Source organism: Ranitomeya variabilis, chromosome 2 (genome assembly GCF_051348905.1).
Source record: "Ranitomeya variabilis isolate aRanVar5 chromosome 2, aRanVar5.hap1, whole genome shotgun sequence".
NCBI lineage: Eukaryota > Metazoa > Chordata > Amphibia > Anura > Dendrobatidae > Ranitomeya > Ranitomeya variabilis.
Window position 1 is genome coordinate 458,340,606 of NC_135233.1, and position 71,965 is coordinate 458,412,570.

At 43.0% G+C, this 71,965-nt stretch overlaps 1 protein-coding gene across 1 annotated transcript; it reads left to right on the top strand.

Annotated features, from left to right (window-relative positions):
• The first annotated feature begins 18,778 nt into the window (after positions 1-18,778).
• Positions 18,779-53,390, top strand: LOC143809588 (cathepsin W-like). The gene is made up of 11 exons (XM_077292632.1): positions 18,779-18,842; positions 18,986-19,040; positions 24,965-25,078; positions 29,233-29,366; positions 31,749-31,842; positions 32,473-32,553; positions 33,425-33,541; positions 35,063-35,127; positions 36,186-36,276; positions 51,117-51,175; positions 52,764-53,390. Exons 1-11 carry the CDS (start codon positions 18,840-18,842, stop codon positions 52,881-52,883), a joined length of 933 nt encoding a protein of 310 aa, XP_077148747.1. The 5' UTR covers positions 18,779-18,839; the 3' UTR covers positions 52,884-53,390.
• The last annotated feature ends 18,575 nt before the right edge of the window (positions 53,391-71,965 follow it).

The window sequence follows — 71,965 nt, forward strand, 5'->3', positions numbered from 1 at the left end:
ATATGAGTCGCCCGCCAGGGCCGGGGGTACCCGGTACCGGGTCCAGTATCCACAGGGGGATGTCACAGTGGCGGCGACCGGGTCCGTAGCCCTGGGCGCCCATGTAAAAAGGGTATTGATTACAGTTTATGTTCGTGACGCCACCTGTGGTATTCGGTCAGTGGGGACCGACGCTGCTTTAAGGGGTCCTCTGGGGTGATGTTATGGCAGCTAGATGGTATAACTTCCCACAGGTGAAGTATATCCCCAGGGCTCCCGGTGTGTAGATGGAAGATAGTGAATAGTGCAGTAAAGAACGAGGACACATGTTTGCAGTCTCTTTACCTGATTTACTGAAGACTTCAGGCGGCCACAGTCCAGGGCACCAGATCACAGGTACAGGCAGGGTCCGGCTGGCTTGGAAGCGAATTCAGAGTCCCCTTTACCAGGTGGAGTTAAATGCCTTCCTCATAGCGCGGTGATATTGTAGTCCCTTACTGCCTATGGCTTCTGATAAGGTCCTCACAGTTCTCTCTGTCCTCCATAAAGGTGGGACAGAAACCCGCATGGCAGGTGACTCAAGCCTTTTTACAGGGTCTCTATCACGACCCGGGCTCTATGTGTCACTGTGCCTCCTGGGTATTAGGGCGGACAGGTGATGTGTAATCCAGCTGTCCTGCCAGTTTCTGCTGTCAGTCTTAGGGTCCCTCACAACCTCGGTGTTCTGGCTACCGGTAATCTGCGCCAGCCAGGGAGGTAGCTAATTCACTGCTCTGCTCCACTGGTATCACTCTCCTGTGCTTCGCTCTCCTGCACGCTTTCCACAAGCTGTCCTTTCCTTCTTAATTCTCTTTCTTTAGGAGCTGTAGCAACTCTGGCTACACAGCTCTTTCAGTCCTTCCGACACTCAATGTCTGACTGCTCTCTTCTCTGTCCTCTGACAGACTCCTAATGTCCCTTTCCATCTGGACCAGAATGTATTTATAGAGGAGTTCACCCTAAACTAGGTTTAGAGATCCCCCTTCTGGCCTTGAGTGTGAACATGTTGTGTGTAATGTGGTTACCTGATAAAAGAGATCCTTCATCGCTTCCAAGCGTGACATCACTCTCCCCGTGAGGAAAGCAATGCCACTGTGACGACCAGGACCCTGGGGCATCACATATACATCACTTGGAAGACTCTGTAGCTCTTTTCATTAGTATGATCGGAGCGCAGAGCAGGCTGTAATCTTTCATTGCATGTGCAGCAGTGTTCTGTAGTGAAGGGCCGGCAAAACGAGACCACTAGCCCAAAAACTGCAGTCTTCCGGAATCTGACTGGGCCGGAGAAAAGGAAATTGAGGGCCTTGAACAAGCCCGCAGGCCATAGGTTCCCCACCCATCTCCTAGGCCATAACTGCTGCTGCTTTCCCTGCCTGATCTTTTACAGTGGCTGTGCTAGACCATGTGATGGAATCGTTGCAAGGCGGATAACATGTGAATCCACTTTTTAGTTTATGTAATTTTCACCAATTTATGAAATGGTGCATGGCAGTTTTTGGGTAATTCACAGAAATTAAATCGCAAACTATTGAAATTAACCGGATCTTTGAATTTCACGACCGACCCTGCTCAATCATCTCTAGTGGATGCACATAGCTGAAATTACATGTTAAAATCCCTAAATATATATATTTTTTAAATCCACACAGGGTCTGTATGATAACGATACATCTGCAAGAAATTACAATTAGATATATTCTGACATTTGCTTGTAAATCCAGCATAGTGTGAGCCATTCATGTAGGATATGTTGACGACATATTTCCTGGGGTCAATGCTTAGCTGGGGAAGAGCTGGCTACAGGCATACGTGCTGATTTTCTCATCTTCCTGTATGGAAGTTACGGAAATAGCTGAGGAAGCGAACTATTATCTAACTTTTTAATATTGACATAAGCTTCTTGATTTAGATGTGACAGTGAGGGGCAGTGAGCCACAGTACATTGTTTAATGCATATTATTTAGAGTGAATATAGAAATATGAAAAATCTAACCCTCTACCTCTGTTGAAAATTTCCAACAAGCAAAACCCTGCATGTGTTGAGGCTGTCAAACAGCCGCGGGGACTCGAACATATTTTTCGAGCATGCCAAAGTCGCTCGGTTAGCACACGTGCATGCTCGCTCATCACTATTTAGAACTCTATCTGCCTTCCTGATTTCTGTATACAGTCCAGGAGGTGATAATGGTGCCTCCACCTCCTGTCTCAGCAATCATGTGATAATTGGGTGCCAGGAAAATGCTGGAGTTTTTCTCAGACCCAGATGAGCCACTAAAGAGGCTGAGATTACCCTGTAACTTGGGCTAAAATGCCAGCCCCAGTTAAAGGAAAAAGCAGCAGTAAAAAAATATTGTAATGTTGAAAAGCTCACCCAAAAGGTCTTTTATGATCTTATGAGGGACACAATAAAGACAAAGCAAGAAAAAATGAGTTACAACAAAAAAGTTCACTACTAGTCCAAGTATATTTTATAGCCCCGCCCAGAAAAATAAAAATACATCATTCTAATATATGGGATATATCGGAAAGGTGAACACGTTTTAAATGTATTTTAGTGCCATTTATGCTATAAAAAGAAAGAAATTGAAAAATTAGATGAATGGATAAATTTGATGCAAAGTGAATTTTCATCAAATATTTGCGAATTTGCACAGCTTGTGATTTGCTTCAGACTAATCAACTAAAATGGCGGTCACCATTTTATACATTGTAGAAGGTTGCATCAGCCAGAAACCACATAACCTTGGGTGGGCTTACCTATAATGCCTTGCAGCTATCATATATTATGCTATAGCCAAGTCAATCAGGAAAGTCTATCAAAGTCTGTATAAAAGCCTAATCAGGGAATGCAGGAGCCATTTTGTGACGAATCTGGATAGTGAATGGATGTCATAGCTCAGCCATAGAGAGAGAAAGCCATAAAACAATGAAGAAGTTGTTTGAATAGAGTGTGATAGTAAAGCAGTGATGAAAAGAGAATGTGATAATGTTTTTAACGGTAATTGGAGGCTTTGGACTACTTTTGATTTGCGGCCCAATCTATTGAGTTGAAACTATTGAGTAGATTCAAATCAATCATGCTCGAAAAAATTCACTCAATTTGACAATTGCCGACCAATGACATTCCTGCAGGACATGGTAGCACCTTTAGTCCAGGCAGGCTGCTCTGCATGACCAATGTGCAGCCTGGGACACTTTGGAGAAATGGCCGTACCACTGATTCCTTTGATCCATTCTGTACTGCCAGTGAAATTCAACATCACATATGGAGCCTAAGGCATCAAAACGGGTCTATACAAACCATCAGAAGTCGTTTCTACAACATGTGGGCCCAACTAGTGGACACACAGCTATATATATATATATATATATATATATATATATATATATATATATATATATATATGTGTGTGTGTTGACACTTTTGAATTGTCTTCCTAAAAACTGATAAATAAAATAATTAGGAAGTGACAATTTTATTTATTTTTTTAATATCAATTATGGCTACTTTAGCTGACAGCGTCTTTTCTTTTAATAAGTACAAAATTGGCAAAGTTACATCAGTTGTTTAAGGTGAGATTTTCTTGAGTGTGTTCTGTTCTTTTGTCCTTGCACCCTGTGGCTTGACATAATTGAATGTTTTTGTCTCTTGGTTTTTTAATAGATCTGTGTCTTTCAAACTATTAAAAAAATAAATAACATTGGGTTATTGCGGAAATCCAAGCTGCCCTATGAGAGGCATTGCATTCATGCTGTCCAATGCTGCGTAGAATTTCAAGAATGCAACAACACACCGGCCTGGAATCTAATCCTAGAGAGGACAGATTGTTCTTACCAGACATAAACGTATTAAGGGATTTATATAGAATTCCAGTTTGATGGATATTATAGTCTCAAAGTTGGTTTTGAGGCTAGATATATGTTCGGTGGTATAACGGGTCTGTACAATATAGTGACAGCAAGTTATTGCCAGTAAAAACTTCCCCCAAAACTTTTGAAGGTCCAGTGAAAACTTTCACCCAAAACTTTTGAAGGTCCATTGGCACACTATAGGCGTTTAACAGAAGAACCAAAACTTCGTTAAAAACAGTGCTCTGGAGGAATTAGGCTTTATGGTAGTGTCTGCAAATCATGCTAAAATTGAGGGACAAAAGTTCAATGTTGATCTATGACAATGGTTTCCAACCTGGAGCTTTCCAACTATTGCGAAACCTCGATCATTGATCATCTGAGCATGGTTGGAGTTATCATTTGGCCACAGGTCGGAGACCACTGATCTATTGGCCGGAATGTTTCAAGGGAATGTCTGTCCATAACAAAAAATTCGACTGTGTTGGACATCACTTTTTTTCTCTTAGGCTTCGATAGGAAAAAACAGTTATCTACAGTTTTAATATACAGGTACTGCAATAAGGATTTTCATAGAATTAGAATCAATCTGTCTATCTCTAATATTAGGCAAGTAGGATTAGATAGCAGACAAACAGGAGAATCAAACCAGGGTCAGTATACTGACTGCTTGGTGTTTAAATAAAGCATGGTTGGAGTTTAAAGAAGGCGTGGTTCTGTCTCATAGGTTACAGCAGAGATCTACTTACACCTGGTGAGACTATTTGTTCTGCAAAAACACATACACTCCCTGGCTGGCCAGCAGCACAAGTCCCAACTACCCCAATACACTTGGCCGGTCCATGCCTACATTACCTAGTGATGCTAGCAACATCACCACCACTCTGGCGACAGAGATAGATGTCGTTAAAGCACACGACTAGTTCACCCTTCTCTGTGCTAAAACATGTTTAGCAGTGGTCGTATGATTTTTGAGAAATTAGATTTTTGATGCTGCACTTTCTTTTAACTTTGAACTACAGTAACCTGTGAGTAAAGTAACATTGATATTCTATATGTTCCATCTATAAATCACATATGTAACCGCAAGGATATTTTTCTTAGGGCAAGATGCTATTTTTAATTAATTCTATTACATAAGAATTTGAATGATTTAAGAGTTAATAAAAATGTAGGGATGTTTGGATACTAACGTAAGCGAGTAACTGAGAATCAGACCCTTGGAAGGGTGGTATCCAAGTCCGAGATGCAATTTTTTCCCCCGGCTCAGTTATATCCGTTACTAACTTTTATTTGTAAGAATCAAATCGATATAAACCAGAGACATAGAGTTCAAAGTGGGATACAGTCCTAGATGAAGGTGTATAAAGCATCCTGGCTTAGACTAGCCGACAGGAGAACAGGAGAATCCTCCGGTGGGCCACCACCCTCTAATATGAGCAGTACCTAGCACAATATACTTGAATCACTACCTACTTCTAATTTGGGGTGGGAGAGTAGATACTGTCACTATAAAAAGTCCAGAATTATCACCAGCCCACAAAGCAAAAATAAACCTATATGAACCGATGCAGAAAGTTTGTTGAAAAAAAATAGATACAACTTTTACTAAACCACTAATAAGCTTCACTTTCACAAACCATTAGGGCTGCATTTCTGCTGCGTATTTTTTTTTCTGCATGTTTTTACCATAGAAAAAACACATTATTTTACAGTGCCAGTAAAGGTAAAATATTTCTGAAATTTCATGCACACGCTGCTTATGCTTTCGCAGATTTGAACCATCAAGGCGATTTTTTTTTTTCAAACAATTTTTTTCAGCATTTTTGCAGCATTTTTTTTTACCCATTCAAATGAATGAATAAAAGTAAAAAAGGCATAAAAAAACGCACATTTTTTTGATTCACTGTTTTTCCTGCGAAAAAAAAAAACAACTGCAAATACTAAAGGTGTGCACATAGCCTTATCCTCCTTTAATGATATACCCTTGGATGAATGTCCTTATTTTTGTTACCAGTAATAAATACCACAACCTGAAAAAGAAAAAAAGAACTCTAATGTAAAAGTGCAAAGGTGAGATGTTCTTACAGAATAAGCCTTGAACTTTAAAAGGATACGGAGAATCTAGCCTCTGAGTTCCAGTACTTTTCCAAGCCTGAGAAGAAATGGCACTGTTACTGGTCTGTTATCAGAAAAGATAAAGCATTGTTGTAATGGAATGTCTGCAAACATTGTGGCACTATTTCACAGCCCAAGGTCTGTAATATTTTCACAGCAGGAGAAATGCAGAAAGGAAACATGATTGTGTCAAGAGGAAGAGTGTAGCTAAAACAACGCTTGGACCGAAAGACTAGCAAAAGTTTGTGTGGTCACTGGAGGTATCTCACCTAGTCTGCGTATGTGACCAGTCCTATTGGAAAACTAGTCAGCCAGAACTAACAGTCTACACAATCCTTCATGGATATATTTTTCTTTTGTATTTGCTATATTTAGGTGTTTATACTTTAGAAGTGCGTAAAATATGGTTATAATAATAGAAGTTGAGGGAGACATAATAGGTAGAAAGTTCTTGTCCTGTATTGTCCATTGACCTTTTTTTTTCTAATTAGGTGTTATGATATAAAGCTGCATGATCTGATCTCCAGACAGTATCTTAAGTGCAGTTACCAAGTGCTATTGAGTGCATGGGGGATGTGGAGACAGATAAATAAGAGGGACCAGATTCAGAGGAGGAGATTCAGAGGAGAAATTGGAAGGGGGAGTAGGGGAGAGTTAACTTAGTGAATTGATAGGCCTGTCTAAAGACATGTGTTCTTTAAAACATGCTTAAAAATGTGGTGGTAAGGTATTAGATTGTCTGGGATAGTGCATTCCAGAATACTGGTGCAGCACGAGAGAAGCCTTAGGGTACCGTTACACTAAAAGACTTACCAACGATCACGACCAGCGATACGACCTGGCCGTGATCGTTGGTAAGTCGTTGTGTGGTCGCTGGGGAGCTGTCACACAGACAGCTCTCTCCAGCGACCAACGATCAGGGGAACGACTTTGGCATCGTTGAAACTGTCTTCAACGATGCCGAAGTCCCCCTGCAGCACCCGGGTAACCAGGGTAAACATCGGGTTACTAAGTGCAGGGCCGCTCTTAGTAACCCGATATTTACCCTGGTTACCATTGTAAAAGTTAAAAAAAAAACCCACTACATACTCACCTTCTGATGTCTGTCACGTCCCCCGGCGTCCACAGGGTTACGCGCTGCTGCTCAGAGCTTCCTGCACTCACTGAATGTGTCAGCGCGGCCGGAAAGCAGAGCACAGCGGTGACGTCACCGCTGTGCTCTGCTTTATCGCCGGCGCTGACACAGCCAGTGCAGGAAGTTCTCGGCAGCAGCGCGTAACCCTGTGGACTCCGGGGGACGTGACATACATCAGAAGGTGAGTATGTAGTGTTTTTTTTTTTACTTTTACAATGCTAACCAGGGTAAATATCGGGTTACTAAGGGCGGCCCTGCGCTTAGTAACCCGATATTTACCCTGGTTACAAGTGAACACATCGCTGGATCGGCGTCACACACGACGATCCAGCGATGACAGCGGGTGATCTGACAACGAAAGAAAGTTTCAAACGATCTGCTACGATGTACGATTCTCAGCGGGGTCCCTGATTGCAGTAGCGTGTCAGACAGGATCGTGCCGTCGTAGCGACCAAAGTGCCACTGTGAGACGGTACCCTTAGAAACAGAACTGGGAGGTACAGATTATAGAGGATGTTAGTCTTAGATTGGTGATAGACAGAGATGAGACAGGAGATGTAGGATGGGGTAGAACTGTGGAGAGATTTTGTGGGTGAGAGAGATAAGTTTGTATTGTATTCTGTAGCAGATGGGCAACCAGTGTAATGGCTGGCACAGGGTGGAAGCATCGGTGAAGCAGCTGGACAGAAATACAATCCTGGCTGCCACATTTAGGACAGATTGGAGAGAATAAAGTGTGGTATGAGGGAGACAGATAGTAAAGAGCTGCAGTAGTCCAGATGGGAATGAATAAGAGCAACAGTTTTTGCAGTTTCTAGATACAGGTAATATGAGGGAGCAAGTGATTGAATATAGGGAATAAAGAACAGTTATGTGTCAAATAAGACCCCAGAACAGCGAGCATGATGCTTGGAAGTTATGGTTGAACCACCTAAGGAAATTGCAATATCGGGAGTAGGTAGTTTAATAGAGGGGAGAAACATGAGAATTTCAGTTTTGGAGAGATTCATTTTCAGATAGAGGGAGGACATAATGGTATTTTGTATTAAGGGGAGGTGATGTCACACCTTACAATCACATAGTGTTATCACTGGCCTACATATGCAAATTGTCTCTTCAGAGAAAATTCTATGAAGAGACAATTTGTATATTTAACTTCCCAGAGGAGCGTGCAAGGCATTTAAGTCTCCTCATACTGGCATGCCAGACCTGGCATGTCACTCTTCATAAGGAGAAAACTTACCATGAAGATCACTGGCCTAGAGTCATATATAATTCTAAGATAAAAATCCTGAATAGAATTTTGTATATTCAATTTTATATTACATTCATCCTTCCTAGTTATAGATTATTCAGTCTTTAATTTTTATGCCTAAAATAGACTTTGCTCTGTAATTAAATTAAATATTTTTATAATATTTTAGGAGCAGTGTTTGGCGAGCAGTAGGTAGGATTGTATTGGCCGTGAGTGGGTAGACATAGTATTTGGCAGGGAGTAGATAACTTCAGTTATGCTAAAAATGAGTCTAGTCATCTGTCTGCTGTATTCTCCTTTAATCCTATCTAGAACAGTTTGTTAATATATGTAAATTAAAAACCGAGAAAAATGAGCCAAAGTGTAATGGTCAATGTTGCATGTTTACCATCTTATACTTCTTCTAATTTTTCTCGTTTTTCCTTTAGGTTCTTGTACTCCAGTCAAACAATGGCGAGTGGTCTCCCTTTCTTTTAGCTGTGCATTGCACTTATATAGCTTCCCATGGCCGGGTGTCGACAATCTGGCAACTCTCCTGCTCTTCCCTTATTCACACTGAGGTCATTTTTGACACATGCTAGGGTTTTATATAAGAAACAGTATAGGACCTTCCCGATTTGGGTACACCTTGTTATGGTGGGATGGCTTTTATGTTTTTTTTAGTACTCTCTGTTATTTATATGTACTATTACGTTTTACATACAGCAGAGTATATGTTTATTTTGTTTCTATTATAGCTTTTTTTGATATATGTAAATTGTTCTATGCATAAATTACATTTAGAATTGAATGTTTCTTTAAGGAATAAACAGTTTATCACAATTCATAGGCTGCAAACCTCAAAATTTGGACATGGGTAATCCTGTCCACTTTTAAGAGCTGTGAGTCTAAAGACCGCCATACACATCAGATGGCCGTTGGTCAAACAATGATTTGGGCAATCGTTCGGCTGAGAGCCATCACAGCCGGCTATCTTATACAGAGGAGCGCTTGTTCTTGCTGGTGCTCCTGTCTTCTCTAAAAGAGAGACACAACCAGACATGTCTGGTGGCGGCTTATCTTCGAGAAGCAATGCAAACATCAGTCCAAAATCGAACATACCGGATTGATATTTCTCCCCAACAATCAATTGTTCAAGGCCTTCTACACACATTAGAATGTCGCCTGAACCCGTTGATATCAAGGGGATCGGCCAACATTAGTCTAATGTGTATGAGGGGCTTAAGTCTCTACTTGGACGAAATGTGTCGTGGTATGAGCCAGTATTCCTCAACTCCAGTCCTCAATGTTCATCAACAGATCATGTTTTCAGACTTTTTTTCTGTATTGCACAGGTGATGGAATTATTACTAAGGAATAGTGATGAGCGAGCATACTCGTTGCTCGGGTTTTCCTGAGCATGCTCGGGTGGTCTCCTAGTATTTGTGAGTACTTGGAGATTTAGCTTTCGTTGATGCAGCTGCATGATTTACAGCTGCTAGCCAGCCTGAGTACATGTGGGGGTTGCCTGGTTGCTAGGGAATCAAGCATGTAATTAAGCTGTCTAGTAGCCACAAATCATGCAGCTGTGGCACGGAAAACTAAATCTCCGAGCAGTCACAAATACTCGGAGACCACCTGAGCGTGCTCAGGAAAACCCGAGCAACGAGTATACTTGCTCAACACTACTAAGGAACTCCTGAAAATTTGATACTTCTGGTAAAACTATAAAATGGAGAATATAGAATATCATTTTCAACCGCTTTTTTTTTTTTACTTCAAAAAGTTGCTAAAGTTCTCGATTGCTACCATTCTTCAAAAACAATGTCCAACTTTTTGCCATTTATTCTGCCCTTGCCACTTTTTAAAAATGGGTAGAAAGCTGCATAATTAATTCGATATATAAATTGTGACTTTTTTTTTTTAAATAATTGCTCTAAAGTTGCAATTCTCATTGTAACGGAGCCGTTATACTCGGACGAAGATTGCATTGCAATCCTCGGACTAGCTGTCGGCTCTCCTGACCTGAGCGTGGACGTATGTAATTCTACGCAGCCTTCAAGCCTTCACGTTCAGGTCAGAATAGCCGATGGCCAGTCCGAGGATTGCGATGCAAGTAATACGGTCATCTGACTGTTCCTTTAGCAGGGGGGAGGGGAAAAAGTAGAAAAATAGGTCTAGATAGAGGTGTTCTATTTACAGGTGCTCTAAATTTCTAACATCGTGCAACACTTTGGCATAAGCAAAGCTGACTTTAAAAATTCAGTTTTTGATAATGTTCCCTGCAATCTTTGCGATAACGTAAAAAAAAAAGATAAAATAAGGTAGAAAACACAAAACACCAAATAAATCTTTTTTTAAAATACACAGATACACAAGGTGTGCTATAAAGGTATAGAATCATTTTAGGTCAACAGTAAATCAAATTAAAAAAAAATGAAGATGAGTTTTTCTTTTTTGTTTTTGCTTGCCTCCCCATAAATATGAATGAATGAACATTAAACTTGTATTCTTTACATAAACCAAAACGGTTTGTGTAGAAATGATCTCATCTTACTACGTAGATGCAAAAATAAAAGAAGGGTGTTTATTCTGCAATCAAGGATCAAAAATAAAATAAATCTGTTAATAATTTCTAGACGGCGAGAACAACGTGGCCATCTGTAACTTTGGCCTCAATGCTTAAAGATAGAGCGTCTTTTGCACTCCGAATGTCTTTGTACTCTGAGCTTCATCTGACAACTAGACATTTTCTAGATGCTTAATCACAAAAACTGACAAAAACATGAGATATTGTTGATATCTGCTCGTCTACAATTACAATGTGTTATCTATTTTTCTACTTTTAGAAAAATGTTGCCTGATACAAGAATCATAAAATGGAACCTGAAGGTCACACAAATCTGTTAAATACTTTGTAATATTGCAAATGTTTTACTCAACGATATTTTCTTTGAAATATTTTTTATTGATTTTTCCAACACAAGATTACAAGGACAGCTTGAACTTTAAAGCATATTATAAAAAGGTGACTAACGGCGATAGTAGCAAAAATATCATGCAAGTCAAAAGACAGTGAAATCGTCAAAAGATTCCGATTTGGATTTACATCGGGGCCACGTTGGGTTGCATCCACAGATTAGCTGCTGGCCGGAGGAGCTGGGTTGCATCCACATATCAGCTGCTGGCCAGAGGAGCGAGCTTGAGGCAAGAGTAGTCAAACGAACCGCGGCAGAAACTGGAGGGATAGAATCAGGAGGCAAAAAAGACGGTTCATAGACAGACTGGCGGCGGGTCTCCCGACCTGAATGCAACAGTCTGATATACGCCTATGAGGCTGTCAAGTTTGAGTCACGAGATACCTGGCCAGGCTGTACATCATGGTCCCGACTGTGTTTCTTGGATGTCTGAATCCACTTTTAAATGCAGCCCCCCAGACCAGACTATGTAAAATAACACTGATACTTTAACAAACTCCCTAAATACAGACCCCGCAAAAAAACATACAGACTTCCCAGGCCAGGTACCCAAAACTAATATAGACTCCAGACCTCCCTTACTTTCTGTATTTTCCAGAATGCAAATTTCTGTAAAATTCAGGTAGAATTCAATTTCCCTTGAATAAATTTGCCCATCTCTACTAATTTGCTCTTTATTAGCAGCTTTAGTGTGTTGGTGCCTTATTTTCTTTACATTACATTTTGTGCCTCTTTTTAAATTGTTTTTCTTTTCTAAATATTTTTATTTTTATTTTTCCTCAACAGCTTATCATAATGTTATATATTCATGAAATGCACCTTTTTTTTTTTCTTGCGGCTTAATTTTCAGTTTGGTGATTTATTAGACAAACGTGAGTTTTTAACGGATTTGGGACTTTTGTTGCTGAAATGTCACAAAAACCTGTCCATGACAAAAAAGACAATTTTACATTTTTCACCGAATTCATGAACCGCGTGCACCATTTTGTGAATTTTTTTTTTGCAAAAATAATCAGTGAATGCAACAGGACATGAAATAGAAGAAAAAGTTAGTTCAAGAAATTGCAAATAATGAATCTGGTCCATGGTGTTCACTGTGCAGAAGCCATAGGGCATAAAATAAGTGCTGTGAATGCAAATAACAAATGGACATGTGATTTTTTTTCTTTTTTTTTCGAGCAAGTGTCTGTGCAATGTAAATATAAGCTGTGAAATTGGTTGGAACATATTTTCAACGGTTTGGTTTTCTCAGGGAGCAGAACAGCTGAAGGAATGTGAAGTAAACAGACCACGGCGTGGTGGGAATGTGAAGCCCTTGGGTCACTGAATGAGGCCCAGGCACCGCTTCTGAAGCTCTGAGTTAATTGTTTAGGAAGTCTTGGAATGTCTAGAACTTTCTAGTAGGAATCTTAAAGCAAGACTTGGGCTGACAGATTTGCTAACTCTGATTCCTGGCAACATCATGCGATGTTTACGAGGTTCCTCAAAATTAGAATATTTTTTAGAACAAATTAGAGAAACCAAATAACAAATAAGTTGCATTAAACCATGTGAAGACCAGCTGTGCAGGTCATCGTGCTGCCAATCTTTGTAGGTCATCACGTGCAGGTCATCGCAGTGCCATCCTGTGCCGGTCACCGTGTGCAGGTCATCGCAGTGCCATCCTGTGCCGGTCACCGTGTGCAGGTCATCGCAGTGCCATCCTGTGCCGGTCACCGTGTGCAGGTAATCACAGTGCCATCCTGTGCAGGTCATTGCAGTGCCATCCTGTGCAGGTCATTGCGTGCAGGTCTTCGCAGTGCTATCCTGTGCAGGTCATTGCGTGCAGGTCATCGCAGTGCTATCCTGTGCAGGTCATTGCAGTGCCATCCTGTGTCAGTCACCGTGTGCAGGTCATCGCAGTGCCATCCTGTGCAGGTCATTGCGTGCAGGTCACCACAGTGCTATCCTGTGCAGGTCATTGCGTGCAGGTCATCGGAGTGCCATCCTGTGCAGGTCATTGCAGTGCCATCCTGTGTCGGTCACCGTGTGCAGGTCATCGCAGTGCCATCCTGTGCAGGTCATTGCGTGCAGGTCATCGCAGTGCTATCCTGTGCAGGTCATTGCGTGCAGGTCACCGCAGTGCCATCCTGTGCAGATCATTGCGTGCAGGTCATCGCAGTGCCATCCTGTGCAGATCATTGCGTGCAGGTCACCGCAGTGCTATCCTGTGCAGGTCATTGCATGCAGGTCATCGCAGTGCTATCTTGTGCAGGTCATTGCGTGCAGGTCATCGCAGTGCTATCCTGTGCAGGTCATTGCGTGCAGGTCATCGCAGTGCCATCCTGTGCAGGTCATTGCGTGCAGGTCACCGCAGTGCTATCCTGTGCAGGTCATTGCATGCAGGTCATCGCAGTGCTATCTTGTGCAGGTCATTGCGTGCAGGTCATCGCAGTGCTATCCTGTGCAGGTCATCGCAGTGCTATCCTGTGCAGGTCATCGCAGTGCTATCCTGTGCAGGTCATTGCAGTGCCATCCTGTGCAGGTCATCGCAGTGCCATCCTGTGCAGGTCATTGCGTACAGGTCATCACAGTACTATCCTGTGCAGGTCATCACAGTGCCATCCTCAAGCTTTCAGAACCAGCTGGTATATAACATTTTCCTTGCTAATTGCTTTCTTCTGAAGTATGGATTTTTAATCTGCTTTATATATACAAATTATCTCTTCAGAGAAGAAGAGGACTAGAACTTTAGCACCACCTAATGGAAGCAGCAATCATAAAAGTTAATATCGACTCTTTAACAAGCTTTGCCATATGACTTAGGATAAAAGCCAAACCAGAATCTCAATTTGCAGACACAATTTCTGGGGGTGTTGCCCCTCATCAGTGCAAAGTGTGATATTTGATTTTGCTAGGTGAGAGGCTCTAGACTGGGGTCAAAGCGATAACATTTCTTCTCTTGCAGAGTGACAAGGCAGATCTCACTTGTTAGAATGAGGAGACTTATAAGCCATGTATGCTCCCCTGGGAAATTAAATATGCAAATCATCTTTTCAGAGAGGAAGAGCAGCTCAACTGAAAAACACTTGTGATGTCACAGCAGCTCAACTGAAAAAAAACACTTCTGATGTCACAGCAGCTCAACTAAAAAAAAAACACTTGTGATGTCACAGCAGCTCAACTGAAAAAAAACACTTGTGATGTCACAGCAGCTCAACTGAAAAAAAACACTTGTTGTGATGTCACAGCAGCTCAACTGAAAAAAAAACACTTGTGATGTCACAGCAGCTCAACTGAAAAAAAAACACTTGTGATGTCACAGAAGCTCAACTGAAAAAAAACACAGTTGTGATGTCACAGCAGTTTATCTTATGAAATAACAGGAAGGAGGGAAACTACCCATTAGCTGCAGGCATGCCACGCAATTTCCCAACTCATGCTAATTGTACAAGAAAAAAACTGGCCTTAAGGATGGCGCTTCCTATACTTCAGAAAAATCCTATAATCAATGGAAGCGAATGCCAAATATTCAAAAAATTATAAATACATCTTTATTAAGTAATCTCATTAAAAATAATACAACAGAGATACAAATGCATAAATTGTACCGCCATATGCAGGTAAATACTTAAGGTGCTTAATAGTCAAATCAATACATCATGTTCTTGCAGATTAAATATGTATAAAGTTTGTTGATTAAACGTAGATTATAGCGCTGAGCGGACAAACAATGAGAACAACGTATCTCCTAGCAACAAGATATACAACCCATAAAGTTGCAAAAAGTGCCTAGTGCATGTATAGCCGTTTATGGGTGTTCTGAAAAAGTGCTTAGTGCTTAATAATATTATTGCATAATGCAAGTAAAATTTGACACCCCTAGTTTATAGAACAGTGCATAAAGAATAGAGGGCAACCAAAATAAGTAGCAGCATAATATATAGCAAAAATAGAAGCCCCATGACAGAGTGCTTAGGTATAAAGAGTGGGGCGAGTATGTATAAATAAATACATGACCTGCATTTACGGTGCCTAAGCCACGCAATTTCCCAACTAAAGCTTTCTAACCACGGTAAAGTACCGTACATGTTTACTTTTGCTTAACTTTTTTTTTTTTTTTTTTAGAGAATTCCCTTTTTAAAAAAAAAAAAAAAAAAAAAGATTTTTAGAATCTTCATTATTTTGTTCTGTGGCGCCACCTTCAGTCCCAAAAAAATTACTGAACAAAATTAAGATTCAGCACTGGACGTAAAGATTCAGCGACGTACAGTGGATGTTTCACATTTTTATACATTTTTATTTATCATTTGTTTGAAATATCTTTACACCCAGCCACAAAACTTCTGTTACCTATGTATTGTGCTAAACCTGACAAATGATGTCATATAATATCCACACAATGTGATTCAATGTTGTGTATTTCATCTTACGCAACAGCCCTGTCCAATGCTCTCCCCTACCCTCCTCCGTAGCTACAACAACAAAAGCAAATAGCAAAAATAATACCATAGTATTTTTTTAATTTAATTTATTAGGTGAGGAAAAGTGTAAATATGTAGCGCCAGATAGAGCTTGTGTAGTAGCTCTCGTAGGGTATGTGCACAAGATGTCTTATTCAGGGGGATTGCACCTGAAAAAGCACTAAAAGGAAACGCCAAGAAGAATTCACGTTTGCATGACCATACTAAAACGACTTACTCTCAGGCTTCTAAAGCCACAAACTTGTTGACCTGACCATTCTGGCAACTTCCGCTTGGAATCCGCTCGCAATTAATACATACAATTAAAATTGACAAAAACGGTAAAGATATCAGAAAAAGACGTAACATGCAGAATATCCTTTCTGGCAGTACACTTGAGGCTGGACAAGACAGTATACTGCAGGCAAACTGGGAAAGTTCCTGCCACTGGTACAATCTTCTGACCTAGAATCCCATGGGGTCAGATCTCTAGGTATCTGCTTCTAAATGGGCAAAAGTGCAGTGTCCAAGTATCACTGAAACTTTTTCCCGATGTGCGTCAGCTTGGAGAACTTCCAGCAATGCTCTCAAAATTTCTACCACCACCTCCACCAGGGTTCTTCCTAAAAGTGATGACACCTTTTGAGCCTACACCGCTATCAGCTGCTGCGTTATCTGCTCGTGAGCTGACCTCTGTAAAAGCAGATCTGCCCCTGGAAGATTGTAATCTTTTGGCCATCCATCAGGTCCACTCTATAACGCTGCCACCACCACCCTCCTCCACTGAGGACATCATATTTACCTCTTTTTCACCTTGATCTGGTTCACAGGTCCTGTCCAACACACAATCATCATCATAGTCGTTAAATCTTACTGCCACATTTCTCAACCTGTGAAATATCATAGGCTCCTTGCCCTCTGTTATGATTCCCACCTCTAAATTCTTCCCTAGTGTCACTACGTCCATGAATGTCAGTGCCCCTTCCACCAGCAACACAGCTATGTGTTTCTGTCTTGTCCCACTCCTCCACCAATTGATCCTCCTCTGCTTTCTCCAAGTCCAAATGCTGACTGATCTTATCTAGCTCATCAACAGGAACACTATCTTGACTAGTAGCTTCTTTAGCACCCAAAGTCCTGTTAGGTCTTTGAAAAGATGGCTCCTCCTCAGGATGGGTCAAACTACACAATAGAAATGCCAATACTGAAATGAACTGTGCTTGCGCTGAACACTGGCTTAACATCCCGGTGTCAGTCCCGGAGTCAGCGTAAGGGCGCAGTCAGGTGGCTGTATTAATCCTGCGAGGATCACATCGCAATCCTTGGACTGGCCGGCGACTCTCCTGACCTGAGCGTGACAGCATGTATTTCTATGCATCGATTATGCTCGGATCAGGAGAGCCAATGGACAGTCTGAGGATTGCGATGCAATCCTCATGGGAGTAATAAGGCCATTTCACTGTGCCCTTAGAGGCAATGTCATCCTACTATGACTGAGATGAATGGTGACCCATTCTGCCCACCCACAATGTTTATTTTTCTTTTGCAAAGATATCCCTATTGGACGTCAGAGAAATCTGTGTCCTGTGTCTCTTACTACAAGCTGGATAGCTGGTGCCGACAGTGCTGCTACCCACATTCTTACTCACACATGATGTGGGTCAGGGGATTCCTTTACCCTGTCTATTGCTACTTTTTCTTGTACCTGACATTTTTAAATGAAGCACCACTGAGTCTAAATTTGTTATAGAGTGTTGTGCCTTTCTCTCCTTCTCTTTTTCTTTCACCTTCTCTCCCCTCTTCTCTCCATTCTCCTCCCTAACTCTCTCCTATCCACATTCCCCACAAAATGGCAGCAGAACTTCCTGCTTGGGCTTTTATACTGGCTATGAGTCATTATTGTAACTTATGACCTAAAGTCCATCTGATTGGCTGCCTGTGCTATAGGATGGGATAACTGCAAGGCATTATGGGGGAACCAAAGTCATGTGATCCTTCTCCATCTTTCTATCTGTAACATGTCAGTGGCCATTTTAGGCAACTCATCTGAAATGAATATAAAGAATAATGAATCATTCAAATTCGCAAACGCAGACCAATTCTGAAAAAAAACTAATTTCCTGTCAGAAGTGTGGAGCCAAAAACTAGGATCTCCTCATTTTGGGCCTGGGCTCCTTTGTGGATGTGGCACAAACCTGGATAGACTCAACAAGCTTTAAAAGACATAGGGCCCAATTCATAATAGTTTTTTGGCATGAATACCTCTCAATTAGTGACTTTTTGATTTACGACAAATTTATCAATTGATTTAAAAGGTCTCAAAATTTGGCACAATCCTACTCCAGTCCCTCCCCTATTGTGATTGTAAATAATGAAAATAAGAAGACAATATGAAGAGTAACCACTACTGACAGATCTATACGAATTTAGTGCAATGTAGTGCACACAAATAGTGCAATGTAAAACACAAAATGAAATCAATAGTAAAGAGATAAGGATGCATTACAGTCAGACATACCCAAAAATAAAATGTGTCACCACTTTCCCCGACGCGCGTTTTGACCTTACATCATCTGGCCATTGTCTTTGCATTGTCTTCTTATCTTCATTATTTTGTGTCTGTCATCGACCGCCTCTTGCTTTCATTGCTTCTTGATTTTCATTTTTATTGAGTATAGCTTAATAAAACATTTTTTGTCTCTGTAAATTTGGATGATTTTTGTATATTATGCAGTACCACAGATAGCATTTTAGGCTGTGAATTGGTTCGCTATTCTCCATTTATGGTCATATGGTCATTTTACAGATCTAGACAATGGAACATAATTATCTTTTTATACCTGAACCGCTTGTTTCTTTCACATGTTGGGCTCTTGGTGTTTCCACTTAATGTGGTTTCTTTTAGAAATAGGCATTCACTTTCACATTCACTAAGCAATATAAAACCATTATCACTTTGATTCTCCCCCAGATTGTAAATTAGATGACTGAAGATGTATTTTATCTTTGGACTCTGTGCTCTAGCTGTTATTTTTTCAGAATCGGGTTCTGCAAATTTTGAAATGGTGATTACCAACTTTACCAATACTTATGGAAAATTGTCATAATGCAATTTTTATATTTTTGCTTGACATAAAGACTATAATTCCATAGTATCTGATGAATTCTACCCATACATCTGTTGACCTCTGCTGTTATTTCATTTCAGATGCAATTTTCTAAATTTATGCAAAAATTTAGGAAGATTTACAAAAGTTCCCAAGGTAAGATGTATGGTACAGTGCCATAGTAAAAATGGGTGCAGAGGCTCTGGCGTTTCCCCCATATGTGGAAATCTGTATTCTAACTGATTTGTGGTGGCTTAGAGGACCTTTTCTAAATTTTGCATTGGAGCTCAGTTATAAGTTGCATCTTTTTTTGGTTCATTATTGGATATCACTTGTGGAGTACATGCTTGAAACTTAATGACTTGGATATTCAATGTGTTTAATAGTCAATTTTTCTACTTCTGTTACAGCAAAAAAGTTCAAATCAGGTTGAAAAGAACTTAATTCTGCCACTGTTTTTTTTAGTTTTATTTTTCTGCTGTTTATTATACAGTGAAAATGCCACAGGTCAGTGTGATTATGGCAATACCCAGCTTACATAGTTTTACATTTTTCTTATTTTGGAGGTTTTAAAATATTCAGAACTTTGTAAAAAAAAATTGTGCTGTCATTTTTTTACTTTTTTCTTTCTCCAGCAATTGAACTTTGCAAGGGTTTTGATTATTATTGTTTGCCAGTGGTTTGAATTATATATATATATACAGTGCCTACAAGTAGTATTCAACCCCCTGCAGATTTAGCAGGTTTAATAAGATGCAAATAAGTTAGAGCCTTCAAACTTCAAACAAGAGCAGGATTTATTAACAGATGCATAAATCTTACAAACCAAAAAGTTTTGTTGCTCAGTTAAATTTTTATAAATTTTAAACATAAAAGTGTGGGTCAATTATTATTCAACCCCTAGGTTTAATATTTTGTGGAATAACCTTTGTTTGCAATTACAGCTAATAATCGTCTTTTATAAGACCTGATCAGGCCGGCACAGGTCTCTGGAGTTATCTTGGCCCACTCCTCCATGCAGATCTTCTCCAAGTTATCTAGGTTCTTTGGGTGTCTCATGTGGACTTTAATCTTGAGCTCCTTCCACAAGTTTTCAATTGGGTTAAGGTCAGGAGACTGACTAGGCCACTGCAACACCTTGATTTTTTGCCTCTTGAACCAGGCCTTGGTTTTCTTGGCTGTGTGCTTTGGGTCGTTGTCTTGTTGGAAGATGAAATGACGACCCATCTTAAGATCCTTGATGGAGGAGCGGAGGTTCTTTGCCAAAATCTCCAGGTAGGCCGTGCTATCCATCTTCCCATGGATGCGGACCAGATGGCCAGGCCCCTTGGCTGAGAAACAGCCCCACAGCATGATGCTGCCACCACCATGCTTGACTGTAGGGATGGTATTCTTGGGGTCGTATGCAGTGCCATCCAGTCTCCAAACGTCACGTGTGTGGTTGGCACCAAATATCTCGATCTTGGTCTCATCAGACCAGAGAACATTGAACCAGTCAGTCTCAGAGTCCTCCAAGTGATCATGAGCAAACTGTAGACGAGCCTTGACATGACGCTTTGAAAGTAAAGGTACCTTACGGGCTCGTCTGGAACGGAGACCATTGCGGTGGAGTACGTTACTTATGGTATTGACTGAAACCAATGTCCCCACTGCCATGAGATCTTCCCGGAGCTCCTTCCTTGTTGTCCTTGGGTTAGCCTTGACTCTTCGGACAAGCCTGGCCTCGGCACGGGAGGAAACTTTCAAAGGCTGTCCAGGCCGTGGAAGGCTAACAGTAGTTCCATAAGCCTTCCACTTCCGGATGATGCTCCCAACAGTGGAGACAGGTAGGCCCAACTCCTTGGAAAGGGTTTTGTACCCCTTGCCAGCCTTGTGACCCTCCACGATCTTGTCTCTGATGGCCTTGGAATGCTCCTTTGTCTTTCCCATGTTGACCATGTTTGAGTGCTGTTCACAAGTTTGGGGAGGGTCTTAAATAGTCAGAAGGCTGGAAAAAGAGATAACTAATCCAAACATGTGAAGCTCATTGTTCTTTGTGCCTGAACTACTTCTTAATACTTTAGGGGAACCAAACAGAATTCTGGGGGGTTGAGGGGTTGAATAATAAATGACCCTCTGAAAACACTTTTCACAATTTAAAAAAATAAATAAACAAAGAAATAACATTCTTTTTTGCTGCAGTGCATTTCACACTTCCAGGCTGATCTACAGTCCAAATGTCACAATGCCAAGTTAATTCCAAATGTGTAAACCTGCTAAATCTGCAGGGGGTTGAATACTACTTGTAGGCACTGTATATATATATATATATATATATATATATATATATATATATATATATTTTAGTTTGTAGAAAAATAAGAGCTAAACCCAATTTGTTTAGGTTGAAATGGAGCCGTGGTGATGTGGACCCTCCCTTACAAATTATATTTTAATATGTAGCTGGTTTTATGTTTATTACAATTGATTCATAGTGAAACCACAGTTCTAACCAGTTATACACATCATTGAGCATTTTTCATTTTCGGTGGAAAATTTTATAAGTGAAATTGCACTCTTCAAGGGTACTTTCACATTTTTATGTTGACCTTTTGCAAAGAAAGCAAAATGTAAACCCCATCCCCACCTTGCATTTAATATGTGGCCCTCAATCCTTTTACTGAGCTATTTTTTTTAGATTTATGCTCCTGCAATTTTTATTTTTGCCCTGTTTTCATTAAATTCAAGTCATGTCGCTTACTGATCAGGTAAATTCCAGACCCTCATGAGTTGTAATGTAAGAAAATAGAGCAGAAAAATTAAACGTAAGTGGCTTTAAACATGTGTTTATCGACAAATTAAGGAAATAACAATGGAAAAAAACATGTAAAACCTTATACATGCAAGGTATAACTATTACATACTAAGGCCGGCGTCACACTAGGCGTAAGACAATACGGTCCGTTTTTTACGGCCGTAATACGCAGAAAAGTCCCCAAAAATAGTGGTCCGTATGTCATCCGTAGGCAGGGTGTGTCAGCGTATTTTGCGCATGGCATCCTCCGTATGTAATCCGTATGGCATCCGTACTGCGATATTTTCTCGCAGGCTTGCAAAACCGACATCTAATGGATTTATGTGCTCAAATGTTCGTTAAAACATATATACAGTATATATATATATATATATATATATATATATATGTCATTGAGACATATACCGCAGCTCAATGTAAGTACAGATCACCCAGCTTTCCTTTCAGCACCCGGGGATTACAGGCACGAGCGAGTGCTTTAGCGCAGCTCCTGGCTGTAAAATGATTTAACCCCTTCAGAAGGATTTACATCGTGGGACCTGACAGATCCTCGGATGGTATGTATATTGTGGGTTTATTATTTTGCCAAGCGAGGGTCTTCAGGTGGATTGAGAGAGCAATAAAATATTAAAACAACCGGTGTGTTTATTTCATTAAATTAATTTTTAATAATGTGTGTGTGTGTTTTATTAACCATTTCGTACTATTGGATTAATAATGGATAGGTGACATAATTGACGCCTCTCCATTATTAACCTGGCTTAATGTCACCTTACAATAGCAAGGTGACATTAACCCTTCATTACCCCATATCCCACCGCTACACGGGAGTGGGAAGAGAGTGGCCAAGTGCCAGAATAGGCGCATCTTCCAGATGTGCCTTTTCTGGGGTGGCTGGGGGCAGATGTTTGTAGCCAGGGGGGGCCAATAACCATGGACCCTCTCTAGGCTATTAATATCTGCCCTCAGTCACTGGCTTTACCATTCTGGCGGAGAAAATTGCGCGGGAGCCCACGCCAATTTTTTCCGCCATTTAACCCTTTATTTTAGCAGCTACAGCAACCAAATTTTGCACATACACAATACTAACATTAGTAGTGTGGAATATGCAAAAAAAGGGGGATATGAGATGGTTTACTGTATGTAACCATGTCTCATATCATGTCGGGTTTGTGCAGGAGAAATGAAAAGCCGGCAATTGAATTACCGGCTTTTCACATATATCGCGCTGAATTAAATATAAATACAGAATATACACTCACCGGCCACTTTATTAGGTACACCATGCTAGTAACGGGTTGGACCCCCTTTTGCCTTCAGAACTGCCTCAATTCTTCGTGGCATAGATTCAACAAGGTGCTGGAAGCATTCCTCAGAGATTTTGGTCCATATTGACATGATGGCATCACACAGTTGCCGCAGATTTGTCGGCTGCACATCCCAAAGATGCTCCATACAAGGCAGGATGGATCCATGCTTTCATGTTGTTTACGCCAAATTCTGACCCTACCATCCGAATGTCGCAGCAGAAATCGAGACTCATCAGACCAAGCAACGTTTTTCCAATCTTCTACTGTCCAATTTCGATGAGCTTGTACAAATTGTAGCCTCAGTTTCCTGTTCTTAGCTGAAAGGAGTGGTACCCGGTGTGGTCTTCTGCTGCTGTAGCCCATATGCCTCAAAGTTCGACGCACTGTGCGTTCAGAGATGCTCTTAGGCCTACCTTGGTTGTAACGGGTGGCGATTTGAGTCACTGTTGCCTTTCTATCAGCTCGAACCAGTCTGCCCATTCTCCTCTGACCTCTGGCATCAACAAGGCATTTCCGCCCACAGAACTGCCGCTCACTGGATTTTTTTTCTTTTTCGGACCATTCTCTGTAAACCCTAGAGATGGTTGTGCGTGAAAATCCCAGTAGATCAGCAGTTTCTGAAATACTCAGACCAGCCCTTCTGGCACCAACAACCATGCCACGTTCAAAGGCACTCAAATCACCTTTCTTCCCCATACTGATGCTCGGTTTGAACTGCAGGAGATTGTCTTGACCATGTCTACATGCCTAAATGCACTGAGTTGCCGCCATGTGATTGGCTGATTAGAAATTAAGTGTTAACAAGAAGTTGGACAGGTGTACCTAATAAAGTGGCCGGTGAGTGTATATATATACTGTATATATGTTTTAACGAACATTTGAGCCCATAAATCCATTGGATGTCGGTTTTGCAAGCCTGCGAGAAAATATTGCAGTACGGATGCCATACGGACTATATACGGAGGATGCCATGCGCAAAATACGCTGACACACCCTGCCTACGGATGACATACGGACCACTATTTTGGGAACATTTCTCCGTATTACGGCCGTATTACGGCCGTAAAAACACGGACCGTATTGTCTTACGCTGAGTGTGACGCCGGCCTAATAGTTAAGTTACTAAATTAGCTGATAGTAAAAAAGTTGCTAAAAAAACATGCCAACAAATTGGGCTGTAGGGTTAAAATATATCTTTATTCTTTGGTCTTTGCTAAAAACGTACACATGGTTTCTGCCAGCAAGTGCACGCAGGAAAGTTAAACAATTTGGATTTATATAGCTCTATTTTAAAGGGGTTCCTCATTACATGGGCTGTCCTTTTTTTAAAATGAAGTAGACCCCCTTGTACAATAAAAATACCAGTTCCAGTGATGTTGGCGTCGGGTCTGCCAGTGTCTCTGTGGAATTGATATATACCAATATTGCCAGTGCAGGAGTAAACACTGACCTGATGGTTCCATGGAGGCCTGAGCTAGATGCTGGACCAGGATAGAGCAAATATTGGAAGTAAGCTCTAGCTAAAGCTGTCAATTTTCTAATTTAAAGGGGGTCTGCAGCACAAATTGATTATTCAAACCAAGTATAGGTTCTCGGTGTACCCTGGGGATGGCCAAGCAGTTCAATACATCAACTGTTACTGCTCAATTAATCAAGGAGATCTGGTGTAAAAACCCATAAAAAGTGGTAAATCTTTTGCCCTAAAATTTTGCTACTTTTGACTTATAACACCGAGCTTTGCCAAAGTGAGCAAAGATGAAGCAGAACAGGATACGGCAAAGTCTGCCAGACAAACTCTTCACAATTTACACCACAAGAATGCAAGCTGGAGTAATGTATCTGACAAGAGCACATGGCAGTTTTAAGATGCACCAAATTCATGAAGAGGCATTTCTTAATGCATTTGGCACATCTTACTCCAACAATTCATCAAATCAACTTATGCAAATCTCTAATTGATTTATTTCTGTTCACAGAGTACGAGTACAGACTGTCTGTATTTTCCAAAAACATGAAGGAAGCAGAACGTTTACAAAGAGAAGAACTGGGAACAGCCCAATATGGGGTGACACAGTTCAGTGACCTCACAGGTATGCTATCATCAAGGGCCAGACAGGCAATCTGGCAATTCTGGCAAATGCCAGAAGGGCCTGTCTGGTCATGGGCTGCCTTCTCTGCTACGTTGTTAACAGAATCAGTGTTCTCAAGATACCCATACTGTTAAGAGTTGTGATGGCGCACAAAGTTGCTGACTCCGTCACTTACCCCAGCAGGCCACGGGTATCATTAGAAATATTGGTCTTGTAGAAAATCTTCCTTTCCTCCATCCAGGGTAATATTAGTAATATACCCCATCTGGTTCATGGGGATGGGGACAACATGGGCCTGTGTGATTTCAAATTCCAGGACTGAATTTCAGCCCTTTGGTTAGATTTGAACCAATAACCCGAGCAATGGAAACCTACAATGCTAACCTGTTGGAACAATGTTTATTATTGCACATATTACAACTACTATGTACTACTGTTTATTGGTGCATGAGGCTCTGTCTCCAACAATAGTGTTATATTGTCAATAATACATTGTCTAAAAATAAAAAAAAAAGTGTACCAGGACGTCCTCGCTCACTGTTCACACTGTGTGTAGCTGGAGCACATTCTGCTTTCACTTTACAAGCTGGCAGACGAGATGCTAAGATCCCGAGCTGTAAGAAATACCAGTTGTAAGCCGCGTTATCTTTGTTCATGAATAAATATATCTTCACTGTTGAACAGCTGGACTGTACACAGATTAATCCACTGCCAACATAACCCCCCAGCCACCGTGCTGTCCAAGAGCTGTTTACTGGCTAAGTCATGAAAATGACTTCCAACACCTATGAGAAGGTTGTGAAAAGAGAAACTAGTTCCCATTGCAGCCACTCTCTTCAATTTTTAAATTGTGCTTGAGAGGTGGAATCTCAGCGTGCTCTGTCCGAGTTGAACCCATGACTTCAACGACATTACTAACCACTGAGCCACCATGCTGCTCAGGAGATTATTTATAGGTAGGTTATCAATATGACTACCAGCAATGGCAAGATCATGAAAAAGAAAGCTAGATGCCCAAGGCATCAAATCACTTAATTGTTTTTAATTACTGAAGTGTACCTGAGAGGTGGAATCTCATTATTGTTGGTCAGAGTTGAACCAATCACTCCAGTGCTAATCACTGAGCCACTGTACTAGCTGGCAACAGCCACTGTATTACCCGGCAACTGTCACTGTGCTACACTATAAGCATCACCCAGCCACCACCATGCATCACTGTAGGAAATAAGCTCCCACTATGCTTCACTGTAGACATCCCCAAGCCCCCCGCCATGCTTCACTGTAGGCAGGGTGTTCCTTTCAGTGTATGCTTCATTTTCCCTCCTCCAAACAGCACATAATGACACTGACACTTGGGTTACAGCATAATGACACTAACACTTTGGGTACAGGGTAATGACACTGATACCTTGAATAGGGAGTAATGATGCTGACAATTACAGAACAGAATAATTACACACTGATTCTTGGGATATATGATAATTACCCTCAAACTTGGGGTTCTCCTCTTTCTGGCTGGATGTTCATCTAGTTCTCATCATTAGTGATGGGTAAGCACTAAAATGCTCAGGTCGAGCAATTTGGAATGCTCGGGTGCTCGACCCGAGCAACGAGCCAAATGTAAGTCTATGGGAAACTCGAGCATTTTTCCGGTGACACCCCCCCAGCGGTCTGAAGAGGGACTAGAAATTGCAGAAATCTATGGGTACAGTGCTCAAATGACATGGGAACAGCTTGGGAAGACCCCTGGAAGCATTTCTGACTCCCAGGTCACTGCTGTGAACAATGCTGTCAGAGCCTTATGCCACTTTTACAGACTCACAATAAAACATACAAAAACGAAACCAAAATGGATTTTCCTGGGAAATATGGTAAGGAGCATCTTTTCCAGGGTAATGACTTGTATATAAGGCAAAATAAATAACCAAAAACAAAAATTCTTCTCCACACCTTGGGCTATGTTCACACATAGCGTTTTTTGATACGTTTTTGAACTTTAGCATTGCTTTCAACCAAGACAAATGCATTCACTGGGAAATGTAATTTTAACATTTCACAACCTTATTTGGCCATGTGGTGTGTGACACATTATCAGACACATCCTGTTTCATTTATGATGGAGGGACTCTGAAAGTCACAGATCCTATTTTTATAGGGCCATCAGGCGGCCTTTAGTATTCTTATAAGGCCAGCAGTCAGCCCTCACTATTCTTAGAGAGCTATCAGCCGGCTATGCTTTGTTGTTCCCATTATTAAACAGTGGGTCTCCTATACTGTTATTGCGTATGCAGTGAGTGGCAGGGCTGCCCAAAATTTGGACGCACCCCAATACTCCTTTGAAGAGACGTACAGGAGGGCTTCCTAAAAGCAATGTTCCCAATATTAGGAAGTGGGTCTCCCATACTGTTTGCCTATGCAGAAAATGCAAGGGCTGCCAAAAATTTGGAGGCACTCCAATGCCCCTTTGCAGAGTTGAACCCAGGACACCAGCATTGGAAAGCAGCAGCGCTAACCACTGGGCCATTATGATGCCTGAGAGCTAAGCTCTGGGTAAGTCATCAATATGACTCCCGGCACCTATGGCAAGGTCAGGAAAAATAGACATAGCTGCCCAACACATCTAACCAATCTGTTCATTGATTTCAATTTCTAAAGTGAGGTGGAACATTGCTTTTCTAACTTGGAGATCTACCAGGACATTAGTAGGGCTACGAGAACAGTCACACGCAGATCCTCATACCTTTCTGCCAAATAAGAATACTCAGCCCTTAAAATGGTACATGGGAGATGAAAAGACTTACAGAAATTGCATTACGGCCCCATGAAGAATTAATATCTAAAATCTTGTAAGCCCAATAATGCTACTTGTAATGTTTTTTATTTGTTTAGCACATTTATGGAGAACTCTGCAAGATTTCTAATTAGACACGACCCAGTTGCTTCCAAGACAAATTGATTTAATCTCGAATATCACAAAAAAATTGGATTCGGCAAAATCTGACTTTTTTTTGTATTCCAAATCCCATGGATCCATCAAAGTGACACCATTTGAGATGGAGGTAAAATTAAAACAAAAAAAAGAATACTCACCTCTCCCTAGACTTCCGTGCAGCTCTCTGTTTGATCATTCCTGTATGGTCTTCACTGAGGTCACAAGTCTTCTTCACTCCACGGGTCTCAAAAGGTTTTGACATTGCAAGGCTTATTGAGTACCATGACATGTGAATGAAGACTGGGCCATGAAGATGGGTGAACAAGATGATTGCTGGGGATAAGGGAGTATTTATTTTTTCACCCTAAGTTTTAGCCCCTGGAAACTCGAATTAGGGTAAGACACGTTGGATTCGTAAAGAATAAATTTGATGCAAATCAAATTTCCTGGCAAAATTCGATAAATCTGCCAAATTGAAAAGTCATCATATTTGTTTCACTACTTCTGGTACATTGATTCCATGTGGTAGGGACAGTGTCGTAGATCCTGATTGAGTTTATGAAGGGTTAAATGAACATAATTTTAGTGAGTTGTCATCTCACCGTTTTACCGTGGTGCTGCAGGCGAATTTTCCCAACCGAACATCTTCAATGGATATAAAGCCTCAAGGTTTGCATCTACGAGCCTGGGAGAAATCCCATATTCATTTCTTAAAACCTAAGGAAAAGCTCAGGCAAAACATTAAGGAATATGCACATAATGTGAAACCCATTATCTATAGGAAAAACAAAATAGACAAACAAAAAGGAAACAAAATAACTTTAGCTACAGAAATCTCAGCACAATGATAAAAATCACTCATTGAAAGCCATCTTGCAAGCACCAGGTGGAGCTAGAGAATCGATATGTAATGCTATTCCTTGCGTAACACCATAAATAGTATTTAAAGGGAATCTGTCAGAAGGTTTTTGCTATGTAAACTGTGTGTAGCATAAAGTAGGGACAGAAATTCTGATTCCAGTGATGTGTACTTACTAAGCTGTATGCTGCTATGTCAATAAAATCAGTGTTTTATCACCAAGAGATTATCACTACAAGACTAGCTGCCTTGTGTCATCTAGTCAACGAGCCCTGTGTAATCCTGATCACTGATTGGCAGCTTTCTGCCTATGCCCAGTGTACAGTGTTAGAATAAAATGCCCTCTCGATTCTATTCTAACAGCTGAAGAATTCAGGACTAATAGCTTGAATGTTGCTATGAAATTACCCCACATCAAGCAAAAAACAGCAGTAACTACATTTCCACGAGATAAAGACTGGAGAAAAAATGGTGTCATTTCTGAAGTTAAAAATCAGGTAAGAATTCAAAACTTATATTATGGAAATGTCATATACAGTACTATAATAAAAGTATATTTCAAAGTTTCATAGGTTTTAAGGATTTACTTCTTTACTATATCCCTTGTTGTGATCTTGATACCTTTGAACAGTTTGAGGATTATCTTCAGGATGTAGAAGTGTTAATTACTATATATATATATATATATATATATATATATATATATATATATATATATATACACACACATATATATATATATATATATATATATATATATACTATGATTATTCCGAGTGAAATAAAAAGGATGCGTAGGTTAATTTGGATGGGTATATTGGGTATATTAGTCAGACGACTGTATAAATCGGCCCGAGATAGGACTGCAATGCACGGACTGGCCAGCAGCTCTCTCGACAGGAGCATGATAGTTTATGAGGCTGTCACACTCGGGTCGGGAAACCGCCGGCCAGTCCGTGCACTGTGGTCCTATCTTGGTCCGATTTATATTCTCATCAGACTTCGCCCTTAATAGGATTAATAATACCACATTACATTATAAATCCCTTATGGCTTTTTATGATTGTCACTAATCAGCCATAGTCTAGATAGAACTGCATGGTTTTTCAGTGCTCTAGAATAACGACTGTATGGCACCCACACCCAACAGTGAGGCATGAAAAGCCCCCACAAGAGAAGGCAGAAATGGTATTTTGCGGCTTCTGCCACCTCAGTCTCTTTATACAGTGTCCATATGAGCTCTGTGCCTATAATGATAGCTGCAGACCGTTTTACCTAGTAACTGGGGCTGCTATGTTGTACTTTTCTTAAACCCAATTTTGCCTGGACAATATTTCATTTTTTTAATTTCGTTTTTGATATCCTTCTTATAAGAGCAATAACTTTTTCATTTTCTCGTTAACATATCCATTCGAGGGCTTGTTTTTTTTGTGGGACATGTTGCAGTTCAATATTCAGATCATGTATCCCAACAGGTTGGTGGCATGTCCTGCATACAGATGTGTCGGTATGCTAAGCGACATTAGTAGTGTAAAAGCGTAAAAGAAATGCAGTAAGGTACACAGGGCGGTAGTCATGGGCGAGTGGCTTCTGTTCTCCCTCACCCTGGCACCCCACAAATAAACAATGTCCCAATTCTCCTGTAATATAAGTGTGGTGCATAAAACTCACGTTTTGGTCTCAGGCCTACGCTGTCACCGGTTCTTCAACTTCAGGAACCGCCGCATACACATCAGGGGACACCCATTTCGTTTGATAAAAGACAAGATAACTTATCTGTCCATTTTCATCATATTGAAGCAAGCAATCTTTTCCATTCTCAAGGTCCATAACACAGCACGTTTTTATTTCTGCTGTTCGCTCGCCCTGAGCTATCCCTTTCCTCACTGGCATCTCCAGTCCCTGGGATATTCTATCTGGCTCCGCAGCTTCCATGAGTCCTGTCTGAACTCCCATATGTGATGCCCCATCCAGCTTCCTCTCATAGGAAGATAGTAAGGCACACTTCTCAGTGCCCTGGTTGGGCCGTAGGAGCCGGATGTTCCAGGAATATTCACTGAAGTTTGTGGCTGACGTTCTCATGTTGTTAAACAGCCCATGCCCTTTGTGCCCTCCAGTCCTCTGGCCTTGAACTACTGCTATCTCTCCTCTCAAGCTAATCTCTCATTTTATCTAAAGCAGGAAGTGCTCACCTTATTAACTAACTCTTCCCATGTTGGGGCTGTTCCCGAATGTTTAACTGTTTCTATCCTGTGCATCTTACTTCCTACTTCCTGTATCTAATGTTCCCACAACTGCACCTTTCCCTTTCCTAACCTATGCCTGATGCTCTAGCTATACCTATGTCCTATACGTAACCCTAGGTATTCCCTATATGTTACACATAAGGAACGTTATACATTTATCACATTACAACACATTAACTGTGCACCTTCATGCCTATAAGGTTCTATGCACAATAAAACCACATTACTCATGAACGTTATCTTCAGGGCAAGAGGCATATGACTGTCCCTGTCACACCCTTACAAGTGTCCATTTTTTTGTCTTTTAACATTAGAAACTAAGGTCTCAATTTACATCTTCCCACTCTGGTTTTTGTACTTTCTCAAAGTGACTAATGTAGGATTCTACTGTACATTATTCTTGGTCGGGATGAAGAGGAAATGAGCTTTCAACTTCCGCAGATTCTCAGACAAACCATTGTTCGAAGGGTCCACTGTTGGGGTCTCAGGGCACAAGTTGAGGTTTTTATCGTCTAAGCCAGATGTTATCGTACTTCTTTTTTTTTTTACCAGTTCTCCAACTGGAAAGAAACAACCAAATACTCCTACAAAACTGTAACTTTCCTGTGTAAATCTCCCCTTCATGCTTTTCAGGGAAATTGTAATTCATGCTGGGCTTTTGCCGCAGTTGGCAATATTGAAGCACAATGGGGGATTCAAGGATGTCCGAGGAACTTATCAGTCCAACGTAAGTGTCTCTTTGAGATGAGCTAACTATAATCATATGCTGAGGTTCCCCTATAACTTTATGGACTCGTTTGTGCCAATGTTTGCCCGGGATATGTGTGGGTCCTGCAGCTCCAAGCAGTGGCGGTCTGAGGTACCTATTGTCCACCTGCACAAGTGACTCTGGGCAACCAAATATTACCCATTCATTTTTAGGCATCTAGCCATGACAGGTCTGGGAACCATCTTTTAGGCCCTCGGCTGTAATGGCAAAATAGACGTACAGGTTGGATAAAATTTAGTAAAAGGGCTAGGTTGCTGAGGGGTGAAGACACAAGACTGAGCCTACTCCACTAAAACATGGCTCTGCGTCAAGAATAATCAATTTCTGGAAAGCCAAGTTTCTTCATACGTTTAGGCTTAGGCTGAGATTATTCTGTAGTCAGAGACTTACTTTTGTATATTTTTTTGGTGCCCGGAAAGGACCCTTTGTACATTTTTTTAGATCAAGATATAAAATACTTCCATGGACCGTGAGCCCATGTGCCCCAGACGGTGCTATTTTTAAGTTATTCGTATGATGTTAAAATAAAACATGATTTTATCAGTTTTATCACTTAGTTTGACTTTCTTTTATTCTCTTTTATTTTAGAGGTTATGGACTGTGGTCCTTGTGATGATGGTTGCAGGGGAGGATTCACATGGGATGCGTATATAGCTGTGCAAATGCAAGGTACAGTAAAAGAAACTTCATTTCCAATTTTTACCATCTATACATTCAGACACTCTAAAATAAATCTGTCAGCTAAAAAGCTAATCTATCAGTAGGATCAACCCTCCTAAGCCATCTATATGGCCATGTAGGTCATAGGAGGATGAATAAAATGATACCTTGATATCTGTGATCCGACTTCTTTTTCCAGAGAAATCCATGGTTTTCTTAATATGTAAATGAGCTGTTAAGATCTATGGGCTGGACATAGATCTCCCCAGAAATCTGCCTCCCGTGCTTATTTTAAATGAAAAGGGCTGTCACCAGTGTGAGACACGTAGTTCAGGAGAGCAAACTGTCAGTCATTACATGTCTCACACTGGTAACTCTCCCTTTTATTTAAAATAAGTTCTGAAGGCAGATTCGCAGGTAGATCTATGTCTGGCCCATAGATCTTAACAGCTCATTTACATATTAAGAAAAAACATGGATTTCTCTGGAATAAAACATTGGATTGCAGATTTCAAGGTATCATTTTATTCACCTTTCGATACCTATATGCCCATATAGACGGCTTAGGAGGGTTGATCCTAATGATACAAAGATCGGTAGTTAGTTCTCCAAGATGCTTGGAATAACCTCCATGCCAAGTTTCTTCAAAAACTGAGTGCAAATTTACATAGAAAAAATGGTGAAGGCAAAGGGTCTTCAAACCAAATATTGATGTGATTGTTAGATTTCCATTTTGTTCATTCACCTTTCATTTTGGTTATTGATCAAAATAAACCATTATCATTTCTACTAGTAAAATAATTCTTACTTTGCAGTATTTTTTCCACACCTGCCTAAAATTTTTGCCTAGTACTATATATTTGATTTCTTTTTTTTTAAGGCGGTCTAGTCTCTGAAGAGAAATATAAATATGAAGCTGTGAGGAAGGACTGCAGAAAAGGCTTGTCACCTGCCGCGTGGATTCATGATTTTCAGATGCTTCCAAAAAATGAAACTGGTAAGAATGCTTACGTCAGGATTCTATCATCGAAAAGCCAAGTCAAAATTTTTTTTTTCATAAATAAACGGTGTTCATCGTAATCCATTGGGATTCATAATTTGACTTATAAGCACAGCGTTGTAGTTTTGGTTATTTCTAAAGTCTGAAAATTTACATAATAAAGGACATTTGACACTTAAGAGGAACCCATCAAGACTGGTATTTTATATACCACTCTCGTTCCAGAGTCTGCTGGAGTGAGAAGTTCCAAATTCATGGTGCATCTGTAAAATGGCGAGGGTCAGTAGCCGTGGGCGAGGCACTCGTCTGTGGTGCCCAGGCACGTTACATGAAAATGGGGGTCCTGGCTGGGTGTGCGGGCTTGTGCTGTGAGGGCGTTACATCGGTGAAGGCCGCGAGCAACCAATGTTGTTGGTTCGACAGGACCAGGTGTTTCATAGTTTTTTGAGAGAGACCACCATCCCAAAAAAACCCACCATCCCAAAAAAACTTTTTACTGAACGGTAACTTGACAAATATTATATACAAGGGATAGCGGGTACACAATCTTATGGACGTTTCCTTAATAGTTTGAAGCATTCTTCCACACAGTATCCTACCTCAGTAGTTTCCTTCAGGGCTCTCTATGTCCACTGTTTCTCCCTACTTTACTAAAACCCATCTTTAATGCTACAGTCCTGATCAACAAGTCATATACTTCAATGGTTCCGCGTCCTATTTTTTCCACTACTGGCGCCCTGAATCTACCTCTTGGGACTCTTCTCTAGTCCCAGTCCCATTTAGACCCGTTACCTTCCAGCATTACAAGCCTGGCTAGGCGTACTTTCCCTAGGACCCATCTCCGGAAAGCCACTCAGTCTCTCTGCCACTTACTCCCAGCATGTCAATATCCCTCTTCCTTGGTCTCCTCTCATTTAGGGTCACCCCTGAATGCAGCACTGTTCACTTAGGACATTTTTGGTCCTCTTCCCGAGCACTCCAAACTCTGACTTCCTAGCAGCAAGAAGTCACTTTTTCTTACACTAGCCCCTCCCGCTTATGGGCTAGTCCCAACTATTAACTCTCAACTTACCCATACATTACCAACATCATAAACATATTTACCGCATAACACTTATTTATATTACATCACGATTCAATTAACACTTATCACATTACACAATATTTACAAAATATGCAGGACACAATTCACAAGACATAATACACAATAAAATTTATTTCTTCAAGGGGGGAAACGCGGTCAGTCTGTCCATACCCTTACAAATCTTTCATCTGAACAAGCTCCAGAGTCAGAAATGTACTCTAGTTATTGACTGGATTACATGTGTTGTGAAACTCACACCATGTTTGTGGCATAAATTATAGTGATGGCCCGTGTCTCTCTGCTAAACTACACCCAGTTTTTAAAAAGTTTTCAGAGCTGGCACAAAAATGCCCAGATTACTTATTGGTCAATATTCTGTGCTTTCAACTAGATAGATTGATAGATATTAATTACGGTATGCCTTTATTTTCCAGTAATGACTTCTTATGTTGGTAATGACGGCACATTAACAGTTACAATAAACAATGCTTTACTACAGGTAAGTGTTGAGTATATATATATATATATATATATATATATATATAGTATATATACACTCACTGGCCACTTTATTAGGTACACCTGTCCAACTTCTTGTTAACACTTAATTTCTAATCAGCCAATCACATGGCGGCAACTCAGTGCATTTAGGCATGTAGACATGGTCAAGACAATCTCCTGCAGTTCAAACCGAGCATCAGTATGGGGAAGAAAGGTGATTTGAGTGCCTTTGAACGTGGCATGGTTGTTGGTGCCAGAAGGGCTGGTCTGAGTATTTCAGAAACTGCTGATCTACTGGGATTTTCACGCACAACCATCTCTAGGGTTTACAGAGAATGGTCCGAAAAAGAAAAAAAATCCAGTGAGCGGCAGTTCTGTGGGCGGAAATGCCTTGTTGATGCCAGAGGTCAGAGGAGAATGGGCAGACTGGTTCGAGCTGATAGAAAGGCAACAGTGACTCAAATCGCCACCCGTTACAACCAAGGTAGGCCTAAGAGCATCTCTGAATGCACAGTGCGTCGAACTTTGAGGCAGATGGGCTACAGCAGCAGAAGACCACACCGGGTACCACTCCTTTCAGCTAAGAACAGGAAACTGAGGCTACAATTTGCACAAGCTCATCGAAATTGGACAGTAGAAGATTGGAAAAACGTTGCTTGGTCTGATGAGTCTCGATTTCTGCTGCGACATTCGGATGGTAGGGTCAGAATTTGGCGTAAACAACATGAAAGCATGGATCCATCCTGCCTTGTATGGAGCATCTTTGGGATGTGCAGCCGACAAATCTGCGGCAACTGTGTGATGCCATCATGTCAATATGGACCAAAATCTCTGAGGAATGCTTCCAGCACCTTGTTGAATCTATGCCACAGAGAATTGAGGCAGTTCTGAAGGCAAAAGGGGTCCAACCCGTTACTAGCATGGTGTACCTAATAAAGTGGCCGGTGAGTGTATATATATATATATATATATATATATATATATACACACACACACACACATATATTTATTTATGCTAAACAGTAACTAATTTACCCATTTTTCTTCTATCCTCAGCATTATATGAAGGGAATTATACACAATATCCAAAAATCATGTGATCCTATTAACGTGAACCATGTGGTTTTGATAGTAGGGTATGTTCGAGGTAAGAAAATAATACATCTATTTGTGAAATTATCATTATAAAATTAAATTGATATCTCACCCCCCCCCCCCCCCCCCAATATGTTATCGCAGAAGCCTTCCGCTCTTTATCGAACTGGAATATTGCAGTTTTCTACATCAGAAATTCAGAACACTGTTATGCCTGAAAGTAAATCAAATGTACTTGCGCACTGAGTTTCCTGCTCAAGTAAAGTCTCTCCCCCTTTGTGTCAGTGGTGATGGTTGTGATTCTACGCTGTAGGAATTTCTCTAATTAAAAAGTATATGTTTATTAAAAAAAAAAAAACCACTATGAGTCAAATTGTCAGCCATATTCTCATTGCAAAAATCAACAAATTTTGAAAGTGGGGCTGACTTGATCTTAAACAATTAGTATTCCGCCACTCTCAATAAAGACCATGATGCTTATTTATAGTTCATGCTGGCACAAAACAAAAGCATAAAGGCAGAGATCGAACCTTTCACTACATTTTTCATGTTGAACTGGATACACAATGTGATAGGTTTATTCTTTTTAATCTCTCTCAAGCTGAGATATTGGTATTTGGCACCTACTGAGTTAACTTTGTTAAGTCTAAGTGGGCGTTACCAGACAGATTTCACTGGGGGCGTTTACTTCTTCTGCTATTTTCCGTTTCTGCCTAGGGCACAAAATTTGATCTTTTTTTGTAATCTGTTCTATTTTTTCGTTCTCATCTGATTAAACGTTTGATGATATCTAGGGTTGAGCGAAACGGGTCGATCATTTTCAAAAGTCGCCGACTTTTGGCTAAGTCGGCGTCTCATGAAACCCGATCCGACCCCTGTGCTTGTCGGCCATGCGGTACGCGACTTTCGCGCCAAAGTCGCGTTTCAATGACGCGAAAAGCGCCATTTCTCAGCCAATGAAGGTGAACGCAGAGTGTGGGCAGCGTGATGACATAGATCCTGGTCCCCACCATCTTAGAGAAGGGCATTGCAGTGATTGGCTTGCTGTCTGCGGCGTCACAGGGGCTATAAAGGGGCGTTCCCGCCGACCGCCATCTTACTGCTGCTGATCTGAGCTTAGGGACAGGTTGCTGCCGCTTCATCAGAAGCAGGGAGAGCGTTAGGCAGGGTCCACTAACCACCAAACCGCTTGTGCTGCAGCGATTTCCACTGTCCAACACCACCTTCGGTGTGCAGGAACAGTGGAAGCTATTTTTTTTTTTTTTTCCCCTCAGCGCTGTAGCTCATTGGGCTGCCCTAGAAGGCTCCGTGATAGCTGTATTGCTGTGTGTACGCCACTGTGGAAACCAACTGCTTTTTTCAAAGCACATATCCTCTTGTTCCTTCCTTTCTGCACAGCTATCTTTTTTGTTTGTCCACACTTTTTATTTAATTTGTGCATCAGTCCACTCCTATTGCTGCCTGCCATACCTGGCTTACATTACTGCAGGGAGATAGTAATTGTAGGACAGTTTTTTTTTTTTTTTTGTTTTTTTTTTGTGGGAGATTAAGATTGGCATTTCTGCTACAGTGCCATCCCTGTGTGTGCCATCTCTCACTGAGTGGGCCATAGAAAGCCTATTTATTTTTTCCGTGATTTGTGTTCTAAAATCTACCTCAACACAGAAACACTACATCAATCAGTGGGAGAAAAATATTGGCCTCAGTCAGGGCTTGTGTGCCACTGCTGTGTGTGCGCTTTCTCTCATTCAGTGGGCTATAGCAAGCCTATATTTTTTTTTTTTTTTTTTTTTTAATATTATTTGGTTTCAAAAGTCTCCCTGAAAAAAAAAAAAAACCTAAAAAAACAGTGGGAGAGTAATATTGCCCTTTCAGCTTGTGTGCCAGTCTTGACTCCTGGGTGTGCCACCTCTCTCCCTCTCATTCAGTGGGCCATAGAAAGCCTATTTATTTTTTTTTTTAAATATTATTGGGTTTCTAAAGTCTCCCTGAAAAAAACAAAAAATACATAAAAAAACAGTGGGAGAGTAATATTGCCCTTTCAGCTTGTGTGCCAGTCTTGACTCCTGGGTGTGCCACCTCTCTCCCTCTCATTCAGTGGGCCATAGAAAGCCTTTTTTTTTTTTGCTTTTTTTAATATTATTTGGTTTCTAAAGTCTCCCTGAAAAAAACAAAAAAAACATAAAAAACAGTGGGAGAGTAATATTGCCCTTTCAGCTTGTGCGCCAGTCTTGACTCCTGGTTGTGCCACCTCTCTCTCTCTAATTGTGGGCCATAGAAAGCCTTTTTTTTTTTTTAAAATATTATTGGGTTTCTAAAGTCTCCCTGAAAAAACAAAAAATACATAAAAAAACAGTGGGAGAGTAATATTGCCCTTTCAGCTTGTGTGCCAGTCTTGACTCCTGGGTGTGCCACCTCTCTCCCTTTCATTCAGTGGGCCATAGAAAGCCTATTTATTTTTTCCGTGATTTGTGTTCTAAATTCTACCTCAACACAAAAACACTACATCAATCAGTGGGAGAAAAATATTGGCCTCAGTCAGGGCTTGTGTGCCACTGCTGTGTGTGCTATCTCTCATTCAGTGGGCTATAGCAAGCCTATTTTTTTTTTTTTTTTTTTTTTTTAATATTATTTGGTTTCTAAAGTCTCCCTGAAAAAAAAAAAAAACCTAAAAAAACAGTGGGAGAGTAATATTGCCCTTTCAGCTTGTGTGCCAGTCTTGACTCCTGGGTGTGCCACCTCTCTCCCTCTCATTCAGTGGGCCATAGAAAGCCTATTTATTTTTTTTTTTAAATATTATTGGGTTTCTAAAGTCTCCCTGAAAAAACAAAAAATACATAAAAAAACAGTGGGAGAGTAATATTGCCCTTTCAGCTTGTGTGCCAGTCTTGACTCCTGGGTGTGCCACCTCTCTCCCTTTCATTCAGTGGGCCATAGAAAGCCTATTTTTTTTTTTTTTAATATTATTTGGTTTCTAATTCTCCCTGAAAAAAAAAAAAAAACCTAAAAAAACAGTGGGAGAGTAATATTGCCCTTTCAGCTTGTGTGCCAGTCTTGACTCCTGGGTGTGCCACCTCTCTCCCTCTCATTCAGTGGGCCATAGAAAGCCTATTTATTTTTTTTTTTAAATATTATTGGGTTTCTAAAGTCTCCCTGAAAAAAACAAAAAATACATAAAAAAACAGTGGGAGAGTAATATTGCCCTTTCAGCTTGTGTGCCAGTCTTGACTCCTGGGTGTGCCACCTCTCTCCCTTTCATTCAGTGGGCCATAGAAAGCCTATTTATTTTTTTTTTTAAATATTATTGGGTTTCTAAAGTCTCCCTGAAAAAAACAAAAAATACATAAAAAAACAGTGGGAGAGTAATATTGCCCTTTCAGCTTGTGTGCCAGTCTTGACTCCTGGGTGTGCCACCTCTCTCCCTTTCATTCAGTGGGCCATAGAAAGCCTATTTTTTTTTTTTTTAATATTATTTGGTTTCTAATTCTCCCTGAAAAAAAAAAAAAAACCTAAAAAAACAGTGGGAGAGTAATATTGCCCTTTCAGCTTGTGTGCCAGTCTTGACTCCTGGGTGTGCCACCTCTCTCCCTCTCATTCAGTGGGCCATAGAAAGCCTATTTATTTTTTTTAAAAAATATTATTGGGTTTCTAAAGTCTCCCTGAAAAAAACAAAAAATACATAAAAAAACAGTGGGAGAGTAATATTGCCCTTTCAGCTTGTGTGCCAGTCTTGACTCCTGGGTGTGCCACCTCTCTCCCTTTCATTCAGTGGGCCATAGAAAGCCTATTTATTTTTTTTTTTAAATATTATTGGGTTTCTAAAGTCTCCCTGAAAAAACAAAAAAAACCTAAAAAAACAGTGGGAGAGTAATATTGCCCTTTCAGCTTGTGTGCCAGTCTTGACTCCTGGGTGTGCCACCTCTCTCCCTTTCATTCAGTGGGCCATAGAAAGCCTATTTTTTTTTTTTTTAATATTATTTGGTTTCTAATTCTCCCTGAAAAAAAAAAAAAAACCTAAAAAAACAGTGGGAGAGTAATATTGCCCTTTCAGCTTGTGTGCCAGTCTTGACTCCTGGGTGTGCCACCTCTCTCCCTCTCATTCAGTGGGCCATAGAAAGCCTATTTATTTTTTTTTTTAAATATTATTGGGTTTCTAAAGTCTCCCTGAAAAAACAAAAAATACATAAAAAAACAGTGGGAGAGTAATATTGCCCTTTCAGCTTGTGTGCCAGTCTTGACTCCTGGGTGTGCCACCTCTCTCCCTTTCATTCAGTGGGCCATAGAAAGCCTATTTTTTTTTTTTTTAATATTATTTGGTTTCTAATTCTCCCTGAAAAAAAAAAAAAAACCTAAAAAAACAGTGGGAGAGTAATATTGCCCTTTCAGCTTGTGTGCCAGTCTTGACTCCTGGGTGTGCCACCTCTCTCCCTCTCATTCAGTGGGCCATAGAAAGCCTATTTATTTTTTTTTTAAAATATTATTGGGTTTCTAAAGTCTCCCTGAAAAAAACAAAAAATACATAAAAAAACAGTGGGAGAGTAATATTGCCCTTTCAGCTTGTGTGCCAGTCTTGACTCCTGGGTGTGCCACCTCTCTCCCTTTCATTCAGTGGGCCATAGAAAGCCTATTTATTTTTTTTTTAAAATATTATTGGGTTTCTAAAGTCTCCCTGAAAAAAACAAAAAATACATAAAAAAACAGTGGGAGAGTAATATTGCCCTTTCAGCTTGTGTGCCAGTCTTGACTCCTGGGTGTGCCACCTCTCTCCCTTTCATTCAGTGGGCCATAGAAAGCCTATTTTTTTTTTTTTTAATATTATTTGGTTTCTAATTCTCCCTGAAAAAAAAAAAAAAACCTAAAAAAACAGTGGGAGAGTAATATTGCCCTTTCAGCTTGTGTGCCAGTCTTGACTCCTGGGTGTGCCACCTCTCTCCCTCTCATTCAGTGGGCCATAGAAAGCCTATTTATTTTTTTTTTAAAATATTATTGGGTTTCTAAAGTCTCCCTGAAAAAAACAAAAAATACATAAAAAAACAGTGGGAGAGTAATATTGCCCTTTCAGCTTGTGTGCCAGTCTTGACTCCTGGGTGTGCCACCTCTCTCCCTTTCATTCAGTGGGCCATAGAAAGCCTATTTATTTTTTTTTTTAAATATTATTGGGTTTCTAAAGTCTCCCTGAAAAAACAAAAAAAACCTAAAAAAACAGTGGGAGAGTAATATTGCCCTTTCAGCTTGTGTGCCAGTCTTGACTCCTGGGTGTGCCACCTCTCTCCCTCTCATTCAGTGGGCCATAGAAAGCCTATTTATTTTTTTTTTTAAATATTATTGGGTTTCTAAAGTCTCCCTGAAAAAACAAAAAATACATAAAAAAACAGTGGGAGAGTAATATTGCCCTTTCAGCTTGTGTGCCAGTCTTGACTCCTGGGTGTGCCACCTCTCTCCCTTTCATTCAGTGGGCCATAGAAAGCCTATTTTTTTTTTTTTTTAATATTATTTGGTTTCTAATTCTCCCTGAAAAAAAAAAAAAAACCTAAAAAAACAGTGGGAGAGTAATATTGCCCTTTCAGCTTGTGTGCCAGTCTTGACTCCTGGGTGTGCCACCTCTCTCCCTCTCATTCAGTGGGCCATAGAAAGCCTATTTATTTTTTTTTTAAAATATTATTGGGTTTCTAAAGTCTCCCTGAAAAAAACAAAAAATACATAAAAAAACAGTGGGAGAGTAATATTGCCCTTTCAGCTTGTGTGCCAGTCTTGACTCCTGGGTGTGCCACCTCTCTCCCTTTCATTCAGTGGGCCATAGAAAGCCTATTTATTTTTTTTTTTAAATATTATTGGGTTTCTAAAGTCTCCCTGAAAAAACAAAAAAAACCTAAAAAAACAGTGGGAGAGTAATATTGCCCTTTCAGCTTGTGTGCCAGTCTTGACTCCTGGGTGTGCCACCTCTCTCCCTCTCATTCAGTGGGCCATAGAAAGCCTATTTATTTTTTTTTTTAAATATTATTGGGTTTCTAAAGTCTCCCTGAAAAAAACAAAAAATACATAAAAAAACAGTGGGAGAGTAATATTGCCCTTTCAGCTTGTGTGCCAGTCTTGACTCCTGGGTGTGCCACCTCTCTCCCTCTCATTCAGTGGGCCATAGAAAGCCTTTTTTTTTTTTGGTTTTTTTAATATTATTTGGTTTCTAAAGTCTCCCTGAAAAAAACAAAAAAAACATAAAAAACAGTGGGAGAGTAATATTGCCCTTTCAGCTTGTGCGCCAGTCTTGACTCCTGGTTGTGCCACCTCTCTCTCTCTAATTGTGGGCCATAGAAAGCCTTTTTTTTTTTTTAAAATATTATTGGGTTTCTAAAGTCTCCCTGAAAAAACAAAAAATACATAAAAAAACAGTGGGAGAGTAATATTGCCCTTTCAGCTTGTGTGCCAGTCTTGACTCCTGGGTGTGCCACCTCTCTCCCTCTCATTCAGTGGGCCATAGAAAGCCTTTTTTTTTTTTGGTTTTTTTAATATTATTTGGTTTCTAAAGTCTCCCTGAAAAAAACAAAAAAAACATAAAAAACAGTGGGAGAGTAATATTGCCCTTTCAGCTTGTGCGCCAGTCTTGACTCCTGGTTGTGCCACCTCTCTCTCTCTAATTGTGGGCCATAGAAAGCCTTTTTTTTTTTTTTTTTTAATATTATTTGGTTTCTAAAGTCTCCCTGAGAAAAAAAAATAAATAAATTAGGTGGGAGATTAATATTGACATTAGTGCTTGAGTGACAGTCCTGCGTGTGTGTCATCTCTGTGATTTTGTGCCACAGAAAACAGAGTGTGTAACATTGTGCCTGATTTTCCTTGTGGTCTCACCAACCTGTTAAGGGATATTGAAATCATACTGAAGTTATAGCTCACCGTGTAAGTTGTTTGATAGCAACAAATAAAGTTACTTTGGTTAAGATTTTAAAACAATGAGGAAGTCTGGTGCAAGAGGTCGTCGTGGGCGTTCATTGTCAGCTGGTAATGATGGTAGTGGTAGTGGAGCATCAGGTGGTCGTGGGGATAAAAATATTCCACCTAAGTCTGGAGCTGTGGAGCCAGTTTCGTCGTCAGGCTACACAAGGCCTCGAACGCTCTCTTTTCTGGGAGTAGGAAAACCGCTTTTAAAGGCGGAGCAGCAACAGCAAGTTTTGGCTTACATTGCAGACTCAGCCTCTAGCTCTTTTGCCTCCTCTTCCGAAACTGGTAAATGTAAAAGCAGCGCGTCGCTTGTGGATGTTCACGGTCAGGGACAAGTCGCTTCCTTGTCCTCCTCAGCAAAAACTACAACAAGAGAGAAGGATGCAGCAGGCGACACAACGGGTCACTCCATGGAGCTCTTTACACATACCGTCCCTGGCTTAGAAAGTGAAACATTTAACAGGCCATGCCCATTACAAGTATATTCTGACATGGAGTGCACTGATGCACAGCCACAGCCAGAGTACTATGCTGCTCCTTTGACTCAGACCACCACATTGCCCTCTCAGGGTACAGATCCACAATCAGACCCTGATGAGACTATGTTGCCCCGCCACGAACGCTATACCACCGACCGACACAGTGACACAGACGAAGTTGCACACGAGCTCGAAGAGGAGGTAATAGATGACCCAGTTATTGACCCCGATTGGCAGCCATTGGGGGAACAGGGTGCAGGCGGCAGTAGTTCAGAAGCGGAGGTGGAGGAGGGGCCGCAGCAGGCATCAACATCGCAACAGGTTCCATCTGCCGGGCCCGTATCTGGACCAAAACGCGTGTCAAAGCCAAAACCTGTTGGAGCACAGCGTTGCCATCCGGTTAAAGCTCAGTCTGCAATCCCTGAAAAGGGATCAGAGTCTAGGAAGAGTGCAGTCTGGCATTTTTTTAAACAACATCCAACTGATCAGCGCAAAGTCATCTGTCAAAAATGTTCAACTAGCTTAAGCAGAGGTCAGAATCTGAAAAGTCTAAATACTAGTTGCATGCATAGACACTTAACCACCATGCATTCTCAAGCCTGGACTAACTACCAAACGTCCCTCAAGGTTGTAGCACCCTCGGCCAATGAAGCTAGTCAGCAACGCAACATCCCTTCCGTCACTGTAAGGCCACCATTTTCCGCACCACCGGCAGTATCTGTGCAGGTTTCTTTGCCAGCCAAAAGCAGTCAGGGTCAGGGAATCACCAGTTTTGTAGGAGGAAATATTGCATGTAGGGCACCGGCGGAAACAATACCGTCTCCAACCGTCTCTCAGTCTGCCATGTCCACCGGCACACCCGAAAGTTCCACGATCTACAGCTCTCCAGTCCAGCTCACCCTACATGAGACTCTGGTTAGAAAAAGGAAGTACTTATCCTCGCATCCGCGTACACAGGGTTTTAACGCCCACATAGCTAGACTAATCTCGTTAGAGATGATGCCCTACCGGTTAGTTGAAAGCGAAGCTTTCAAAGCCCTGATGGAGTACGCTGAACCACGATACGAGCTACCCAGTCGACACTTTTTTTCCAGAAAAGCCATCCCAGCCCTGCACCAGCATGTTAAACAGCGCATCGTCCATGCACTCAGGCAATCTGTGAGTACAAAGGTGCACCTGACTACAGATGCATGGACCAGTAGGCATGGCCAGGGACGTTATGTGTCCATCACGGCACACTGGGTGAATGTGGTGGATGCAGGGTCCACAGGCGACATCAATTTAGGGACAGTTGTGCCTAGCCCACGGTCTAGGAAACAGTTGGCTGTAGGCGTTCGCACCCCCTCCTCCTCCTCCTCGTCCTCCTGCAGAAGCTACAGCTCTTCCACAGAACGCAGTCGGCCAACCACTCCATCGGCAGATGACACTGTTGCACACCAGTTGTCCCATTATGGGCCAGCTACTGCCAAGCGTCAGCAGGCTGTATTGGCTATGAAGTGTTTGGGCGACAACAGACACACCGCGGAAGTTCTGTCCGAGTTCTTGCAACAAGAAACGCAGTCGTGGCTGGGCACAGTAGATCTTGAGGCAGGCAAGGTAGTGAGTGATAACGGAAGGAATTTCATGGCTGCCATCTCCCTTTCCCAACTGAAACACATTCCTTGCCTGGCTCACACCTTAAACCTGGTGGTGCAGTGCTTATTGAAAACTTATCCTGGGTTCTCCGACCTGCTCCTCAAAGTGCGTGCACTTTGCTCACATATCCGACGTTCGCCTGTACACGCCAGCCGTATGCAGACCTATCAGCGGTCTTTGAACCTTCCCCAGCATCGCCTAATCATAGACGTTGCAACAAGGTGGAACTCAACACTGCACATGCTTCAGAGACTGTGCGAACAGAGGCGTGCTGTTATTTATTTGTGGGAGGATACACGGGCAGGCAGTAGGATGGCAGACATGGAGTTGTCAGGTGTGCAGTGGTCGAAGATACAAGACATGTGTCAAGTCCTTCAGTGTTTTGAGGAATGCACACGGCTGGTTAGTGCAGACAACGCCGTAATAAGCATGAGCATCCCCCTAATGCGTCTGCTGATGCAAAGTTTGACGCACATAAAGGAGCAGGCGTCTGCACCAGAGGAAGAGGGAAGCCTTGATGACAGTCAGCCATTGTCTGGTCAGGGCAGTGTACAGGACGAGGTAGCGGGCGAAGAGGAGGTGGAGGACGAGGAGGATGATGGGGATGAGTATATTTTTAATGCGGAAACTTTCACGGGGGCACAGGAAATTGGTTGCGTGTCACGGCCGGGTTCTGGTTTTTTGAGGGACACAAGTGACGTAGATTTGCCTGCAACTGCCCCTCAACCAATCACAACCGGAGATTTGACAAGTGGAACTTTGGCCCACATGGCGGATTATGCCTTACGTATCCTACAAAGGGACACACGCATTACGAAAATGATGAACGATGACGATTACTGGTTGGCCTGCCTCCTTGATCCACGCTATAAAGGCAAATTGCAAAATATTATGCCACATGAGAACTTGGAACTAATATTAGCAACCAAACAATCAACTCTTGTTGACCGTTTGCTTCAGGCATTCCCAGCACACAGCGCACGTGATCGTTCTCACACGAGCTCCAGGGGGCAGCAGACTAGGAGTGTTAGGGGTGCACACATCAGAAGTGGCGTTGGACAGAGGGGTTTTCTGACCAGGTTGTGGAGTGATTTTGCTATGACCGCAGACAGGACAGGTACTGCTGCATCAATTGAAAGTGACAGGAGACAACATTTGTCCAGTATGGTTACTAACTATTTTTCATCCCTTATCGATGTTCTCCCTCAACCGTCATTCCCATTTGATTACTGGGCCTCCAAATTAGACACCTGGCCAGAATTGGCAGAATATGCATTGCAGGAGCTTGCTTGCCCGGCAGCAAGTGTCCTATCAGAAAGAGTATTCAGTGCTGCAGGGTCAATATTAACCGAAAAAAGGACTCGTCTGGCTACCCAAAATGTTGACGATCTAACATTCATTAAAATGAACCACAACTGGATTTCAAAATCTTTTGCCCCACCTTGCCCGGCCGACACCTAGCTTTCCTATGAAAAGCTCTTGCCTGTGAATTACTTTTCTAATGTCTAATTTGCTGCTGCAGATTGTACAGCATACGACATGTTTACACCTCCCTAAATGGCCAAACTCCCCACACGGGGCCGTGGTATCGCGACTTGGCGCAAGCACCCGTGAGACTGCTGTTTGTCTGAAGAGGTGGGTGTGCTCGCTTTTGGTTGACGGCATTGCTACTGGGTCCCTCATAGTACAATGTAGTGTCTCTGGCGGTGGTGGTGCGCACCCAACGTCAGACACACCGTTGTAACATGAGTGGCCCTGGGGCGGTCCCGCCGGCCTCAAGAGAGTTCCCCCCTACCCCAGCTCAAACTGGGCTCTACTACGTGCAAAATTATGTCGCACAGCTCCACCAATCTTTAGTCTATTCGCTGACATCATTCAATGTCTGGCACTGACAATACAAATTTGTAGACATCTATGATGCAACTTAAAGTAGTCTGTGTCTGTGTCCTATATTGGCACCATTAAATAGTTACTGCCAAATTACTATGTCAGAAACACAGCAGATGAGCCCACCCCTGTACCTAAGTATGCCATCTTTTTTTTTGTTTTGGTTGTTTTGCGAGACATTAACATCTATTTATATTTTGGGAGTACTGGGACAGACACTCCTTGCACTACTCCTCCACTCAGCACCAAGCTGCCTGCCCGTGTATCCATGTAACCGCTGTAAAACTGCCATGAGCCTATTGTTTGTTATTTTAGGCCTTTGATAGCCTGTCTGCGGTCCCTACTCCTCCACTGACCACCAAGCTGCCTGCCCGTGTATCCATGTAACCGCTGTAAAACTGCCATGAGCCTATTGTTTGTTATTTTAGGCCTTTGAAGCCTTTCTGCGCTCCCTCCTTCCACTAGTCCTCCACTGACCAGACCACTGCTGCCCGTGTACCCCTGGAACCAATTTTAAAGTGCCTACAGCCAGCCCATTTTATTGTGTTAGGCCTTCGAAGCCTGTCTGCGGTCCATACTTCCACTAGGCCTCCACTGACCAGACCACTGCTGCCCGTGTACCCCTGGAACCAATTTTAAAGTGCCTACAGCCAGCCCATTTTATTGTGTTAGGCCTTCGAAGCCTGTCTGCGGTCCATACTTTAAATACTCCTCCACTCACCACCAAGCTGCCTGCCCGTGTATCCATGTAACCGCTGTAAAACTGCCATGAGCCTATTGTTTGTTATGTTAGGCCTTTGATAGCCTGTCTGCGGTCCTTACTTTAAATACTCCTCCACTCACCACCTAGCTGCCTGTGTATCCATGTAACCGATGTAAAACTGCCATGACTGCCTACTGTTTGTTATTTTAGGCCTTTGATAGCCTGTCTGCGGCCCCTACTTGCAATACTCCTCCACTGACCACAATGCTGCCTGGAGTGCCTGCCTGTGTATCCATGTAACCGATGTAAAACTGCCATGACTGCCTACTGTTTGTTATTTTAGGCCTTTGATAGCCTGTCTGCGGCCCCTACTTGCAATACTCCTCCACTGAGCACAATGCTGCCTGGAGTGCCTGCCTGTGTATCCATGTAACCGATGTAAAACTGCCATGACTGCCTACTGTTTGTTATTTTAGGCCTTTGATAGCCTGTCTGCAGCCCCTACTTGCAATACTCCTCCACTGACCACACCAATGCTGCCCGTGTACCCCTGGAACCTATTTAAAAGTTCATAGAGCCTAGTTATATATTTTATTTACTATTAATAAGGCCATGATGGACTACGCTGTACCACGCTACAAGCTAACCAGTCGACACTTCTTTTGCGAGAAAAGCCATCCCAACCCTCCACCAGCATGTAGAAGACCGCATTGTCCATGCACTCTGGCAATCTGTGAGTACAAAGGTGCACCTGACAACAGACGCATGGACCTGTAGGCATGGCCACGGAAGATTACGTGTCCATTACGGCGCAATGGGTTAATGTGGTGGATGCATGGTCCACAGGGGACAGCCTACTAAGTCTGTCTGCAGTCCCTAATTCAAATTGTCCTCCACTGTCTAAATCGGAACTTCCACCTTCTGGCTTTCGGCCTATAGTATCAGAAATTAAACTGCATTTGGCCTTCAACTTTGGTTAGGGCCTACTAACGGCTTCTGCCCCTCCCTGGTGTTGCCCTCAACTAAATAAAGCTGAGCTTCAACCTTCCGGCTCTCATTATGTGGTTTTAAAAAAAAAAATGGTGGTTAGGGCCTACTAACGGCTTCTGCCCCTCCCTGGTGTTGTCCTCAACTAAATAAAGCTGAGCTTCAACCTTCCGGCTCTCATTAAGTGGTTTTAAAAAAAAAATGGTGGTTAGGGCCTACTAACGGCTTCTGCCCCTCCCTGGTGTTGTCCTCAACTAAATAAAGCTGAGCTTCAACCTTCCGGCTCTCATTATGTGGTTTTAAAAAAAAAAATGGTGGTTAGGGCCTACTAACGGCTTCTGCCCCTCCCTGGTGTTGTCCTCAACTAAATAAAGCTGAGCTTCAACCTTCCGGCTCTCATTAAGTGGTTTTAAAAAAAAAAAAAATGGTGGTTAGGGCCTACTAACGGCTTCTGCCCCTCCCTGGTGTTGTCCTCAACTAAATAAAGCTGAGCTTCAACCTTCCGGCTCTCATTAAGTGGTTTTAAAAAAAAAATGGTGGTTAGGGCCTACTAACGGCTTCTGCCCCTCCCTGGTGTTGTCCTCAACTAAATAAAGCTGAGCTTCAACCTTCCGGCTCTCATTATGTGGTTTTAAAAAAAAAAATGGTGGTTAGGGCCTACTAACGGCTTCTGCCCCTCCCTGGTGTTGTCCTCAACTAAATAAAGCTGAGCTTCAACCTTCCGGCTCTCATTAAGTGGTTTTAAAAAAAAAAAAAATGGTGGTTTGGGCCTACTAACGGCTTCTGCCCCTCCCTGGTGTTGTCCTCAACTAAATAAAGCTGAGCTTCAACCTTCCGGCTCTCATTAAGTGGTTTTAAAAAAAAAATGGTGGTTAGGGCCTACTAACGGCTTCTGCCCCTCCCTGGTGTTGTCCTCAACTAAATAAAGCTGAGCTTCAACCTTCCGGCTCTCATTAAGTGGTTTTAAAAAAAAAATGGTGGTTAGGGCCTACTAACGGCTTCTGCCCCTCCCTGGTGTTGTCCTCAACTAAATAAAGCTGAGCTTCAACCTTCCGGCTCTCATTAAGTGGTTTTAAAAAAAAAAAAAATGGTGGTTAGGGCCTACTAACGGCTTCTGCCCCTCCCTGGTGTTGCCCTCAACTAAATAAAGCTGAGCTTCAACCTTCTGCTCCAAATTACCATTTTAAAAAATGCAATAGGCTTTTCCGGCCTACTAAAGGTGTCTGCCCCTCCCTGGTGTTGTCCTCAACTGAACAAAGCTGAGCTTCCACATTCTGGCTTTCGCCCTATACTATCAGATATTAAACTGCATTTGGCCTACTAGTGTGGTTAGGCCCTTGAAACAGTGTCTGCTGCTCTTGGGTTTGCTACTCCACTGAACAAAGCAATGCCGCCTGTTTAGTCCTGTTACCAATTTTGAACTGCATGTAGCCTACTTTATTCTTTGGCCCTATATCTGTTTCCTCCTCATCCTGCCCATTGCCCAGCCACTGCTAAATGAGTCTGCTGGTACATTGACCTAGACCACTACATTCCCCTTGTACTCTACACAGCCAGAATCTGTCCCTGCTGAAAGTAAGGTTCCCCTTCCCGCATGTTATACCACCTTACACAGGGACAAAGAGGAAGGTGCAGATGAAAGTGCAGGTTCCTTCATCAGGTGGGGGGGCATACTCGTTGGCGACGTCACTGGCACAGGGCCCCTCAGAGTACGCAAAAGTGTCGCTGCTGGTGGGAGGCGCCCCCGCCATGCAAACACACCGCCGTACTTTGAGGGGCCCTGTGCCAGTGGCAATGCGAACGAGTGGGCCCCCCCTGCTTGCTCAGGATCACAGCACTTGCAACTTTTAAATACTTACCTTTCCCTGCAACACCGCCGTGACGTAGTCCGCATTTCCTGGGCCCACGAAAAACTTGAGCCAGCCCTACTCCCCCCACAACTTTCCCCCAATTCCCTATGCCCAACTATTATTATACAGTTAATTAAGATTGGCAAGCTTCAGAAACAAGAATGGATGTTTTTGGCATTAAAATGGGCACTGTAGGTGTTTTCCTGGCCTCCACTCACTGCCGACTATGCTTCCCCATTGACTTGCATTGGGTTTCGTGTTTCGGTCGATCCCCGACTTTTAGCGATAATCGGCCGACTGCACTCGACTCGACTCTGGACAAAATCGGGTTTCCCAAAACCCTACTCGATCTTAAAAAAATGAAAGTCGCTCAACCCTAATGATATCTACTTAATTCATCTTTGTCATTTTGTTGTAGAGACAAAAATACCTTATTGGATTGTGAAAAACAGTTATGGCACAGGATGGGGAGAAAAAGTATGTTGCTTATAATTCTTTTTTTATCTTTACCATCTTATTAAATAGATCAGTAATTTCCAACCGTTGGCTGGGCAGCAGCTGTAAAACTACAATTTGTTGGGAAGCTAATAGTTGTAACAGTAGCGATAAGGCATCATTCAGATGTTCCTGATTTTCCTGATATGCAAAGATCATTCCGTTCTTTCATGGGTTCTGTGACTCCGATCAAAAACAGACATGACTTCTTTGTTTTAGCGGACATGTGTACAGCTTATAGATTTTAATGGGTACTGGTTCCCAGATGGAGCACCTGTATGTGCTTCACGGGCGTCTGAATGAGACCTTAGCGAGATACAGCTTAGAAGCCAGCTGTATCATATGCAATTTTTTTTTTAAAGCATTTGACAAGTTTTCTTTTTTTCAATTTTCATGTAAAGGTTTTGAAAACTTTTTAGTGGTGTTCTTCCATCATTTTATTTTCTACCGAGAAGCCTATGAAATAAAACTTAAAAAACCCATTAAGGATGCAAAAAATGCAAAATTTATTCTCTACCAATTGAATGCCTCTTCTTATGCTTTGGGGTCTGGAGCGACCTTAGGGTACAATAAACATAAGCTGCAGAAAAAGAAGAAACTCCAACCAATAATCACCTCACCACGATTCACTGTCCACCATACGTTGCTTGGTGCCTCTTCTTTCTGCCGCCATGCGCTGAAAAATTGGGCATATTCATGTTAGACTTGGACTTTCGGGTTTGACTAGTCCTGTGACGTCTCTATGCATGTGCAGAGATATCCCTGGCCTAGTCACGTCATTGGATTGTGATGCATGTCACAATGTTATTGCGACCTTACAACGTGCATGCTCAGGAATGGCCGGAATTCCATCCTCACTCTAAGCCAAGATTTCAGTTCGCGACTAGGTTCAAGAATGTACAGTGATGTCCTAAGCCTAAATATGTCTAAAAGTCTCAGTCTAATGTGAATAGTCCCATAGTTTAATCATGAGTCAACAGTGAGTAGAGGCGCTGAGGACCATATGGGGGAGAGGTAGCCAAAGAGATGAGCAATGAGGTATTATTATTTATTTTTTTAACTTTTGCTGGCCCTCTACTCCAGGAAAAAATGACAGCCAGTCAGCCCCCATTTTGCTGAATTTGCATGGAGCGAATTATAAAAAAAATCCAAATACTGGTGAATATGGATTTTTTGTCGAATTTAATTGTATTTGAGTATATTTTCCTCCACTTAACTGCTCACTATGATTAAATGGGTTTATCTGGGTCAAATCTATTATTGATCTATCTTTAAAGTAGGTCATCAATACCAGATCAGTTGGGGTCTAACTCCCTCCACGTCGGATCATCAGCTCAATACTTTTGGTAGTGGATGTGCCTGGTAAAAGCTACTATGTGCAAAATATCACGTACAGACACTACTACTACTACTACTAAACTCACAAGAGTTGGACCCTCACCAATCTTATATTAACAACCTATTCTATAGATAGGCCATTAAAATTGATAACCCCTTGTAGACTGTAGATAAATGTCCCTAAAATCCTTTAACTGCATTAATTTGTTTATCACCTCTCTCTTTTTTTCAGGGCTATTTTAGAATTTTTCATGGAAAAAACATCTGTGGCATCACAAAATATCCTCTCGCTGCTATTGTGAATTTTGGAAAGTCAAAAACGATACCTTGTCCTCCTAAAGGAAACATATGAGCTCTACCTTATCTTTATGTCTATATTTAGATATACCCCAGATGAAGCCTTGGCGAAACACACTTCAAGTGTGTTTTTCCTGGGTGGGTGTTTGTATATGATGTTTTTCATTATGACTATGTTTTTCATTTACTGATATTTCATTATTATTTCCATGGCTGATGAGGGGTCTATCGTCTCAACACTGGCTGTATTAACAGTCTGTACTTCACTTATTGATGATCCTTCTCACTTATGTACATGTGCATTCTTTTTATGTTACATTATTGTTAATGCCTTAGGGACATACAACATTAACTGGCAATTGTCTTACAGGATTATTATACCTAGATATATACAAATGGTAAATACTGTTCAGGAAATGAACAAAAAGTTGTTTTTTTGAGAAGTTTAGATGTTTATTTTTATTAAAAAAATATGATTTGATTATTGTTTATGCAAGTCAGAGATGTGTTTTTGCAACGATATTGGTCTGAAATACAAGTCTTTTGGCTTTATCGGTTCATATTAAACATTTTTAAAAACAATTTAGTGGTCGAGCATTTCTTTATATTTTTAAAGTTTCTCTCGAACCTCTTCACACGTTCAGTTGTTGGTCAGTATTGTGCATCAGTATTTGTAAGCTCAATTGTAATCTTAGCAATGTATCTTTATGTACCTTCTTTATTTTTCATTATTTTATGGTTTGATTATCAATTATGCTTTGATTTCCCTTGTGGTTAGCGCCTTATCTCTCCTTCCTCTTACTTATTGATCACATCTTAGTTATCAGGAAAGCATGGGCATTTTTTTAGTTATTCAGAAATCATCTGATGTACATCTGTGGTTAAAAACTTCTCCTTTTTCCCAACTTGCAACTTTTTTTTCTTTTTAGCTGGTAGTTGATTATTTTTATCTTCAAATTCATGGTATACTTCTCAGGTCATGTGATCATATGTTGACCACCTGGGAATTAGACGGCTTTGTGTTCTTTACAGGGGGTCACCATACAATAACTTATTTAGGAGCATATAAAGGAAAATATAGTTATACTGTTGCCATAGCAGGCAGAACCTTGGATAAAAACTAATTATTATTATTTATTTATATGGCACCATTGATTCCATGGTGCTGTACATGAGAAGGGGTTACATACAAATTACAGATATCACTTACAGTAAGCAAACTAAGAATTACAGACTGATACAGAGGGACGAGGACCCTGCCCTTGAGGGCTTACATTCTACAGGATGGTGGGGATGGAGACAATAGTTTGAGGGTTGCAGAAGCTCCGGTGTTGGTGAGGCGGTAGCCCCGGTAGTGATGAGGAGGCAACAAGGTCAATGTAGGCTGTAGGCTTTCTTGAAGAGATGGGTTTTCAGGTTCCGTCTGAAAGATCCAAATGTGGTTGATAGTTGGACGTGTTGGGGCAAAGAATTCCAGAGGATGGAGGATATTCTGGAGAAGTCTTGGAGGCGATTGGATGAGGAGCGAATAAGTGTGGAGGAGAGAAGGAGATCTTGGGAGGACCGGAGATTATGGAGCGCCCCCACACCGCCGCAGGGCCGAGGGGTACCCGGAGCCGGGCCTCTGGGTCTCAGTCCTGGGGTTGTCACGGTGGCTAGACCCGGTCCGTGGCCCTGTCTGTCAGTGGGGGACGTCCGGTGCAATAAGTGGTGTTGTAACGGTGCAGTTGTGGGGTGCAGGTCGCGGTAAATAACGAGGACACCAGGTTGCAGTCTCTTTACCTCTTTACTGGAGATCTCTGAGTCCTCAGTCCAGAATACGGTTCACCAGGCTGCGCAAGTCCGGCCGGTCCAATGGCACCTCCAGAGTTCACTTCACAGGTGGAAATCGGTGCCTTCCTTCTTAGCGCTATGTGTTGTAGTCCTCCCCTGCTGTGCTTACGGAAAGTACACCACAACCGTTGTGTCTGTTTCTTAAGTTCCCTCACAACTCGATTAAATGATGTTCTTCTAATCTTCCGTCCCTTCCTGATGTTACAGTTAGAACGGCACCCATTTGTCGGATAGGCCTGGAGTTCTTCCGGGACCCTAGAGACGCCCCTCTCCCGCAATTGCCTCCCAAGACTTCATAGGTGATATGTGTTAGACAGCCCGCCTTAAACTGACTGTCCTGCCGCTGTTTAGAGTATTGCTTGAAGCTGAATGTTATAATACTCCCTCGGCGTTCCGGCCACCGGTAGTGCGCCTCAGTAGGGTGTTGCTCCGGTCTTACAGCACGACCCCTACTGGAATTCTCCTATTGCTTGATCTCGTTTCTCACTCAGCACAATCTATCTCGCTTCTAGTCCTTTCTTGGGTCCCGCCGCTTCCCGGAGCTGGCGCGGACCCATTACGTTCTTTTCAATGCCAAGCCTCTGTCAGGATCCCACCCCTGACAGAGACCCTACTGTCTCTTCCTCCACAACACCCTCTGCCACTAGGTGTTGCTTCGTCCAATCCAGTCAGCTTTCTGATCTAACTTCCTGCCTGACCCCCAGTTTACCCACTATGGTGGGGAGTGGCCTAATGAATAGAACCCTTAGCTCCCCCCGGAGGCCCGGCTGTGAAATGTATTGGTGTCTGTGATACCTGGTCAGATGAACTCCTTCAGTGCCATCGGACGCACCATAGCTCCCCATAGTGGCGGAGCCACAGTACTGCAACGACCAGGACTCTGGGGCGCTGCACTCCCCCCTGGTTAAACACAGTACTCCGGGACTGGGAAGAAAACAACAATACAAGTTTAGCAAAAAGACATACAATTTTGTTGAGTGCAAATAATAAGTATACTTGAACAGAGCTTCCCTTTATGGGAGGTGAGGACACTTGAATGTTACAAAACATGGTTAAATATTAAAACATTATAAATTACAGGCTATAAATAACTCCTGTTACCCAACCGGGTATTCTACTAAGTGCAAAAACTGCTGAATAACATTTTAACATTGCCCTTAAGGACATACACTCTGTATCCACCAAAGGCCTTCCTATAATCACATTATAAGGTAAGTTAACTTTTTCATTCTCCTTCTTTGAGTCTGCAGGACCGCCTGTCCTATCGGCACCAGACCTACTGCCTCTCCTTTCTGTTACAGGACCGTCCCGTTCAGCCAGGACCTACTGCCTTTTCAACTGCTATACATAGTATAGGACATAACATACTTTCAGTTTTAGAAGCTTTGAGCCATCTACGTATGGCTCCTAGGAGGACTCACTACCTAACCCCTACGGGTTCACTTTCTGTCCTCTGTAACACATTACTAACTCTTTCTTAACTTTCTATGGAGGACTCAGGGTTTACCTTCTATCCCCATTTTCTTATCAACATTATCAACTATCTTCTTAGATCATCAACCTTCATTAATACTTTCTTACTTCCGACTATGCAGGACATTCTGTCTACCCCTAGGGGCCTACTGCACCTTCCTTCTGTCTCTCAATCTTTCTTCTAAGGAACATTATCAGCATTTCTTTACAGTTAACCAGTTGGATACATATAACTTTTACATGTAAGTATCATCATTTTCTCTTATCAAACATCATTGCTATCTATCAGTCTTAAAGCAATACCATTTCTTTAAGTGCAACACGTGAACATCCCCTTTAAGAGGGGACCAAGTCTTTAGGAGGTAGCATTTGTTCTCTAGCTACCAGTCCTTTCTCAGCAAAAGCTCTGGTATGGTATCTTCACAAAGAGTCTTTAAGTAAAACCAGTAGGAAACACCCTTAAGAAGGTGTAAACTATTTACAAAGAAGAGTTTGTATCATGCACGGTCCATGATTACTGCAGTTCTTTCAACTTGTGCAAACTTGAGGAAAAATAAACAAACAAGAAGGATCCCGGGTCAGCAGAGGGATCCCTAGGAATTAACCCTGGACGGGTTTAGCAGCAAACAATCAGGAAACGCAAACAGTTAAACCAAGAACTATATACATTTTTAAAGCAGTCATGCTTACTCATTCTTCTGGGAGGGAGGTGGTTTCCTCCCGGGCCTCACCAGACCAACGGGTCGTCCGGCTGGTTCAAGGATCGGGTCCCGCCCCAACAACGACAGGATTCCCCGCCGGGATGTTCTTTTTACCGAGGATCCGGCACGCCCCCACGGTGCATGGTAGGTCCGGGTCCCTCGCTGCTCCCCAGGACCAGGTTCTGTTGTCCTATCGGTGGGAGGTTTCTCTTCGGAAGTGGCAGCGGCGGCCTGAAGCGCAACGCACCGCTGGACGCCCCGCGCCATCTAGCCCGCTTCGCTGGTTGCCCTCCTCCACCTGGTATAAGTGACGGCATCACCCGGCTCCAGGTCACGATCAAATCTTCCACTGCAAGGCTCCACCTCTCCTCGGTCCACGTGGACTTGTAGCGGCTCCCCGATCTCCTGGATAACCCCGCGTCCGTATCGGGGGTTGAAGGAGACCACTACACCCCAGTGGGACAAGGGGGACTCCGCAACAGTGAGTAACTCTACCTGGGGTACCGGTTGTGGCCGGGCTCGCCATGCAGCCATCATGTGCCGCAGGTGTTCGGCTTCAGGCATGAGCTTCAAGCCTGGTGTCAGCGGCGCACTTCCAGCCGCGACCGGGTTGAGAGGATCAAGGGACATTGGAGACAAGCAGACCTCCGTGGGCTGGCCCAGCCGAGCAGTCACTCGAGCATCGGCCTCCAGGCGAGCAGCGATCCGCCGGGCCTCGGCTGCGGCCACGCACTCTTCCGACGGCGGCCTGGGGGGTCGGCCCATCGCTAGCTCCGTAAGGGTCAGCTCCCGCAGCGGCGGCGTATCCTGAGCCACACCGGGCTGTCCAGCCTCTCTCGGAGTTCGACCATCCCCATGCGGTGCTTCTGGTGTCGCCATCTTTATCTCCTCTCCAATGTCTTCTTCCCGCGGTCTCTTTCGTGGGCGGCCCCGTCTCCATGGTCTCCACCCTCCAAACAGGATCAGGAGGCGGACCTCAGCTGTTGACGGACACGTCCGCAGGACACAGAAATACTTGGACTGGGCGGCCATTATCTTTCGCGCTCTCCAGCTTGTCTACGCCTACTCCACGCCCTTCTTCTTCTCCTGCGCTCTCCTTAGCGCTGTAATGGCGGCGGTTTTGGCGGGAACTTCTGGCGGCAAGTGGCAACACACAGTCCAAGCACAATAAATCACAGTTCCAAGGCACACATGACCTGATTCTTCAGGCTTAAGTAGATCCTGTTCGTGACGCCAAGTTTGGAGCGCCCCCACACCGCCGCAGGGCCGAGGGGTACCCGGAGCCGGGCCTCTGGGTCTCAGTCCTGGGGTTGTCACGGTGGCTAGACCCGGTCCGTGGCCCTGTCTGTCAGTGGGGGACGTCCGGTGCAATAAGTGGTGTTGTAACGGTGCAGTTGTGGGGTGCAGGTCGCGGTAAATAACGAGGACACCAGGTTGCAGTCTCTTTACCTCTTTACTGGAGATCTCTGAGTCCTCAGTCCAGAATACGGTTCACCAGGCTGCGCAAGTCCGGCCGGTCCAATGGCACCTCCAGAGTTCACTTCACAGGTGGAAATCGGTGCCTTCCTTCTTAGCGCTATGTGTTGTAGTCCTCCCCTGCTGTGCTTACGGAAAGTACCCCACAACCGTTGTGTCTGTTTCTTAAGTTCCCTCACAACTCGATTAAATGATGTTCTTCTAATCTTCCGTCCCTTCCTGATGTTACAGTTAGAACGGCACCCGTTTGTCGGATAGGCCTGGAGTTCTTCCGGGACCCTAGAGACGCCCCTCTCCCGCAATTGCCTCCCAAGACTTCATAGGTGATATGTGTTAGACAGCCCGCCTTAAACTGACTGTCCTGCCGCTGTTTAGAGTATTGCTTGAAGCTGAATGTTATAATACTCCCTCGGCGTTCCGGCCACCGGTAGTGCGCCTCAGTAGGGTGTTGCTCCGGTCTTACAGCACGACCCCTACTGGAATTCTCCTATTGCTTGATCTCGTTTCTCACTCAGCACAATCTATCTCGCTTCTAGTCCTTTCTTGGGTCCCGCCGCTTCCCGGAGCTGGCGCGGACCCGTTACGTTCTTTTCAATGCCAAGCCTCTGTCAGGATCCCACCCCTGACAGAGACCCTACTGTCTCTTCCTCCACAACACCCTCTGCCACTAGGTGTTGCTTCGTCCAATCCAGTCAGCTTTCTGATCTAACTTCCTGCCTGACCCCCAGTTTACCCACTATGGTGGGGAGTGGCCTAATGAATAGAACCCTTAGCTCCCCCCGGAGGCCCGGCTGTGAAATGTATTGGTGTCTGTGATACCTGGTCAGATGAACTCCTTCAGTGCCATCGGACGCACCATAGCTCCCCATAGTGGCGGAGCCACAGTACTGCAACGACCAGGACTCTGGGGCGCTGCAATTACGTGAGGGAAGATATAGGGAGGGGAGGGGAGATTAGTTCAGAGATATATGGAGGAGACAGGTTATGGATGGCTTTGTAGTTCAGTATTAGTAATTTGAGGTGGTTACGCTGAGGTAATGGGAGCCAGTGGAAAGATTTGCAGAGAGGGGAAGCGGAGGAGTAGCAAGGAGAGAGATGAATTAGTCGGGCAGCAGAGTTAAGCATGGACTAGAGAGGTGTGAGAGTGTTAGCAGGGAGGCCACAGAAAAGGATGTTGCAGTAGTCAGGGCGGGAGATGATGAGGGCATGAACAAGCACTTTAGTAGATTGAGTGTTGAGGAAAAACAAATGAGCAAATACCAAACAGTAGGTAAATAAGTAAATAGTAATATACATGTAAATGACAGTGGTTAGTGAACAAGCAGAGGTCAGCAGAAGGAGTAATGTAGCTAAGGAAGTTGCAAACACAAGATTTACTTAATACTGGGTGTTATTATACAAGCAGGAATATATGATGGATTCCTGTGTATTATGGTGCAGCAGAAAAAGAATGGAGCTGCACGCAGACTACAGCCTTTTCTTCTGTATGGAGTGACAGCTTCTAGAACTGTGTTTGCAGTAAGATTAATGCCTTATAAACATAAATAACATATTTTTCTCAGAAGAGGCAATTTGCACATTATAAATAACAGTCTCCTACTCTGTCAGATAAACCCTTTACAAGCAGCTATGTCCTCCTCTGGAAGATTAACCACTTACAGATAGCTGTGTCTCCCTCATTTAACTGGATTACATGATGCACAGAGGCATCTTAACATGACTGATAAATAGCCAGATTCTTATTATATTTGTCAAAAGTTCCAACCAATTTTTTGGAAACAATCCAGACAAATTCGGGTATGTATCTAACCAAAGATGGTATGCTTTGTGCAAATCCAACTCAAATATTTAAAATCAAGACCAGTTAGAGGCATGCACTGGGCAATCTTACTACACATATATTAAAGGGGTTGTCTGACTAAGAAACTTAACTTTAATCAATAGATCTTGGAATAATAATAATTTCTACAATTCAATATGTTTAAAAAATGTTCTTGTGCTGAAATATTCTTATAAATGTACCCCTGCTGTGTACTGTGTAATAGCTGTGTCTGACTGTGCAGGAACATGGTCTGATCATACCACAGCTCTTGGGCAGAAAGAGCTGTGTACAGACATTACAGCACATGATCACAAATGATTCTTTCTCTGAGGTAAAATATTTTTAAAAAATAGGCAGGGAAATGTTTTACTTCACAAAAATAATAAACTGTGATTCCACGCTGTAATGTCTATACTCGTTTTTTGCAGCAATAATTATTAAGGAACTTTAGAGACAACTAAGATCCAGTTCAGTAGACAAGTGGGTGAAACCCATTAGTGGGAGAATTAAAGGAAGAAGTGAGTCCAATATTGCCCAGATGTGGAAGGCCCTGCAGAAAAGGTTGTTACCCAGCTGAGGAGACACGTTAGAGGGATGCGGCTCTAAGACAGGCCCTTGTTAACGGATCACAGACTGCTGTTTCTGTGCATGTTTCACAGCGTAACATATACGGTAGACCCGTGTGTCCCCGCCTCAGGAAGATGGAGGTTTATCCGACTTGCTCTGCTTGTCTACAGTCCATATGTAAAGTGCCGTCATCTGAAACCGTTAACAATGTACCTCTGTATAAGACAGAAGAAGTTGTAAAGTGTACAGCCTGCTGCCTTGTGTATTTAAGTCTGCTGCCAAGTAAAAAGTGCCTTGTGTCCTTGTCTTGAAGTCTAATGGACATGGTGAGGTGTGGAACGGAACTGGCCTGGAGGTGAAGATACTAATAGTATCACTGCCAGCATACACAAACACACACAAACACAACTCTTGTTTTTTCTGTAATGTTCCGGGGTGTCAGACTTATGACAATCGCCCATGGCTACTAACTCGGGAATCGTTACAGAAGCAGAGAAAAACTTGGTAGAAAGGCAACTGTAAGTACTGTGAGATAGTGCTCCCTGAGTGCGTTGGGGACTCTCGCTTGGCAACGGGATTAAAGCACTCAGGCACGGTTTCTCACATAAACAGTCTACTCCGGTTTATTTAGACTCATAAACCGCACTACGAACAGTTCATTATATACATCAGCAGAACATAACAACCAGTGATAGTCTGTTCCAATGGCAGATACTTCTCTGCCCGTTACCCCCTTTATCTGGAGTTACCTTACAGGAGCTCCTGCTCCACATGCTGACTCTTTGTCAGTCCTGGTTCCCAGGAAAAAGCTGCTTTACTTGGATCACCGTCCTTGTGACCAGGGCACTTCAGACAGTCCAGACCTGCAGGACCTTTCAACACATAGGCCTTCAGTCCATGGTCTCACCATGTGCTTCCAGGAATCCAGTCCTACTCCCAGGACCTTCCAACACACAGGCCTTCAGTCCATGGCCTCACCATGTGCTTCCAGGAATCCAGTCCACTCCAGGACATTCCAACACGCAGGCCATCCAGGACCTTAAACACTGACCATTCAGGTCCATACACTCTGAACATGTGACCCAAACCATGGTCACATTATGTACCTGTAACCACCCCATAGGTGGGAGGAGTGTGGTTAGTCAGTCCCGCCCAGCTCTCCAACTAATCCTGTAAGCCCCCCTTATAACTTAACAAACACTTGTGGAACTACAAATCCCAGAACAACAACATTTCAGGCATACATCGCAGAGGACAACCTCTGTCTCTGCGACACATACTGGCCATTCACAATGACACCAGTCACTGTATCACAGTACAAAGTACTATATAATGTCATAATTGCAATATGTTAAGAGGAAAAATTTTTTAATAGGAGTGCTTCATTAAGTTGTTGGCCACTCCTAACTTTTTGCCTAATCGATTAAAAATGTCATCACCTAATCTGGCCTCATGTCAGTTTGCTAAGACCACGGATTTTTGCAGATGTCCAGTGAATAAAAAAGTCTATACACCCCTGCTAAAATGCCATGTATTTGTCATGTAATAAAAATCACACCAAAAAGAATAATTTCAGAACTTTGTCCATCTTTAACCCTTTACAACCTTTGACATATCCATACAGCACTTACTGACCTTGAAAAAATTGATCAACTCCGGCACTCAAATTTATTCTTCAAGCAAGAGATATATTCTTCAGGCAAAAAAATATTTTTGAGCAAAAAAATATTTTATTTGTGATTCCAAAATGATATATTCATGAAGAATAAATGGTAAATACAGACACCAATATTTACAACGTTTCGGCTAACATGCCTTTCTCAAGTTATGTCTGTTTCGGCCTTTACCTCCAGACACCACAGAGCCCAATCTTTTCTCCTACCCCACTCACTGCACCACAGACATAACTTGAGAAAGGCATGTTAGCCGAAACGTTGTAAATATTGGTGTCTGTATTTACCGAGCTGGTCGTGCAGTGGTTTGGTGGATCCGTGGTTACTGCAGGTTGTAGGCTTGTCATGGCCCCATGTGTCCTGCCATCCTATCCCCATAGGTCTGCATCTTGCCCCTATATGTCTCCATCCTCTCCCCCATATGTCTCCATCCTCTCCCCCATATGTCTTCATCTTGCCCTCCACATGTCTCCATCCTGCCCCCATATGTCTCCATCTTACCCCCACATATCCTCCCATCCTGGCCCCATGTCTCACCATTTTGCAGATTTTAGTCCAAATAAAATTTCTCCTTACTTGGCTGCGGTCCAGTGATGTTTTTTTCCTCACCCAATTGAGGTGCATGACCGTGACATCAAATAGAGAAAAAGACCAGTACATCCAAACTAGTGTGAACAGGCGCCAACAAAAAAAAACATACAACTTGAAAAATGATAAAGGATGCACCATGGTTTACCAAAAGTGATTATTCTAGAACATTGAAACTGCATTACTGCCATAGAAAATGGGAAAAAAGCGCTATATAATGTATATATGAAATATTAATCTGCAAAATAGCTATGACTGTGACGTCATACAGCGGCGACATATGCACCGACGTCAGCTGTTGGCCTCTGATAAGCTGGCGGCTCCTATTGCAGTGCAGGAAGAGGGTCCTTCTCCTCACCAGAACCCAAACGCCAGTAAAGGCAGTAATGCCTTGATGGTGCCCAGTGCAGTCCAGACTGGTACCTTGTACCTTCAGTTCCAAGAGCTAGAAATCAAGGCCCTACTCTTTGTAAGTTAGAAAGGAGCGAGCCCCAGTGCTTCCAGAACTGAAGGTGCTCGTATTGTACCAGGCCAACATTTTCCCTCGAAAATCCCTCAAACAACAAAGAAGGGAAGAACGCAAAAGAGGTGCCGAGTGGGTTACAAAAGAAGGATACACAAGGACACCACTTATCAATGCAACACACATGGCCTGTGTATAAAAAAATGCTCCAAACTGTACCAGACGTCCATGGACTACTATACTAAATTCATTTCTGACTGACACAATTCATGTATGCCAACCTGATGTACGCTTCACGACTGACATAAGCCAACCTTATGCATTCTACACAACTTATATATGCAACTACATTATAAAATTTACATACCAGGAAACACTAGATCAGTCCCAAAATGGGGTCACTTGTGGGAGATTTCCACTGTTTAGGCACTTAATGGGCTCTCAAAACGCAACATAATGTCAGCAGAACATTCCATCAAAGTCTGTGTTCCAAAATGCCACTCCTTCCCTTTTGAGCCCTGCCATGCATTCAAACAGAAGTTTTCCTCCACATATGGGGTATCAGTGTTCTCAAGAGAAATTTAAAAACAGATTTTGAGGTCCAATTTCTCTTGTTACCCTTGTGAAAATAAAAACATTTGGGACGAAAAGAACATTTTTGTTAAAAAAAATGTGATTTGTTTTATTTTCACAACTCAATGCTATAATTTTCTGTGAAGCAATTATGAGTTCTAGGTGACCACAATACATCTAGATAAATTCCTTGGGGGGGACTAGTTTCAAAAATGGGGTCACTTATGTGGTGTTTCCACTGTTTAGGCACATCAGAGGCTCTCCAAATGCAATATGGCGTCTGCTCTCAATTCCAGCCAATTTTGCTTTCAAAAAGTCAAATGGCGCTCCTTCACTTCGAGCCCTGCCGTGCGCCCAAACAGTAGTTTACTCCCATATATGGGGTATCGTTTTGCTCTGGATAAATTTCACAACAATTTTTGGGGTCCATTTTCTCCTAGTACCCTCGTGAAAATAAAAAAAATTGGGTTTAAAGTAAATTTTTGGTAAAAAAAAGTTAAATGTTCATTTTTTCCTTCCAGGTTCCATTAATTCCTGTGAAACACCTGAAGGGTTAATAAACTTCTTGAATGTGGTTTTGAGCACCTTGAGGGGTGCAGTTTTTAGAATGATGTCACTTTAGGATACTTTCTGTCATATAGGCCCCTCAAAGTAAGAAAATGGTTTTGTACATTTTGTTGTGAAAATGAGAAATCGCTGGTCAACTCTTGACCCTTATCACTTTCTAACAAAAAAAAGTATGTTTTAAAAAGTGTGCTGATGTAAAGTAGACATGTGGGAAATGCTATTTAATAACTTTTTTCTTTGTGACATAACTCTGTGATTTAAGGGCATAAAAATTCAAAGTTTGAAAATTGCAAAATTTTCCATATTTTTGCAAAATTTCTGTTTTTATCACAAATAAATGCAAGTCATTTCGAAGAAATTTTGCGACCATCATGAAGTAGAATATGTCCAGCAAAAAATATCAAATTTAGTGCGATCCGTTGAAGAGTTCCAGAGTTATTACCACATAATGTGACAGTGATCAGAATTGTAAAATTTGGCCTGGTCATGAAGGTGAAAACAGGCTTGTTAATTAGAACCATAACCTGTGTTAACTAATACTTTGTTAAAGTACCTATTGAATTTGACAGCTTTCAGTCTTTTTGAGTAGGAGACAGAGTCAATCAGCATGGCACATTTACAATTGGAAGTCTTTGCCCACCCTTATTTGCAGTAGCTCCAAATTTGAGATTTTGAGGGCATCACCTGTGCACCGCATCCTCTTTAGGTCACCCACAGATTTTCAAGTGGATTCAGACCTGGGCTGTGGCCAGGCCATTCCAAAACTTTTCTTTTGGCACAGCCATTCTTTTGTTGATTTACAGGTATACTTAGTGCTGTTGTTGTGCTGAAAGGTGAAATTCATCTTCAGCTTTTTCACAGAGCCCTGAAGGTTTTGTTGCAAAATTGACTGATATTTGGAGCTATTCATAATCTTGTCACTAAGAGAATTCATAGTTACATGCAACAACTTTCGGGACAGTGCATGGAATATTAGGAACATCGCAAAAAAACACAAACTGGAAAATAAAGTTCTACCCTTAGCATGAGATGCAAATGTACAAAAACAAAAGTTCCCTATTCTTATCTTTAAAAGATTAGCTGCCATAATCTATATTCTGTGGTGGTTCTGCATCGCACGAATATCAGAAACTTCCTTAAAATGGCCATGTCCAAAGGATTGATAATGCTACTAAACCAGATTATACATTTTGCCTTTCTTCGTCGGGTCATTGCGGCAATACACTCTGCTGGGCAAAATGGGGGACATATACCAGGATGGGGGAAATATACCAGGATGGGGAAATATATACGAGGATGGGCAGTGGCGTATCTAGGGGGGGGGGGGGCAGCCGGGGCATGTGCCCCGGGCGCAGCCGGCAGGGGGGCGCCGTCGGGCTGCCTAATTCGGCGGTCCGCAGCGTCTCCCCCGGCGGCTGCATTCTGCTGCCCCCCACACTGGGAGTCAGCTGTTCTCTGTGCCGACTGTCAAGCTGACAGCCGGCACAGAGAAGCTGCAGAGTGCCGGCTCCCAATGTGTGCAGAGGGGGAGGGGAGCCCCTGCAGAGTGGCTGCGGCGGGCAGGGAGAAATCCCTGCAGCTCCGCTGCCCAGCGATCTGTCTTCCTGCTTCCTCTTGCTTCCTCTCACACAGACGCGCCGCTGGATGACGTCATCATTCAGCGGCCGGCTGTGTCAGAGGAAAGCGATGGAGCTGCTGCGGCAGAGCGCGAGGAGAGGTGAGAGGTGTGTGTGAATGTGTGTGTATGTGAGTGTGTGTGTGAGTGTGTCTGTGTGTGTGTGTGAATGTGTGTGTGTGTGAATGTGTGTGTGAATGTGTGTGTGTGTGTGAATGTGTGTGTGTGTGTGTGTGTGTGTGTGAATGTGTGTGAATATGTGTGTGTGTGTATGTGAGTGTGTGTATGTGTGTGTATGTGTGAATGTGTGTGAATATGTGTGTGTGTGTGTATGTGAGTGTGTGTGTATGTGTGTGTGTGGCTCAGTATTGGGTGTGTGTGTGTGTGTGTGTATCGCGCTGCAGGGGAATGTGCAGAGAAGTGAATGGTGTGTGGGAGGGGAGGAGAGGGCAATGATGGGGCTGACGGGGAGAGAGCAATGATGGGGCTGACGGGGGGCATATGTCCTTGGGGAGGCGCCAAAATGAATTCTTGCCCCGGGTGCCAGAAACGCTAGATACACCTCTGAGGATGGGGCTAAGGATAAGGGCAATATATACCAGGTTGGAGGGCATAAATATACAGTGGGGAAAATAAGTAATTGATACACTGACGATTTTGCAAGTTTTCCCACCTAAACTTAATACCAAAGCCACAAAAACAAGACTACAAAACCTCCAAAAATTCAAGAATTAATACAGCAGAAAAGGGGCAGCAGCACTTACCTGCCCAGGTCTCCGAACAAATGTACTATCAGGATGCAGCAAACCCATGTAGTACAGATGGCGGCAATACAGGTGCAAAATACTAATAAGACAACCACTCACGGCCTACCAATCCATGGAGAGGGTGATTGCTCAGTATATGATTGCACAAAAGATTAGTTTTATTAGTATCTTATTAGTATTTTGCACCTGTGTTGCCGCCATCTTTACTACATGTTGCTGCATTTGCTCGGAGACCTGGGCAGGTAAGCACTGCTGCCCCTTTTCTGCTGTATTAAGTTTTCCGACCTATAAAGATTGGAGAGGTCTGTAATTTTTATCGTAGGTACACTTCACCTGTGAGAGACAGAATCTAAAAATAAAAAACAGAAAATTACATAGTATGATTTGTAAATAATCAAATTGCATTTTATTGCATGAAATAAGTATTTGATCACCTTCCAACCAGCAAGAATTCTGGCTCTCACAGACCTGTTAGTTTTTCTTTAAGAAGCCTCCTATTCTGCACTCATTACCTGTATTAATTGCACTTGTTTGAACTCGTTACCTGTATAAAAGACACCTGTCCACACACTCATTTAATCACACTCCAACCTCTCCACCATCGACAAGACCAAAGAGCTGTCTAACGACACCAGGGACAAAATTGCAGATCTGCACAAGGCTGGGATGTAGTACATGACAATAGGCAAGCAGCTTGGTGAGAAGGCAACAACTGTGTTTCTTCCATTTTCTAATAATCTTCCTCGGTCTGGGGCCCATTGCAAGATCTTCCCTAATGTGGTAAGGATGATTCTGAGAAAAGTCAGGAATAAGTCTCAAACATTACCGTTCGTAACACACTACACTGTAATGAATTAAAAACATGCATGGCATGCAGGGTCCTCCTGCTCACACTGGCACATGTGCAGGCCTGTTTAAAGTTCGCCAAAGACCATCTGGATGATCCAGAGTTGGCATGGGAGAAGGTCATGTGGTCAGATGAGACTAAAATAGAACTTTTTGATATCAACTCAACTCCACTCGCTGTGTTTGAAGGAAGATGAAGGATAAGTATAATCCCAAGAACAATCTACCAACCGTGAAGCATGGTGGTGGAAACATCATATTTTGGGTGTTTTTCTGCAAATGGCACAGGACGGCTGTGTAGCGCCCCCCACTGCCGCAGGGCCGATGGATACCCGGTACCGGGCCTCTGAGTCCCTGCTCTGGGGTTGTCACGGTGGGTAGACCCGGTCCGTGACCCTGCTGAGGAGGGGACGTACAGTGATAGATGTAGATAGTGGTGGTGGTGCGGTGCAGTAAATAACGAGGACACCAGGTTGCAGTCTCTTTACCTCTTTACTGAAGGTCTCTGGGTCCTCAGTCCGGAATACTGTTCACCAGGCTGCGCAAGTCCGGCCGGTCCGATGGCACCTCCAGAGTTCTCCTTGCAGGTGGAAATCTGTGCCTTCCTGCTAGCGCTATGTGTTGTGGTCCTCCCCTGCTGTGCTTACGGGATAGTCCCCACAACTGTTGTGTCTGTTTCTCGTGTTCCCTCACAACAACTCGATTAGATGATGTTCTGCTAATCCTCCGTCCCTCCCGGTGTTATGGTTGGGACGCACCCGTATGACGGGTAGGCTCGGAGCTCTTCCGGGACCCTAGAGTCGCCCCTCTCCACAGGTTGCCCCCCAAGTCTGCATAGGTGATTTAGGTGAGACAGCCCGCCTATGACTGACTGTCCTGCCGTTGGTTTGAAGTATTGCCTGAAGCTGAATATAGTAATACTCCCTCGGCGTTCCGGCCGCCGGTTGTGCGCCTCAGTAGGATGTTGCCTCGGTCTTACAGCACGACTCCTACTGGTATTCTCCTTCTTGCTTTGATCTCGTTTCTCACTCAGCACAATATATCTCGCTTCTAATCCTTTCTTAGGGCACCGCCGCTATGCTGAGCAGGCACGGTCCCGTGACGATCTTCCTTGTTGCCAGGCCTCTGTCAGGGTCCCAAACCTGACAGGGACCCTACCGAATCTTCCCCCACAACACCCTCTGCCACAAGGTGTTGGCTGGTTCCAACCCAGTCAGCTTTCTCCACTAACTTCCTGCCTGACCCCCAGTTTACCCACACGGTGAGGAGTGGCCTAATAAATAGCACCCTTAGCTCCCCCTGGAGGCCCGACTGTGAAATGTATTGGTGTATGTGATACCTGGTCAGATGAACTCCTTCAGTGCCATCAGATGTACCATAGCCCCCCTTAGCGGCGGAGCCACAGTACTGCAACGACCAGGACTCTGGGGCGCTGCACTCCCCCCCGGTTAAATCCAGTACTCCGGGACTGGGAAGAAAACAACAATACATGTCAGCAAAAAGACATACAATTTTTGTGAGTGCAATAACAATAAGCATATTTGAACAGAGCTTCCCTTTATGGGAGGTGAGGACACTTAAACGTTACAAACATGGTTAAATACCTTTAAATAACTTTTCTTACCCAACCGGGTATTCTACTAAGTGCAAAAATTTTTAAACATTAATTCAACATTGCCTTTAAGGATGTACACTCTAAATCCACTAAAGACCTTCTTATAACACATTATAAGGCTTGAGCAACTGTGCTACATTCTCCTACTTTACGTCTGCAGGACCGCCTGTCCTAACGGCTCCAGACCTACTGCCTCTCCTTTCTATTACAGGACCGCTCCTTTCAGCCCGAGCCTACTGTCCCTCCACTACTATACACAGTATAGAACATGTTTTTCTTTCAGTTTGAGATCACTGAGCCATCTCTATATGGCTCCTAAGAGGACTCACCACTAACCCCTACGGGTTCACTTCCTGTCCTCATCCTTCTATTAACATTATTGAACATTTCTTACAATTAACTAATTGGTTACATTTAACTTTCACATATCAACATTATTACTTCTTCTTTCAAAACATCATCATTCCTTTAAGTGCTATCGATGAACATCCCCTTTAAGAGGGGACCAAGTCTCTATGAGGTAGTGCAACTTTTCAAGCTGCAAGTCCGTATGCAGCAAGGACTCCAGTGCAGGTTCCAAGAACCGTATCTTCGCAAAGAGTCCGTCTTTATGTAAAACCAGTAGAGAGCACCTTTAAGAAGGTGCAAACTATATACAAGGAGTTTGTATCATGCATTGTTCATGATTCAGCAGTTCTGGATAACTTGTGCAAAAAGTAGAAAACAAACAAAAATAATAGGGATCCCGGGTCAACAAAGGGATCCCTTTAAGAATAACCCTAGACGGGTTTTAGCAGCAAGAGGACAAACAGTTAACTATTTACATTTTCGTGGTATCGAGGTTTACTCTCGCTCTGGCGGCCGTAGCTCCGCATAGACCTCGCTCGGCAAGGTGATCGGCGAGATCGGGGCCTTTAAGAAGTGCTCCATACCCGTGGCCCGATCCCAGGGGTTAAGGCGCTGGAGTCTATAGGTCCCAGGGAGAGGGGGTGCCGCGATGGGGCCTATCAGCAGGTCCTCTGCTGGCGGGGCAGGGTCGTTCTTCATACCTGCTTCAGATGCGGTCCCTCCGGTGCCGATCTGCTCCGTCTCCGCTGGGATCTGGAACGCTGGTTGCAAGGCCTTGCGCTGCGGCGCTGTCATCTCCGTTTGCAGCATCTCGCTTTCCGGCAGGGCCTTGCTTTCTGGCTTCGAAGCGCTGGAACTTCTTTCCTGCTCCGGACCAGACGAGGCCGCCGACAGATGTCTGGTGAGGCTCCCGATGATGGTCTTCTTCCACCCGGCCTCAGTGCTCAGCTGCGTCCGCAGGAGTTGGTGGATCAGCTCGTCCGCTCCGGTCTGCAGGAGGTCAGCGTCAACTGTGGAGGTCTGGCTGCAGTGCCTCTCCGGGTAGCTGGGGGAGTCCTCGGCTCCGACCCCACGCTCCGGCTCCAGGCGGCTGGCCATGGCGTCCTCCATGTCGCTGACTTCTTCTTCCTGGTCCTTTTCCCGCTCTCTCCTTCGTGGGCGGTTTCGCTTTCTTTGTCTCTGCCCACCATTGAGGATCAGGAGGCGGATCTCGGCTGCTGACGGACACGTCCTCAAGGGGCCGAAATATTTAGACTGGGCGGCCATTGTCTTTCGCGCTCTTCAGCTTGTTCACGCCCACTTCCACGCCCTTCTTCTTCTCCTGCGCTCTCCTTAGCGCTGCAATGGCGGCGGTTTTGGCGGGAACTTCTGGCGGCAAGTGGCACAGCACAGTCTTTGCAATAAATCACAGTCCAAGTATAATAAATCACAGTTCCAAGGCACACATGACCCGATTCTTCAGGCTTAAGTAGATCCTGTTCGTGACGCCAAGTTGTAGCGCCCCCCACTGCCACAGGGCCGAGGGATACCCGGTACCGGGCCTCTGAGTCCCTGCTCTGGGGTTGTCACGGTGGCTAGACCCAGTCCGTGACCCTGCTGAGGAGGGGGCGTACAGTGATAGATGTAGATAGTGATGGTGGTGCGGTGCAGTAAATAACGAGGACACCAGGTTGCAGTCTCTTTACCTCTTTACTGAAGGTCTCTGGGTCCTCAGTCCGGAATACGGTTCACCAGGCTGCGCAAGTCCGGCCGGTCCGATGGCACCTCCAGAGTTCTCCTTGCAGATGGAAATCTGTGCCTTCCTGCTAGCGCTATGTGTTGTGGTCCTCCCCTGCTGTGCTTACGGGATAGTCCCCACAACTGTTGTGTCTGTTTCTCGTGTTCCCTCACAACAACTCGATTAGATGATGTTCTGCTAATCCTCCGTCCCTCCCGGTGTTATGGTTGGGACGCACCCGTATGACGGGTAGGCTCGGAGCTCTTCCGGGACCCTAGAGTCGCCCCTCTCCACAGGTTGCCCCCCAAGTCTGCATAGGTGATTTAGGTGAGACAGCCCGCCTATGACTGACTGTCCTGCCGTTGGTTTGAAGTATTGCCTGAAACTGAATATAGTAATACTCCCTCGGCTTTCCGGCCGCCGGTTGTGCGCCTCAGTAGGATGTTGCCTCGGTCTTACAGCACGACTCCTACTGGTATTCTCCTTCTTGCTT

What these genes read in the sequence shown, in the direction of transcription:
- LOC143809588 (XM_077292632.1), top strand. An exon ending in GATTTACAAAAGTTCCCAAG is followed by an intron (nt 19,041 to 24,964) that starts GTAAGATGTATG and finishes TTCTGTTCACAG; the next exon opens with AGTACGAGTACAGACTGTCT. An exon ending in GCACAGGATGGGGAGAAAAA is followed by an intron (nt 51,176 to 52,763) that starts GTATGTTGCTTA and finishes TCTTTTTTTCAG; the next exon opens with GGCTATTTTAGAATTTTTCA.